The sequence below is a fragment of the Ylistrum balloti genome, unplaced genomic scaffold (assembly GCF_031769215.1).
Source record: "Ylistrum balloti isolate Yb309-2 unplaced genomic scaffold, AGI_CSIRO_Ybal_v1 Utg371024, whole genome shotgun sequence".
In the NCBI taxonomy this organism is placed as follows: domain Eukaryota; kingdom Metazoa; phylum Mollusca; class Bivalvia; order Pectinida; family Pectinidae; genus Ylistrum; species Ylistrum balloti.
This window is the reverse complement of record NW_026782569.1, coordinates 233,641-287,863: the sequence shown is the minus strand read 5'-3', so window position 1 is coordinate 287,863 and position 54,223 is coordinate 233,641. Positions and strand designations below refer to the sequence as shown.

At 36.3% G+C, this 54,223-nt stretch overlaps 1 protein-coding gene across 1 annotated transcript; it reads right to left on the bottom strand.

Moving 5' to 3' along the window:
• Nucleotides 1–10,627: 10,627 nt before the first annotated feature.
• LOC132560166 (deleted in malignant brain tumors 1 protein-like) lies at nucleotides 10,628–52,684 on the bottom strand. The gene is made up of 31 exons (XM_060224817.1): nucleotides 52,573–52,684; nucleotides 34,058–34,209; nucleotides 33,434–33,608; nucleotides 30,073–30,423; nucleotides 28,958–29,263; nucleotides 28,324–28,638; nucleotides 27,648–27,965; nucleotides 27,082–27,390; nucleotides 26,278–26,434; nucleotides 25,099–25,256; nucleotides 24,584–24,916; nucleotides 23,835–24,146; nucleotides 23,149–23,469; nucleotides 22,564–22,872; nucleotides 21,974–22,297; nucleotides 21,470–21,802; nucleotides 20,168–20,491; nucleotides 19,326–19,637; nucleotides 18,857–19,180; nucleotides 17,994–18,098; nucleotides 17,650–17,868; nucleotides 17,106–17,435; nucleotides 16,231–16,554; nucleotides 15,774–16,100; nucleotides 15,321–15,644; nucleotides 14,815–15,159; nucleotides 14,338–14,658; nucleotides 13,816–14,139; nucleotides 13,112–13,453; nucleotides 12,139–12,456; nucleotides 10,628–11,445 (listed from the first exon to the last, which is right to left on the bottom strand). Exons 1-31 carry the CDS (start codon nucleotides 52,682–52,684, stop codon nucleotides 10,628–10,630), a joined length of 9,342 nt encoding a protein of 3,113 aa, XP_060080800.1.
• Between the last annotated feature and the right edge of the window lie 1,539 nt (nucleotides 52,685–54,223).

Sequence of the window (54,223 nt, the reverse complement as noted above, 5' to 3'; positions counted from 1 at the left end):
CGCCTCTTAGACCTCGAACATCAGAGACTTAACGTCACTGACGAGTGCTATCAGGACGAAACAACAGCTTTATTCCTTATTTAGCTATATGTATTTCATCCTAATGTATTTAACGGTGGTCTTCTATTGTTTGTCTTCTTTACGACCTTCCTAATTCAAATAATTACAACATTGCTTTGTCAAGCACATGATTTTGAACCATGTCAATATTCAGATAGACACAAATGTAAAATGCTGTCTTTTGGCAAACCAGTAAGAGGATTTAAATAATATATCAGCACTCTGGTTCTTAACCACGTACTTTTTTTAGGATTTCGTACTTCTTTTCTTAATTTCCTTAATTTGATATCTTGCTCTAATTTTGGAGAGACTCGGAAAGTTTTCCTTGAATCCGTTGCCTCTTTAGAAATTAACATATATTTAACGTTCTCTTGAAATTATCCGCCACAGAAAAACTACCACATTTATAGGAAAAGTGCACCATAGCCCAGTATAGAGTTTTACTTATTTTTCTATCGATTTCGTTTTTTCTCTCAGTTGCTTCTTTGGCTGATTATTTAAGCTCTTAGCATTACTGACGAGCCTAGAAGGAGATAAAATAGCTTTATGATGCAGAATAATTCATCATTTTACCCTATTTTTCATTTTTAAATTTGTATTTATAGGTGCTATTCACATTTGTGTCCTTTGTATCAGCTTTACTGTAGTATTCTTGAAACGCTCAACCTGTTCATCTTTCATTTAGGTCTCGTCAACACCAACGTCCCTGCACTTGTGCCTACCTTTTTTACCATGATTGATAGTAAGATATGGCTGAAGACATCAAATTACATGCATAAAGTTGAATGATTGTTATATTCATTTATAAATAAGCATTATATCGGGGTTGTCCAATAGTGACATATGAGAGGGATTTTTTTATGGTGTTACGGTAGTGGTTGACAAAGGGCTTTACATCGTTACTTTACTTCAGTAGTGTGAGGCATGATTTCCAGCTTTCATTGTTGTGATTAACGATTCACTTTGCCATCGTTTTTTAAATCCATGAAAGGCGATGAAAATACAAATGCAGCTGCCAGTAAAATAGGCGAGGGACGTACTATTGCGGTTACGAGTGAAAAAGGGCATACTATGGAAGCCCTCGGTGAATGCAAGGAACATAGTATTTGGGTTCTTAGTGAAAGGCGATGGACAGCAAGGGACATCCTATTGAGGTGATTAGTGAAAGGCGAGGGGACATACTACTGTGGTCCTCAGTAAAAGACGATGACATCCTGTTGAGGTGATCAGCGGAAGGCACGGACCATACTATCGAGGTTATCGGTGATGAAAAAGGACATAATATTGAGCACTATTGAAGTCGAGGGACATGCCATGAAAGTTTTACTGTTATTACAGACAAACGGTGGTTGTACAAATATATATATAGAAATCAAACTTGATGTTGTGTTAATCATTTAGTGTTATGCGGATAATAAGAATACACGTAATGTTTATTGTTAAAAAAAGACTTTTTTCTGAAGATCAGCTGTCAAGGACATAAAACCAAACATCGAATTTGCTGATAAAATGGAAACCGCTTTCCGGTGATGGCACCAGCGGCAGCAAAACATTTTTTCTATTGTCCTTTTTAAACTACAAACAGGTTCAGATTTATATGTTCAGTTAATAACAACTTCACTTATATAATACATTACACCACCTACAGCGAGGGATGAATAAAAATACAGCGTGAAACTCCAAAGTCTAAGGGTTAATGAGAGAGAACCGGCTATAACCATCACACCATGTGATTTAATGAGAGTTTTACAATAGTATACTACCGAGGGACGATAAGACGAACAGAAATTATCGTACTATAAAGTAATTTATCACATTTTTACACTTCAGTTTCCATATCGAGCAAACAACATCGATATTCCAATGATACACGACACCCATGTGTAACATGAAATCTTTTCCATACCCCTTTCTTTTTGTTTGTATATAGAAGATATTTTCTCGTTTAATTTAGGCGTGTTCTGAAACATGTGATATATTGTCACAGAAATGTCACGGGTGACATTAAATCTGGTTTGACTTGACTCATTCGCTTGAAAAATACATTGTTCTAATATAATTATAATGTGATCATAAAATTTAGTTACATACAGATGAAAGGGGCATAGCTATAGATAAAATTATATAAACATGTTCGCATAAAATTAAATTATTCCTGGGGAAACTTTGAAATAGCTTAAATGTACCGATTGTGTGGTAGATATCAGTAACTTTATATGAAAAAAATTAGGAAAATACAAACATGGCAACATATTCATAGTTCACACTCAAATTCCAAAAAACTAAGGCAAAATATGAACAAAAGAAAGATTTACACGGAGATTCCTGAAAAAAGCACAAGGAGAATAAGACTAGGTGTTCCAGAAGAGTAAGCGTTCTCAGCTTCATCAACGACGCCCGCTATGTAAACCTTGGTCAATTCAATATGTAATGTAAGCTAATGATGTGCAAATGCAAACTTATATAAAAATAACAAAATACAAAATGCGAATGAAAGCAATTTACAAGCAACCATAACATATGAAACCAGGTTTTTTGCAACGAAATCACGAGGCCTACTACATCGGTCACATCTAACTACATGTCGTAAATTTTCACTGATCAATCAGCTGTCAACATGACCTTGAATAACGAATTAACTGCAACATGTCTTAAATTTGGGAAACAAGGATTCTACTATCTAAAAATGGAATATTGTTATTACAAAAATCGACATCATCACAATCATTAGAACGTTGGTTGGAAAGATGACCTTGTAGATGTTGTTGTAAGTAGAGATCTTTGTATCCGGCTGATGTTGAGTCTGTTGTGCCTTTGGTACACTGTTTACACGATGAAAATGATCAATAACACGGCACTATGAGTATACCACAAGGTGAACTTTGGGAGCTTGGCAAAGTCTTTGTGGTCTGTTTTAAGGTTCTTCACTCTCACGATAGAATCATCAATAGCCATTATTTTTTTTACATTCAGGTTATTATGAAACACACTCCAGTGTAGTTTATATACCCGCCCTATCATTAATTTTTTAGATGAAAACGCCGATAATCAGACTAAGGTATTCTTTTTGTTTAGAATGTGATGCCATATTTTTTAAATGAGGAAATCAGATTCCCATATTAACGAATAATGAGTCCATTTTCATAACCCCAGGTCATAACTTGGTTAATACTTTGTCAATCCCTATCATCAAACACTCATTAGAAAGATGAAATATTTTTCTTCAAGGAACTGTATGTGATTCTAAGATCTGAGTCCCCTCGAAAATCAAAGTCCATACTTGAAAAAAAATGTTAATGTTTCTTCTAGTGAGTTACACTCCTTGTCACTACAATACATATATATGGGCGAAAAATTGAGAATTCGTGTCAAGTCTGGTCCACAGAGCATTACTGCAGTGGTTAATCAAACGTCTTAACAATAATAACAATAGAAATGCAATTGTATATTATTTCTAGTTACATCTTGCTTACGATTTCGATATAGACATCGATATCATTGCTAATTATACTTATATTCTGATATCGACTTACAGAGAACATTGGTATTACGGTTAGCTAGTCCTGCCTTTCGATTTTAATATTCATGGTATTTATACATTGATGAACTCTGATTTAATATACATTTTGTACTGAAGGATTGGTTTGGCCTTCGACTTCGAAATAAGTAATGTTCATTGCGATACAAAATATGAAATTGGCTGTTCGATAATGATTTAAGCTACATTATATATTTCGGTTCCGATCTCGGTACATACAGCATATCTGTGATTATATAAGTTATGGGGGAATCTATTGTTTTTGGCTATAGTATATACATTTTTTATAACTAGATATACTTATCTTCGTTAGGGTTGCGAGCTAGGTCTGGATTATAACCTCGATATACACATGTGTGTGCCGGAATGCAAGGCCTGTGATTAGTGAATATATCAGTGGCTTCGCTGGCAGCCATTACAGAATATTGATGAGTTAGCGTTGATTACGTGTTGTCTAGTTACAGCATCCAGCGTCCACCGGTAAGACAAACACTCACTTTTCTCTCGCTCTTATGTATAGATGCAAGGCTTCTTAAGTGCTTCATTTTTTACGTCCCTATCCGACCCTTATATCCCTTGGTGAAGCCCTCTCGCGAGATACGTAAATACTCAATGTCATATGGCAGTTATTACTTGCTCGTGGGCCACATTAAAGCCAAACGCATCAATACAAGTGAATATGACAAGCGGCCAGATCGGTAACATTCTTATTACCGCAGTCTTCTGTAGTAAAAGGTAATGACGTTGACAAAAAATAATGTACTTTCTCATTCAGTCAGCCAAACAATACTTGTCATATTCCAAAATGCGGAACCTTATTGGATAAAAAGTGGGAATCCCTTTTTTACATGTTATCATTTTTTTCCAATCTTGGGTCGTTGTCGTTTCTTACATAGCTGTTCTTGTCTTTGAGCCAATGGATCAATTACCTGACATAGACATTACTCTTAATAAATATGAATGGAAACAGCAAACATTTTCACTCAGACACTGACGTTGTATCTTGGCGTATATTTCTGTTTCTTGTCTGCACGTATGATATATCCATTTTATTGTGAAACGAAATATAAAGTTTTTCGAAGAGCTTTCATACGAAAACATTCATTTATCTTATTTTTTACTGATAAAACCATGATTTAATTTACTTAAAAAAGCTTCCGAATTCTATCTGTTGCAAAGCATCGGGGATTTTCAGAACATCGGTATCGATTGCCCTCCAAAGCTTGCCATAGACCTGAATAGTAGGTATCAAATTCCTGTTGGTTTTTTTATGCAATAGGTAAGTCTTAGAACGAAATTAAGTCTTAATGATTTTATCTGGCGTTACACGCACGCACGCACGCGCCACGGTTCCTTTCCACAATCCAAACTGATGTTTGCTGAATACGCAAAACAGAGTGATTACACCGACAGTGACAATGCGGGCAAAACAGTGGCGGTAATACGTCCCATTGTCTAGAACAAAAACACACGAGACAATACGATTACATTACATAAACAATTCACCGATATTTGACCTCTTCGCTTCTTACTAGAGACAAAATAAATATACTTTTCTGGACACGCGGACTTTTATCTTGCTTCATATCAAAATGTACGAGTTGATTGTTGATTAATCATAACAATTCTGGAAGCAATAATTGTGTTTAAGGGCCAGACATACATACGTAACTAATATTTTATTAACTAGTTATTTGTGCCGGGAGTAAAACGCTTTTTAAGGATGGAGGATTTTTTTTACATTTGTTACTAGCCTTTAAAGTCAGAAAACTTTATCATATTATGAAACCTTTAAGTGTCAAAAGACCATTTTTTTAGCCATTATTACCAATGTGGGTCGCTACTGCATATTTGTCAGAATTATTCGATAAAAAATAACTTAAAACACGTAAAAACTTCCTTTGCCATTAATATGACTACGTCATCTGAGAGAAACAAACATGTTATGGAAACATACTTTGCGATAAAAGCGCTTCATGCCATCTATTATAGATGATATCAACACAAAGCGTGAAAAAGGGGCAATTTAATTAAGAGATAACGCGTATGAAACAGGTCATCGGAATAAGAAAGGAATGTAAATTTAGCTGATGAACAAATTTAGACCATCTTACCAAATCCTCTTGGTAAATACGAAACTATCTGCCCTTTAGCTTGGTAATTGTATTCTAAAACATCCTTTTAACGGATTTTAAAGTTTCTTAAAATTACTGATATATATATGCATTGTCCTCAACAGGGAAAACATTGTGTACTGAACAGGATATTGAGATTTCACTTCTTTTCCTGATAGAATCGTAACCATGATATTTTCTGTTTTTAAATAGCATGAGTATTAGTTTCATGACGTAAGGTGGCGGTGATTACCAAATCATGATTTTCATAATTTGTACGGCCGTATGACAGAAAATATATTTTGAACTTGTGATTTGTTTTGTTTGGTAGCAATTCCACTACAATCCCAACCTGTAATGTTTACATGTCGCATTTTGTTCGATATCCAAAGCCTTTCTCCCAATATCATTATTTTCGTGTCAGATGACGGTAACTGCCAAACTCGCAACACAGGACTTCGGGAGATGCGGGTTGATGAAAATTACTTGGAAATTGTATGGTCGACATAATGATCTCACTTGGAAACGTGTTGTTTCCTTGTGATATACGAAGTTAGGCGTGTCTGTTACTAGGTAGTATGTCTGGTGGTTGTTTTTTCGGAAGTCCTCGGTGAAGAGGAAGATGCTTTATGTTCCGGAATACTCTGTCATTTTTTTTCTGGAGTCTCCCATGTAAATATTTCGTTTGTGTTTATTTTCCCCTTGAATTGTTTAATTTGAAATTTTGTTGGTAAGTCTTTTTTCCAAAGAATTATTTTCTTCTTATTATGCAAAGTTCTTATGGTCACGTTATGTCAATTTTGAAAATTGTAGAATGGTTTTGAATTATATGTTGATTTTGTTTCCAGAGCCGACACAGGAACTGTATATTGTGCTTCTCGTGAAACTTTGGCTCGCAACACACATTTGTCACTTAATAGACTTAATACCTGTCAACTGGTAGGGAAAACGTTACCCAAATGGATTCAAAACCATGATTCGATCTCTTTCAATGGGTCAAAGAAACGTTTGACACGCCAGTCTGTGACATGTACTACTCCGAAAGTATACCTCATGCAATGATTTTTTTATCATTCCGGGTTTAGTTTTTATTAGAAATAAATAAGAAAAAAAAAAACGAAAATCAAATAAAGCGAAAATCAGAGAGTAAATTTACGTTGTTCATAACACCGCATAGACAATTGATATTTCACGATCAGCTAACTGGACATCTTTGATAACAAGACAATTTTATTTTGGTCATAGCCTGGTAAATGTCTCTGATAAGAAGCAATTGTTCTGGTTTGTGCTTTGAGTTCCTTTCGTGTTCACATTAAAGTGAGGGAGAGGAAGGTCATTTGTTAAACTGTAGAACTGAGTTAAATTGAATACATGTAACAGGTAGCATCTGTAATCATGGTCACGTCAGCGCTTAAAACAAACAATTCGAACATTCGCTATCTCTCTGCATTGCATGTTTTCAATAATTACAAAAGGTAGGACGTTGATGAGTTAAAATGACCTTCATAGAAATAAAAAGCCCATTTCGTGACACTCTGATATCCAAAATGGCAAAGTTTAGTCACAATCAGCGAGACGTGATTATGGAATAGCAACAAATGGTCTAAATAGCATCTAGCTTAGTGTTCGAGCTTAGGAATTTCGTTTAATGGGAGATAACTCTTTGATAACGGTGTGTTTGTATCACAGACAACAACCGTAAACGTATTATAACTGTACCCCTGGTAAACTACTAGCCGCAATATACCACTCGGGAGGCATTGAGATGAAAAATTACCTCTGTTACATAAACGTATATTTCCAGATTAACACATTACAAGGGACATGTTAAGTTAATAGGAATCACATGGTTCCCTTCTAGTTTTAAATTTGAGTGATAAAATACCACGCTGAATAGAGTTTTTTTTTTTTCTTTTAATCTTATTTATGTTCAATTCATCATCAGATAAACTATACATTGTCCACTACTGATGATGTATGTGTGTGTAAATTTTCGGCCTCGGTAATAAAATACGTACCAGTTTATATGACGACATTATTATATATGTACGTCATGATATGTCATACATCATAGTACATCAAATAACAGAAAACAAAACAGGGCAATATCTAAAATAGTTTATTACGGACATCATCATTAGTGTGTATAAGTTAATATCACAAGCTTCTTATAGTCAATATCAAGTTATGTGTAGGACTGTTCACAGTATGATCTACCCAAAAACGTTATAGCGACAAATCCCTTAAATTACATATCATTGTTTGGGGGGCGGATTGGGTTGTGGGCGTGAAATTCATCTAAGATAAACACATTCCCTGATTTGTATAGAAGATGCATAAGAAATCAACATATCGCTTTTCTGTGTAAGACCGATACGCAGTACCTCTCATAACGTATAAACTCTCAATCTGTAATATCTTGTCTTAAGCTACAGTGTTTTAAAGACGAGTTAAGCACTTTTCTAGTGCTCAAGATTACGTAAAACCAGCGATTGCAAGAGTCATCCTTATTTTTAGAAAATATGGCTAAGAACTATTGCATTATGTAAGCTTTGCTGAAAGATATTTCTCATCAGTCTATCCCACGAGTCCTTACGATGATATATCTCCAGGGGTTCCTTGCTACTAAACATTACGCACGTATCTTCAATGGTTTTTTTCCATACATTCACTATAAACAAAATAATGACTAAACCATTCTACCACGAGGTCAAAGTTGAAGCTTTTTTGTTATGAAATGTTATGAACAATATTCGGCGATTAAAAGTATTTCCCGAGATTGATAATTTGAATTAAAGTCGTTTAAATGTATGCACTGTGAAGAAACCGAAAGACAAAGAATACCAATGGAAATCAGTTGTGTCCCTGTTTTGGTTTCACTTTCTTTATTTTCCAAATCAATGAATTATCTTGTCGAGTCTTGTATCAAAGACACTGGTGTTAGCGAAGTAACTTGCATTCATTGTAATGTTAATAACTACTCTATAGATTTATTTGAACCTGAACATCGGCAGTTTTTTAATTTGATTATCAAAACACGTTGAAAATAACAGTCAAAGTGTAGGAAACTTGAATGTCTTTCCGGAGCAGTGATATCTGACACATCAGAGGCAGCACCAAATTAATTACTGTACATTGCTCGAGATATGCATCATTTGGTCAAACTTTGTCGTCGTTTTAGATAAATTCAACTCTGAATTTCAAAAAAGCCTTTGTGTTTGTTCGTTCCTTGATAAAATGCCACAAATTACACATATTCCATGTTTGAAAATGTTAATATGAATATAATGTGTTAATTTTTAATAAAGGCTCAAAATTAAGTTAGCACTTATTTTGGTCTCGTTGAATGCGTATCAGATCCAAGGTTACAAAATCTGTATTTCTATAAAAAAAAATCATAACATTTCCTAGAACTACAGTGATCGTTCTCAAAATCAACAGCACATATTTCACAGTCAAAGGAGATAACGTGTTTCCGTATCACTTCCGCATCTGGCAAGGTTCCATCACTTAAACTAAAACTTCAATCACATGAGCTTTATTGATACAATGTATGTCGTAGGTATCAAAATTGTTAACCCATGGTAAACAAACTAACCACACACCAATCTAGTACACATTGATCAAAATGAAATTGTATCATCAGAGATAAATTACTGTTATAAAATGTCACGATGTTCAGCAGTGGTTTACAACCATATCATATAACATCAACTATCAACACGACAAAAGAAAACGATGAAACTGATGCGATACACGAAATACCATAGCTGAATTCAATTTAGAATTGTTTGCCAACATAAAATTCACCTCAGGGACACCGTTGTAGAGAAAACATCATTTTATTTTTATGGAAACCAAGTTTTTCTAAGGATACTGGGTAGTAGAAACGGGGACCAGCAAGGTTGACTACTGCGATAAGTTTTCTTAGACTTGAGCAGATGCTCCAATATTTATAACCTCCATATTCGCTACAAGATTCTATTTCAATCGCCCATAATACTACAACTCCACAATAAACGTTTTCCCTTACTTTATACCTGTTTTTAAATGGATAAGCACATGAATGGTAATTCGAAGAATGTACAGGAACGTAGAAACGTCGCTTAATTCCATGACAATAAACTTCAACGAATGTTTATATTTTGCTTTATCTGTAGAAAATTAAAAATCGCATCATTATTTTCAAGGTATTTGCTACATTTTGTTAATTACTCATTTTTATCCAGTTAAAAAAACAAGAAGTTCCCACCTTCCTTAAATCAAGTTCAGTTCATGAAATATCTTGATTAGCTTCAGGAATATTTCATTTTCTGAATTTTATATTTTCACAACATTTTCAAGTGTAGTATTGTTATGTCAAAATAAGCTTTGTATACAGTCCTGCAGGGTAAAACGTTTCTTTAACAAGGCATGGTGATGTAGAACACATACACAAAATCTCTTCACGGCAATAGCACATCTTACCTCGACCTCAAACAGTGGTAACCTTACAACATACACACTTCTATCGGTCAGAACGATCACACGATCATTTTTATCAAGCAGATATGATTTAAAGTAAAAATATTCAACAACATCAAATCACATGATTAGTTACGTGCATGAGACTGAATTATCACCAAGGAAACTTTATGAAATGAATATATACAGAGACTTTCTGCAGTAGCTATGAACTTTCGGCTAAGCTTTGCTTCAACAGTACTAGTTGTGGAATGTACTCATGGCGGTAAACACCTGCATATCTAACAACAAACCATGTAAAACAGTAAACAATTAATGATCTCACATTAGCACACACTTGATGAACGGAATATACAAGTGGTCATAATTCCTCAATGATAACACTCAAATCTATCCATCACAGTTTTTTTTAAACAAAGGTAAACTATCAAATACAGTTTAGTATTGACTATCAAGCATGAGAATCCACTATTTTCAGTTCTAATTCTTTATGTTCGGGTAAAGATTCTAACTTATTTCCAGAAATATTTTCGGTTTTCATTTGATCATATAAAGGATTGGCGAATGCGTGAGACGAATCGTGCTGCCCAGCACTGGGTTTTGTGTAGACAGCGTCGCCATTGCTAGACAATGTGACGTTATTGTCCTTATGTGTATCTGCGTGGTAACCATTCGCGGACGGTTGTACATTAACGTCGTACATTTGATTTCTCATGGCTAAACTGCCATCCTGTGAATGCTCAATTATATCGTCATGGAAACGTTCGTGAGGAACTTTAGCTTTCCGTAACTTTCTGATTTTTACAAAGCACACTGTCGCTACTATAGTTATGGTGAGGATGACAACAATCACCACTACAAACGCGGCTATGGCACCGCCTGATACTTCTGAAACTCCGGATTTTTGTAAGCCTACCGTCAAGTTGGAACTCATGGTAGTGTTAATGGTAGTTACAGCGGTAGGTTTATTCGTGGTCTTGCTGGTACTGGAAATACTCGAGGATTGACGTGTGGTAGTTTTAGTAGTCGTGGTGCTGGTCGTGGTAGACGATGTAGTGGTAGGTTTAGGTGTTGTGGTAGTGACGGTAAGTGTTGTAGTAAGAGACGTATACGTTGGCCTTAGTGTTGTCCTGGTCGTTGTCCTTGTTGTTGTAGGCTTTCTTGTTGTTGCTGTTGTTGTTTTTGATGGGGTCGTTGTTGTCGTGGGTAATGGTTTCGTTGTGGTCATTGATGTTATAGGTGAAGGACTCAAAGTGGTCGGCGGGTAATCTGAAACAACATAATTATCTAGTTTAGAGATGTACGTAAAATGTTAAAAAAAACAAGAGTTCCTTTGAACTGTATATGTCGCCTGCATAAAGTGTCACGGTCACCCAGAATTCGAACTGGATGTCAAAACTAATCTGTACCCTTCCAACAAGAAGCCATATACCAAATTTCATTTTAATAACTCAAAGGATAACCCAAAAGTCCGGAAAATAATATTTCCAGAGAATTTTCTAAGTACAAAGGGGCATTTCTCTGCCGAGAAGGGCCACAGACAGCCGGAAATCGAACTTTATATGTACCCCTCCAATAACAAGCTATATACTAAATTTCATTTTGATAACTCAAGGCATGACCGAAAAAATTTCGGAAAACGCGTGACGACGAACAGAGTGATCCCTAAGTGTTCGCCAGCTCTGCAGGCGACACAAAATGACTGTATGGTTCTCAATTCTTAAATAGGAAAAGTTAGCGTCGATAACCTGGTATATATATATACTATTTTTAATCGCTATAGTTGTAAATAATTAATTTGAGCTGTGTTCTATAACATTTGTCTTATATATTTGATCATAAAACGAATAATTGACCTTTGATGATCAGTACTGACCATATTGAAAATCACAAATGAAATTACGTCATTGCAAAGTAAATTAAACTATTAAAGATAATGATCGCTAATTATAAAGCACACACCCCAGCACATGACACCGACATCTTCAGTGTGATTACAGTTGTGTGTTCCAATTCCTCGATGGCTGCATTCAAATATGGAGCTCTCGTTTCCTAGGCAACGAACGTTGTCGAACCAGATCGGACCCGTCCCCCGTCCGAATGCAGCATCTTTTACAGCCTTTCCTCCAGCGAAATTGAGCTGCCTACATACGACACTAGCCGCTAGGTCGTCCCAGAAGTCATCACAGATAGTGCCCCACTGGTTAGGTCCTTTTATAAAAACTTCTACTCGGCCAGACAGGCTATCTTTGCCCCCAATCAGATGGACTTTAGTTGGTACTATGGATGTAAATACAAATATATCGAAGATGAGTCTTAGATATTTGACGTTTCCTAAATTTCCTATATGGTTTCTACATGTTTGTCCCTAGCATCAATAAAATGTCCTACAACATTAAGTCGTACGATGCTGGAGTTTTAATAGTTATTAGGCGTATACTCAAATCTGTTGTTACTCTTAAGGTTGCCATTTTAGAGAGATTCCATATTGTATTTCTCCCTATTTTCGAAGATGAATAATTTGCCTCAAATACAAACACTGGAACCTTTATTACGTTTCATAATGTCCATGAACAACACTACATTCATATTACTTTTTGTTCTTCAAACTTTTGGTAAATCGTGAAAACCAAATAATTGAAAAAAACTTTTACTTTTCAGCGCTTTATGCTAATGGTTTAAGTTGCTATTAACTTGTCTTATGCACTATTTTGGCTTACAATGTCATCTTATACAAAGCAACACCTCAAAAATGTATCAGTGTCTAACACACACAGAGACAATATTATGGAAGCTGAAAGAACAAATTACAGAAAAATAGAAACAAGAAGAATATCATTAAATGAGCGAAAAAAAATCGTCTTTTGTAAACATATATAATAATATGAAATAATTTAGGTCTTACAATGTATGATAAATAGTTATGTGTACTTACCGACCGTCTCGTTGTAACAGGCGGAGTATGCCCCAGGTTCGTTAAACATACACAGATCATCAAGAAACGATGAATTGAATCCAGTATTAAGACACGTCATCATTGTCTTCTCATTGCCCTGACAAAAGAAGCCGGTCACCCAGCGATTGATCTTGGGTAGGGATTTTTCTACATTGTAGCTAACGATACCGTCTTGGTAACCGAGCTGACGACACAATACTTTTGCATCAGCCGACTGCCATGACCAGGAGCATACTGTGCCCCAAACACCATCATAGAATATCTCTACGCGACCCTCTGATGACGGCTGCTGTTTACGAGTATTCAATCGGTACTTCATACCTGTTTGCAGTGAAGAAATTTGAATAATGCTTTTGTAAAATAAGACTTAATAATATTGGTTTTGTTAAAGAATGGTGTAAATTGCTATGTAACAGGGCTTTTGAATACACAAGGTAAGTTTTTTTTATTTTTATATCATATTTGCCTTTACACTTTATTAAGCAAACATTCTTATCCACATGTTGTATATGTATTTTTCAGTATGTCATATGACCATTAGTACAAACTCAAACGTCGTATAGGAAGATTTAATAAATATTTAAACAAACAAAAGTTTATAAGTTGTTAGAATCATGTGTGATCAATTCCACGTTGATTTGGAAAAATCCCCAAATAAAGCTTTTGCAAATTTCCATACTAACCTGATTTTTTGTAACACAAAATACCCGCGTCGTTAGAATTGAAGTTACAGTTGTCGAGATCTGGGTGTGGGTTGTGGGGGCAGTCCGTTAGTCTGTCCTCACTACCACTACATCGAACACTTCGCAGCATAATTGGGCGCCGGTTCTTCATGATGTGTAAGTATGCCAGACCTCCGGCATACCCCTGGTGTTTGCAAGCGACATTTGCGTCTCTGTCGTCCCATTCATGCATGCACACTCGCCCCCAGATTCCATTTTGTCGGACCTCGAGAATACCGTGCACCTGACTAGAAAGACTGTCAGGGGCGATCCGAACCTTAAAACCTGTAACGAAATTAAAATTTAGTCCCACTAAAATATCAAAAGTTTAATATTTTTACTCTCATTGACGGTATTTCTACTGTGTGCATTTTTTGAAAAAATCTAATTAATTGCCTTGTGTCTGTAAAACGGACTTTTATCTACAGAATCATAAATTTATGAAAAGCCTAGATAACGATGTTGTTGAAGCATGCCACATACCTGTGTCAATGACCGTTGTGTTACTGCAGTACACGGAAGCGTACATATTACTGCTGCACGTGCCATTGAACTTGCTAAAGCACTTTGTGATGTCGGTTTCTCCTGGACGACACTTCATGTTTGTAAATCCGATGCGTCCTGTCAGGTTACCGAACGCCGACCCGTTTATTGCACGCCCATCGACGTAATTTAAGCCAAGACTGAGGCAGGCGACTTTAGCTTCGAAGTTGGTGAACCCCTCATCACATACACCGTACCACTCTCCGTCTCGATAAATTTCAAGACCACCCATTCGGGAGTTGTAGCCTTCATTTAGACGCACTGAAACACGACATGAAGAGACATATGTAGTGCACCATTCTCTTACACAGACGTACTTGAACCTGTTCTAGCATTACCAGATATAAACAAATACATTGTCTGTCTTTTGAATAATAGTATAAACAACATATATACATGTGTTTGAGATCTACTGACCGTTCTGATAACAGAAAACTGAAGCGTCGTCCCTGTGAGAGTCACAAATGACAGGAAGCAGCCAGCTGGCCTCGGTGAACTGGTCGTTGAAACCCCTGTGTGGACAATTGTGAAGATTATTCTCTTTGCCAGTACACTGAACATGACTCAACCAGATGGCGCCCTTGCCCATCCCGTAAGCTGCCCCGGCTATGGCCACTCCCTCCGTGAAGTTAAGTTGTCGACAAAGTACGTTAGCTTCACGATTATCCCAATAAGCATCACATACTGTTCCCCATGTGTTGTCTATTGCGATCTCTACACGCCCGTAGTTCTTCCCACCACCACTTAAGCGGTACGAAAGACCTGTGAAGCAAACATCGAAATTGTAAAACTATCTTATTAGATATTTGAATATATAAGATTCTTACAATTTTTATTTACCAGAAAAATAAAGATCACATTTCATAGCTTTTATATCGTATTCTTCAATCCATGTGACAGATTTAATTATATAGAATACTGACCAGTTTCGTTGTAGCAGAGAACAGACGCTATGTGTGACGTGGTACAGTTGCCTAGAGTTAACTGTGTATTGTGTGGACAGCTTAGTAAGGACGCCTCGTTTCCGGTACAGTTGAAACCACTGAGCCAATACGGACCCCTCATGGATTCCATTACAGAGTTCTCGTCATGGAGGTATGCAATGCCGGACTGGAAACCTTGACGACGGCATATTACTTTGGCGTCGTTATCGTCCCAGTCTAAACCACAGATGCGACCTTGAACCCCGAAGTGATCCACCAATATCTGTCCTTTACTCTTGTCCTCTAACTTAAACTTGTAGCTCCCTGTCATATTAGAGGTCAATTATCTTGTGAGCATTTCATACTTTAAGCGTTTCAATTATACCAATGAAAATATTATACACACTGCAAATATTTTATATTGATTAATTTCATGTTTTCAAACAAACATACCTTCGTCCATCCTCCCCGCCTCCTCTTTGTGGAAGCAGACGACAGATGCATATTGTTCGCTGTCACATTTCTCCTCTCTAAGACATTCTGGGACAGACCTTTCCTGTCCGGAGCATCGCAATGTGAAGTTGGTTTGAACTGGTTCCGTTGTTCGTCCGTATGCGGAGCAACACATAGCACGTCCATCTGTGTATCCCAGTTCCTGGCAGACAAGACGTGCAGACTGATCGTTGAAACCCGTGTCACATACACGGAGCCAAGTGTTATTCCGATAAAGCATGACTGCGCCCGTATGAGCCAGCTTCCCAAATCCGTTTGATAATTTCACTGTAAAACGTACATTGCATTTCAGTATATATAAGTAGCAAAGAAATCGCATTAGTTATATGTTGAAGGTTATTTATTTGAACCAAAATATAATGTTATCAATACCGGAATACAACAAAGTGTTTCTTACCGTTTGTATAACAGAATACGCCTGCATCATCTTTGTGACTAAGACAGGACTGTGATTGGCTGACCATCCAGCCCTCGTGCGAACACTTATTAAGACTGTCCTCCCTCCCACGACAACGGAAATTGGCTTCCCATACTGTGCCTGTTGCCATGGTATTGTAAGGTCCATATCGCGGATCGCCTGTACTGTAACCTAGCTGTCGACAGAAGACATCGGCCTCTCGTCGATCCCAGTATCGACCACATATTGTGCCCCATTGGCCTCGTACAGACACGTTTATGTAACCGTACCTGTTGTCACCGCCCATCAATTTGTAATATATACCTGTAATGTTATGGAATAGATCCACGTGATGATAAAACTATACATTTTGGGCTTCCCTCTTTTTAGGAAAACCTAAAAAGTTAAATAACTTAAATTTCAGAAAATATTCAGGAACTATACAGATTAACTTATTACGTTAAAGGTTGCAGGGAAATCAAAACGCTACAGTAACATAATCCATCAAAGGATTTGCATATGGAAAGCCTGTATCTACCAATTATGTTTTGTAATAATGAAAAATAAATGAAAACCCCTTTCTATCTATGAAGATAAGATATATATGCAATGATTATAAACATGCTAGATGTTCGCAATATTATTTTTATGCTTCTCGAAAATTTTTGGGGGAGCAAATTGGCGAAGCCTTGTTTTCTTTATTATCGCTACATCGGATGTCTCTTTGAGAACGTTACATCACATAGATTTAATCTAGATTGTCTGCGGATTAATTCCTAATGATTTCCTTTCCTTTCATTTGCATTTACTTCATTACGAATTGCAGATGAAAACATTTAATAATCTTGTCTTTGATTGAAATATCAAACATTTACCATCATTGTTGTAGCAGAGGACACCAGCATAGGAGTTATTCATGCAGGATTTGACCTTGCCAAATCCTACATGAGAGCATTCGGACAGGCGAGACTCGTTCCCAACACAGTTGACGTTGGATGTCCAGTAGGGACCGCTGTACTCAAAGAAGACTAAGTCCGACTTGTAGTGGTGGTATGCCATGCCATTAGGGTATCCTAGTTCGTGACACACTACCCTAGCGTCGGCATCGTCCCATTCGTCTACACAGATCCGCCCTTCAACTCCCAAGTAAGTAAGGTTTACCTGGCCTGTGTATGAGGAACGACCAACCAGCTGCAAGGAGTAGTCTACAAAGGCCAAGAATCATATTCAGCATAAAAGAACTTCAGACATTGTGATCAAGCGTTTACTAGAATCAGATCACGAGCGCCAAGTACTTAAAAATGTATCAAAATATGTCCGGCACGTATGTTTATTCTAGGGAACTGATAAACGATAGTATAAAATGTTTTTTTTCAGATTCCATGCCCAATGTTCGTAAAGACGGGTTACCCGACTCACCTTCAGTCCTTGTTCCATTGTAACACACAATGGATGTATAATCTTGCGAATGACATCCAGTCTCCCGATATACCTCGGTCTTGTTACACTCTGTAATGTGATTTTCGCTGCCGTCACAATTGAACCGACCGACGACAGCGTTTCGGAAGCTGTACCCGTAAGGTGTACAACACAAGGGAAGACCATGCTGGAAGTTATGTAAACTCCGACAAGCCACGTCTACAAGAAAATATGTTAACTCAATGTTAGGTATGATGTTTATAGGACTTTGTGTTTTCTTTTGGATATTCTATGATAGATTAATACAACAGAATTGGTGTATATTTATTCTCTGCCCAGCTTACCTGCTTCTGTTTGGTGAAACCCACTCGCACACACAGTACCCCAGGACCCTTGAAGGTACACCTCCAAAATACCGTTGTTTTTGTAGTTGCCTCGATTTAATCTCACTGTAGATACATAATAAATTAAACAGATTACAATAAGCAAGATTCAGTATTATACTGAATTTATTCCATAATTCCAGTCGTGTATTCCTGCCTGCTACAAGTTTTCAAAAATTAAACAACAGCATTCAAAGTTTTATGCCAACGACATGAGTCTTTTAGTCAACGATAAAACAAATCAAATTAATAAAAAAGAGTCCGCGATAGAGTTGATTCAAAATTATTATTTGCAGTCGTTTTCAGCAAGTTTAAACTTCCGCGTTGACTCTTAAATATAATCATAATGTTTCTTCAAATGCAAAATCGAAAGAAATCCAATGATCTGCCAAATAGTCATGTGTATATTTTTCATGGTTTTTTATTCCTTATTTTTCAAAGATTGAGTAGATTGAAAGATGAAATGATAAAACCATAGTGACGTGCATTACCTCTATGAAAATATATCATGGCTTTTAAAGATTTTGGGAAGATCGTAGAAATTTGAACAATCGAAAAATGACTTTATTGAGTATTCGACATGCACTTTTCTTTCTTTATTTATTCGTCAACAAAACATACATTATTTTTTTTTTTTTTTTTTTTACAATTTCAGTTCTTGATTCAAGAACGCTTGTCAGCAATGTTTTGTATCGATGTTCTATTAAGACTATTATATGGTCAAACATGTTCTTATTATGTTAACTGACATCTCGGATTATGATGTGACATTTTTTCACCTCTTTTATTTACGAACATAACGACTGCATTGCCCACGTGCCTACCTGACTTAAAACATGCGACCCCAGCATCAGTCCCGTGAGAACAGTATCTGGTGTGAGACAGACCCCACGATGCCCTGCAGTTGAGGAAGTTCGTTTCGTTGCCATGACAGCCGACATTCGTCATCCATATGCTTACATCATGTGCCGCATCTCGTCTAGGGCGAACCTCCATGCCTCCGACGTAGTCGGGGATCTGTCGACAGAATACATCAGCATCCCGGTCGTCCCATAGCCTATCACATATAGAACCCCACTGACCATTGATCAACAGTTCCGCCCTGCCACTTCCGTCCACCTCGTCACCGATCCGGAATTGGACTCCAGCTACAATCAACAAATAAGTGGTCTTAGACGTCGGCGTAACTCGGAAAACGCATTATTTTTATATTATTTTGTTCTTAAACTTTAACCTAATAAGTTCACAATTTAAACGTGTATTCCGAAGTAGTCATTGATTAAAAATACAAACCATCATCTTTGGAACACACAACAGCTGCCCGAGTATTGCGCCCATTGCAATTGTGACTATCTCTGAATGAAGCCATTTGACAGTCTTGAAGTCTTTTCTCTGTGCCGTTGCAGTGAACACTACCTAAAATCGTGGGTATGCCATCACTCATCGCCGTCCTGGTGGCGTTACCGTTCCTGAAACCCAGCTCTCTACAAACAACCGTGGCGTCTTCGTGATCCCAATCCGTATCACACACGGACCCCCAGATACCATACCGTTGTACCTCCACGGAGCCGTAAAATAAGGAGTCCGGGACACGCACCGCCATGTCTGCATAGAAAAACAGGGGGAAATGATGTTGGCGTTTCCGAAGATTGTACAAAAGACACACAACCACAAATAACCGAAACATCGCCATTTCAGTGTGTGTTTTAATTCAAATATTATAGAAATTGTATACAAAGTGTATAGATATTTATTTTACCTAATGTAAACATTATTGTTCTTGGATTATATCCAAATTATATATTATACGTGTGCCATATCTTACTACTATTCTTAATGTATTTGGGTAAAGCAATCGGTATTCAGAGCACTTCATATTGAAATCAGCCAGAGCAAAATATTCAAAGAAATATTTAAAAATGAAACGTGTTGGAGGCTGAGATACTGTCTGTTATTACGTCTATTCAACTCTTCAACTAAATCATGTGCCCTTTCTGTTATTATAGATTTATCGCTGAGACGGAAAGAGATTGTTCCGCTTATGATCTTTTCTTGTTTCTCTTATGTTTAAAGAAATCTTGATTCAGACTAATATGATAAGCAATGGCGTATTGAATTAATGGACATTTCCGTACCGTAGCTCGTGATATCATCATCGAGACAGGCAAGGGTCACGTAATGACCTGTCTCACAAGTTCTATATTCATGTCGACAGTCGCTGAACTTCCGGTTTTCCAATATACAGTCCACGCCAGAAATGCCTATAGGCCTTGCAGTCAAAAACTTGCTACCGAGTGCAGAGCAACATTGCGCATGCCCATCTTGATACCCCATTGACTGACAGGCTATTCGAGCATCCAAATCATTAAAATTCTTGTCACATACGGAGTACCAGCCTGTTCCATTATAGAATTGTAGCTGGCCGTAGTTGGAGAGCTTGGCCGCTCCGGACAGGCGCACTGTACAGGACGAGCAAATAGCATCAGGCATGGACAAACAAAATTTCTTTAAAAGAGCGTTACATTTGCTAAGTGGATTATAAAAATTGAAGAACAGTCTGAAGGAAGTGATAAATAAACCATTAATTAAGTGATGTTTTCTGTTAAAGTCGTCTCCCTAATATTAATGTACCACCGACGTGGCTGTGATGCGGACGGTTTCCCACTTCTATTTGATCACATCGAAATATGAATGCATTCAGTGATACAAGAATGGATTTTGTACTACTCTAAAGAACAATTTACATTTGAACAGAGTATACTTTGCAAGGTGTATACAGATATGGACCTACACGTTGTGACTATGGGTACCGGAGGAGCAATTTACAATATACATTCCTCACTCTAGCGAGAATCGAACACGAGAAACAAATCAGCACCTGGTTAGTCACCGTCTTTCCTTAATACAAATTGTAATTGAAAACTATTTTTTCAAATAATAAAGTCATGTTTATAAAAACTGAAATACGTATATTCCGCTTTTGTATTTTCTATTTATTTCGAGATTTTTCTCCACAGTTTACTGATTCCGGTTTTCTGGCGTTCAAAATAAGGCAACACATATGTGAAGGGAGGTAATTATGTCAAATTTCTTCTCTTAATTCAAATATCTTAGCTTACAATATTATCTGATATGTAGAATAACCATGACAGGATGAGGAAAGGGAATCAAAATACAAATGAAGATTTAAAGAAGGAAGTTACATACAATTTTGTAACATGACATGAGTAAATGTGATATTTTTCTAATAGATATCAATAACTATCTGTATGAATCACACATATGATCTGACAATAAATCTTAAAGTATTTGTTAACCATGTAATAACTTAAACGTGGAAATATCAGTTTGACGTAAAACTTTCGATGACTTTTGAAGAATAATATTTAGGCAAGTGGTATTTACACGTTTGTTAAAAAGAGCCTTTCAATACCAACCGTTACTGTAACATTTGATGCTGACATCATGTTTGTGTGATGAGCATGTTCGTCCCGGATCCTCACCCAAAGACTCGACCATACATTCATAAATGGAAGACTCGTTTCCCATACATGATATAGCACCTATCCATACTGGTCCTTCATCAGGAGACGGGCTGGAGGTTAGATACACACCGTAAGTGTAACCCATCTGACGACATAGTACCGTGGCCTCTGAATTACCAACTGACCAGGCGCACATTGTTCCCCACGTGCCGTTTATCTTGACCTTGACCAGTCCCTCCGATGGTGTTTTACCTCCAACCAAGTCAATATCACGACCAACACTTTCTGAAAATGACATTCAAACGAACAAATGAAATTGGGCATGCACGAAATTTCAATAGAAAATATTTGCCATTTGAAATAAAACTATACGTATTGGCTAAATAGAATCAGCATGAATGACTGACGCTGAAGAATAAAGAAGATACATTATTGTAATTGCAGAAATGATTGTACCTTTATCTACATAGCAGAACACCGCAGCAAACTTCAGTTGCGAACATTTGCCGATATTGCCCCAGTCAAGGTTGCCACACTGGCCCAAGTGTGATTCGGTCCCGTTGCAGGTAAGATTTCTCAACCATCGGATGTCCTTGCTGAAAAGAACCCACTTTTCCTTGTTTTTAGCCACGTAGCTAAATCCACCTAAATACCCAGCCTGCTTACAAATAACATTGGCGTCATTATCGTCAAAACCTTCAGCACAGATATAACCGTCATGGTCAAAGTATCTGACCTGTACACGTCCAAAGTGGTCATTCTCAAGTGACAGACCATAACCTGGAAATATGGAAAGTTATTAGATAAGTATAAGTAACAAGACCACTTCAGTATATTAATTGGTAAATATATCCTAACCTTACTTAGTGCTTCCAAACAAAAAACAATTCTATTTCCGTTTTGGTTATAATTAGTTATAATTATTCGGATGAATTCAACAAACACCTTTATCCACAATGTCGAAAGTACACCTTTTTAAAATTATACAATGTATTAGAAGTATTTAGTGTATACGATGTTGCAGAAAATGTGAATCAGTTTATTACCTAATGAAGGCGTTTTGTCCGAGCATACAACAGATGCGTATGTACCGCTCTCGCAGAAGCCGATACCCTTGTCTGAGGGACAGTCCGCTAAACTGGCCTCTCGACCAGTGCATTGTACGTTAGTCTTAGCCAGCATGAAATCCACGTTCCCGAATGCCGAGCAGCATAGACTGACTCCGACACCATAACCCATGTCCCGACATGCCACTGTGGCATCAAGGTCATCAAATCCGTCACTACACACCATACCGTAGGAACTCTTAGACCAAACCTGGACTCCGCCGTAATCCTCCCCTCCTCCGCTGCTCACTAAGTTAAATACACAATCAATTAAATAGGGGAAACAATTGTTTGTCATACTGATAATTATCATTTATCTTTTCTAACAAATTTGATCAAGGACCATTTCGATAGAACAATTTTCAAATGTCAGAAATGCAGGGATAATAACCTTTAACAAAATTTTTAAATTCGATTACGATAATTATTTAGTTTTTTTTTTACCTGCAATCTGAAATCATTATTTTACTATGAATTATGTTGATTACTAATGAGGCGACATTTTCATTTGTCGATGAATATTACCTGGGCGGTAACAGTAGGCACTTGCGTCATGTCCGTGTTGTTTACAGTAGTATTGGGCATTATTCCAACCCCGACTAGGACACGACAATAGCGATGATTCGGAGCTATCACAGAACATCCCAGACAAATACACAGGACCTGTGCCGGGTCCGTAATATGACTGTTTAAATGACCGACCGTCAGGAAATCCAAGCTGCTTACAAAGAACCCTTGCGTCATACTTAGTCCAGTCGTAGTCACAGATTGTGCCCCATGTCCCATCGTAAGACACTTCCACACGCCCGTAGTGCCGTTTCCCATCCGCCAGTCGTATCTGTACACCTAAAATCAGACAATTTATTAAGTGATGTGGTAATAGTAGATTATCTTTAACTTCTCACACACAGTGTAGCTAGAGTTCAGATCGAAAAAAAAAATAAAACGACCATTTTCGAAAACAAATACGAAAATAAAACTCCTTCAAAATGAACAGCTAAAATGAGCAAAGTATGAGCATGTCCTTCTATCTGATAAATTGCTATTTGCTTACACCTTTGACAGGTATAAAACTACTGCAAACACGGGGAGTTTTGTCAATATCTGCATTGTATCATTTCTCCATGTGTGACCATTAATCATAGATTCCATAAAGACAGTATCTATTAATAATTGCCATTGCAGCAGTTTACGAGAACATCATACATTACCTGTTCCATTGTAGCAGAGGACTCCTGCGTTTTTAATTGACTGTATGCAGTTAAGGGAGATAGAAGTATTGACATTACAATCACTCAGGCGTTTTTCTATACCGCTACACTTGAAGTCAGTAAACCAGACCGGCATCCCACGAGAATAAACTTCTGGGGGTCCTAACACCACACCCCCTGCATATCCGAATGACCGGCACGTGACATTTGCATCACGTTCGTCCCAGCCATCCACACAGACGGTACCATTGATACCATACCTTTCCACCATAACCATACCATGGTAACCATTCGACAAGTAAACCTTTGTACCTGAATCCAAATAAAGGGGATTATATTATACATCGTTATCTACAACAGTCTGTTCCGTTATCCGTACGGATTTGGGAGAAGACTTGTTTGAAGTATCCAATATCGGGATGCCCCTTGCTGTCCTAAAGCTTTAGTAAATACCGCCAAAATAAGATGTTATCAATCCTGGCCATAGCTGTGCCTGATAAAATTATTCTCTTCCACTTCCGGTTTCACGTCTTTTCTGATTCTGTAATCGTTTATCAAATTTCTAACCAAAAAATCCTTATTGTATGGACAGCATAATGACGGTGTTGAATACTATATATTCCTAATCATTATACACCTGCAATATACAGACTAAAACGTAATTTATGTGAAATATATTGATATACTGCTATCTAAGATTGCTTTTCTCTTGAAAAATTTCGTACAGGACCTATTTTGATTTATGTTACCTGGGTCCGCATCAGTCTTGGTACAGAGGATGCTAGCGTAGTTGTATGAAGGAGACACGCAGATTCCTTGGCTGTCACTTGAACAATCTCGAAGAGAGCTTTCTGATCCATTACACTTAGTATTCGATACGTAAGTCAGTGAGTTGATAGAACCGAACGACCCTGGTGCTAGAACTTGTGCTGAACTAAATCCGATCTCTCGACAAACTACATCTGCCTCACTCTGATGGAACCCATCTGCGCAGACGCTAACCCAGTGCGTCTTATTGGTCAGTATCATCTCGACCCTTCCAGCCAGAAATGTTAGTGTGCTCTTCCCGCCAACGATACGAACTGAAGAAAAGACACATTTTCAGTTGCGAGGTGTTAATAAAGTTTCCTGTAGGCATATACCAATTTAGAATGTTTTTTTTTCCTGAACGAAATCGCTTCTAGTGATTGTGTTCATGTTCTGATCTTTATTTGTCCATAGGAATAGTCCCCATTTACAGGTCGTGACAAACTTGATATCTTACCGTTACCAAAGCAGTAGACTCCGACCGACTGGTACCCAGCTCCACAAGTCTGTCTGTCCGGAGAACGCCATCCACTAGACAGACACTCGATAAGCGATGCCTCAGTACCAGTACAAAACACGTCGGATAGAAACACCTCACCGGTTCCCGGAGTTACTCTGAAAAATGATGATACAGAGACACAAAGTTAGACACAGAAACACCTCGCCGGTCCCCGGAGTTACTCTGGAAAATGACGATACAGAGACACAAAGTTAGACACAGAAACACCTCGCCGGTTCCCGGAGTTACTCTGGAAAATGACGATAGAGAAACATGATCCAAAGTTAGACACAGAAACACATAGCCGGTACCCGGACTCACGCTAAATCATCCTTTATCATCTACACTTCTTCAGGGAGGGTGGCTAAATTAAGGCATCATCATACACTAACGAACACGTTAATTGTCCTAAATTACAATACATTTTCAGTCACTTTTCCATTTATAGGTTGGATCAATAAACTGTACAACTATTCTAACTTTTAAAAGATAAAAGGTGATAGACACTGCTCGCGAACTGGTAGTTCCCAAGGTTTGCCGTAACCTGCATACCAAGTTTTAATATACACGTGTACTTGACATTGTTTTAAAGTCATCTGATATATCAAAATTATGAAATAGATTAAAGTACGGGACTAGTGCAACTCTACATCTAGATTTCTTACTTTTTCTCTATCAATTATGATTTTCCTTAATCGCCTCTGAAGCTAATCTGTGATGTCAACGGCATAAATTTTGAAGCCTAGGAAGCGACTGAGAAATATCCAAAGTGATTAAAATAAAAACATAAAATATAGACGTGGAGAAGTGTTAGTCCCATAATTTAATATATTTCGTAACAATTGATAATTCCAGAAGAACATCAAGTGCATGTGTATATTCTAAACCGTGCCTCTATTCCAATAAATTAAAAAGTGGCAAGCAGGTCATGGCAAACTTCAAGGACTAAACGTGCCCACAGTAGTGTCTACTACCTGCAATATCGAAGATTTACATTAGCCGCATCAGTAAACGACACATTTCAATATACGTGTAAATTAAGAGTAAGTCTAGAGCTAGATAATGAATCACATCCGTAAAAGCATACAGTCTGTACCATTCTCTTGCAAAGCTAGACTTATCTCGGACACAACGTACTCGTATGGTTCCCCGCTGACGAAACCAAGCTCCTTGCAAACTACCTCAGCTTCGTTCTGGCCCCAGCTTCTATCACACACCGTGCCCTCTTCGTCATCTATAGTTACTGCAACTCGTCCAAAGTAATGATCTCCGCCAACTAGTTTCACCTTTAAATCTGATGAAAATAACGACAGCAATGTTTTAGTGCGAAATCTACTGAAAACTGAAATCAGTTTAACACTAATTGCCATAAAACTGCCATGTGACGATACGAATATATATTCAGTTTAAGAGATAGTATGATAGGAAATGATAATACGATTATCATTGTAAGCACTCATATATCAGTTACTGCCATTCATTACAACAAAAGATCATTCATTTGGTCATATTCAATGGCGCGATGACAAGCAATGAAATAATCTGGAATTTTCATTGCTTGTAAATCAGGAATTTGAAAAAAAAATGCATTTCTTGACTGAGGAGTCGCAAAATCACATTATAAACATATCATCATTTCAATAGAAGCACGCTCCCAAATCATAGTCAATCAAACTAGGGCAAATTTTTAACAAAAGAAAGATTTATATGGAGACTCCTGAAAACAAGTACGAGGAGGACCAGGTAGTGCGGAAGAGTGAGCGTTTTCTGCCTTATGGACGACACCCTCCTAGTAAACCTTCGTCAAACCATATAAGTAATGCCATGTTCCCAAATAAGAATATTTTATACAATAACGGAAACAATAGGCAAATTAACGAGCATCAAATGCGTCCAGCTTTATCAAAGTTGTTGCAATGAAAAATGGACGTTAATTCTTACCGTACTGGTTGTAACAGACGGCCCCAGCAACCGTGTTACTGTAGCAGATTCCCGTTTCTTCCATACACTCAGTTAACGAAGACTCCGTCCCCTTGCACAGGAAGTCCGTTACTACGATTGGCACCCGCTGGTCACGGTGGTAATTGGTGGCCCGCCCACCTTTGTAACCAAGACTACGACATAGCACGTCAGCATTAGTATCCAGCCAGAAAGAGGAACAAACATGTCCCGCCACATTGTAACGTGACACGGAGACCCGACCATAACTCGGTTTCCCTGGCTCGCGTGACTGGAGTGAGATTACCGGGTCTGAAATCAGTTCATGAAACATACGTATATTAGCCAAAAACAAAATATGATATCCGTTCAGTACGTATCGATTATAATCATATACACACTTTTTATAAAATAGTTATAAATAAAGCGTTGTCATCTAACACAATAAAATATGTAAAAGTATCGCATTTAATAGAGGCACATTAAAGACATTCAGTCAAATTATCATGAAGTTAAACGAAGTTATTACAATAGCATATGTGATGATCGATCTGTCATAAGTGTGATACCTTTTGATGTTGATCCATTAAAACAGGAAATGACAGCGTATCCATGATAACTGTTGGGGCAGTTGGCGCCCTTGTTGTAGGGGCAGTCGAAAATTGTTTTCTCGTCACCAGTACAGTTGATACCTGCCCTGATAATCTTGAAGTAAAACTTTCCGTACCCTCCCTGCGGCAGGGCTTTTCCGTCTTCGTATCCAAGCATACCACATGCAACTCTGGCGCTGACGTCATTGAACCCTGCTCCACAGAGGCCAAACCACGACCCATTCTGATAGACCTCTACAAACCCAACTGATTCCGACATCTGACGACCGAGACGAACTAAAGTGAAGATATGGTCAGAATTTGTCTGATTACACAGAAAGTGAAGAATTTGTTATTCGCTTATTATTCCATTACAAAATCCAAACTTAGAATGCATTCTTATTCTACATGTGTAGCTGGCTTACACAAAATGCGATGATGTTTCTTTTTTTTAATTTTTGTCACAGATTAAAACTTTTTTCTTTGAAAAGCCATAACAGTACCCTACTCGCCAACCAAAAGTAATGGACTAGGACGTTTTATTTAAGTAAAATGGTGATATCACTCTCTAAAATGTTCCGAGAGAGACAATGAATTGAATTAATTCGGAGTTATCTCTCTTTACCTGACACTGATCTGAAAGCATTCTACTCACTGTGTCTGTAACACTCGACGCCGACATCTAGCGCATGAGATCGACACTCTGGGTCCGGATCTTCATCCCATCCAGTATTGTTACACATCAGTAGGGATTTCTCCGTACCCTTACAAGTCACCGAGGACATGTAGATCTTGCCCTGGCCCTTCGGGACACTGGCAAGGGTATGTCCATCCGCAAACCCCTGCTGTCTGCACAAAACAGCTGCTTCCTTGTCTGTCCATCCGTCTGTACCGCAAATTGTTCCTACCTTACCATCGTAATTGATGTCCACACGTCCAATGTGTGTGTCCGTGATACTAATTTTAGGCGCTGTAATAGAGTTATTAGTATAATTGCAAGAGGTCATCTATCAGTCTTGGTTACTAGGTGCTTCACAACAAACATCTTTTAGATTTTTGGTTGAAATTGAATAAAAAAGAGATGTAAAATGGAATTTAACATCATTGACCTCGGTGTTTTCCCAGAGTTTATGTTAACCAATAGCAATTACCGCAGCCCTTTATCAGTAAGAACAATTAATTGTATGGAAAAGAATTGCTGGCCAGCGGTGGCTTGTTAATGTCACTCGCCTGAACATACGTCTGTGCGGTTGCCGAATCAGAAAATGATTGAGTTCTGTAGTTGTTACCTGACTGTTTGTAGCAGAGCACGGATGCAGCCTTACAGTTGAACACTGGCGTCCACACACCCTGATCATTTTCGAGACAAGCTTCCAAAGATGTGTCGGTGATTTTACAATTGCGATGCAAATGCCAGCCGATTTTGTCCTCCGTGATGTTGGTCCCGTAAACCACCCCGCCAGCAAAGCCTTGTCGGGTGCAGGCAAGTCCTGCTTCCGTCGGACCCCAGTCATGATAACACACATGACCCCATTCCCCTAGGTGGCGCACTTCTACTCTACCGTAATGGCCGTTCGATATTCTCATATCGAATGCTGAAGAAGAATATTATATTTTGTATTTGCTTTCTCGTTTATCGTTTTAAAATAATTCAAAAATCTTGATATGAATATCAGCTGGAAACAGTGGCTAGAAGGCATCATGATGAAGTTTCCATTTGTCAGTTAAATTAATATCCATGCTATTTGGTAGTTGTGATTATACTTATCTGAAAATAAGCGAATATAGGAGCATGAAAGTACATTATACCCAGACTTGTTTCCTTTTGACATTTGGTACTACCTCTCAATATCGAGCCGCCGATTTAACCATATGCGTAATGTATTTGTTCCTAATCACATTCGTAGCCATGGAAATTTACTTATGAAACATAATATATCTTAGTAAAGTTTAAGACATGAATTCTCGCTCTTAGGATCACAAGTACAATATCTGAGACTTAACAACTTCAAAGTGGTTAGAAACAGAGATCGATTCACATGTTGACTTCGGGAATAAACTTAAATACCAGGATTTATGTTTCTCGAGATGAAGTTCGTTGTAGGTGAGTATAATTCTTTGTTTCGTTGTTACTTCCCCTGATCTTTTTTTGAGAACGTTACATTACATGAAAGATATTTACACAATATGCGTTTTCGACAAAGAAAAGACTCAAAACCCTTTTCCAAATCACTTTGGGTCTTTCTTGAATCCCAATGTATCTATACCATAATTTTAATTTTTAAATTTGTTTTGTTTTATTTTCATTTGATTAGAATCATATTCTATTTACAGGGCCGTACTTTCAAGTAATTGTCGTATTTCTGTTAAGGTATTTTTTGTATGAACGGTGTTTTTGGCTTACTGTTATTAACCATATCCAGCGTTGTGTTATAACAGATCACACCAGCCATGAAGTTATGATGACATGTGGACGATGAGAACTTCCTCCTCTCACAGTCTAACAGTGTTGTTTCGTTCCCTAGACATGTGAAGTTGTAATAAGCTTTCTTGTACAGTATCCAGATCTCATATTCCGGAGAATCCTTGGACACGTTTGATAATGCCTTTCCCGAAGTATATCCGAGTTGTCGGCATACCACTCCAGCGTCCGTATTGTCCCACGACCGATCACTGCATACTTCCGCCCAGCGATGGTCCGAAAAAATCTCCACTGATCCAACGTTATGTTGTAATTTGGCATTGGTCAGTCGAACTGGAACGGTATAAAAAGCATGTTGTTTTGTGACGTAAAATCATATATATACTAAGTATAAGTTCAAAGTGTTATTAAGTTGCCAATGAAATGATTTCTTATGTTTTAAAACCATTCTAAACCAACATTTTAAGCAAAATGTGTCTGCAATTAGATATTTCGTATTGTTTATACATGTTTAGCATTTTAACGGTAAACAATGGTGTAATATAACTTTTATCATATTAACATATTATAATTTATGTATTATTCATGTCCATTCGAATCAAACTCTCACCAAATAAATCAACTTCCTCACAACCAACCTAGACTGTATGGCAGACATCCGAAATTTTTTAAGAATAATGAAAAATTAATTTAGTTGTGTTCCGTATTTTGTGTTTAATTTTCTTCCTTGTGACACAAAAAAAAAATAAAAAAACATGTAAAAGTCAGGAGAAGCTTGTTCACCGGCTTATCACTGATAAATGTATCATTATCCAATATTCCAATGCCACATATGGATAGGAAAGAGGGGAGGAGGTAAATATATTTGTCTCTACATATTATTTATGGTAACCATTTAAGAGCTTCATTACTCGCTCGTCTCCGGCAACTGTGTAACTGTTTAATTACCTACTCTGTATTTATGGTGAGCAATGATATGGTTACCAAATTACTTGTTAACAAATATGTGTAATTACCATAGCACGGTGATCAGTGGCGAAATTATCGAAATTAAACTTTTATATAGATTTATATGTAAATACCTACGTTCAATTTGATAATGTCCAACGATTAACTCGCCTATAAACGATATTTTACGTTACGCATGGTTTGTACAATACAGGTATCTAGTTCAAAATTACGTAAATTAAGATGTCTCGTTATTGTGTTAAGAATAGTCGTTAGTGACAATGCCTTACGCCTGTGATATATCACAACACGTACCTCTGAGCTGAGAGAAAGGTTAATAGTTAGTGAGAGCAATAAGGTAGACCTAAAGTTCGTTTAATTTTATAACCCAATAATAGTCGTAATTGAACCATATAACACACGTTTATAAATATTTAATGTATATTAGTAGGTATAATTACACGACATGAGGTCAAATTGGTGTGATGTATATTACATATGATGTGATGTATAGATGTGGGCGCTGTGTATTCACCGTAATGGAAACTAGGTAACTATATTTAGACTGATCACTGAAATCCACGATAAATTCTTTATATATTTCTTTTCATAATTAAAATTTTATTTATTTATTTATCTTCTTCCCTGTATTTTTTGTATTCATTTTTTCATTTTTGTTTTACACTTTACACATTTTTTTCTGTAGTTTGCATAGATATTTAGTTATTTTGTTAATCTATAAACCAGATCGAATTATGAAACTTATTAATATTTATCAATATGAATAACAAGAAGAGGAGTTTTCTAAGTATATACGTGTAACATGATAATTCCCTATTCACTATGCTAATTAATGAGTGAGTGTGTTGGTGTGTGGATGGGAACATTTTTGTTAAATTGTTCATTCCTATATGTATTATAAGTTGTTTTGAACTGTTGAACTGCAAGGCTCAATCAAATCTACGCGTACACGTGTATAAGCTGCACGTGTAGATGTACAGATCCTGCTTAAATAAGCATAACATTGAAATTGAGTAGTTCATGAATTCAATACCTACGTACAAAGGTGTATGTGTAGTTTTATAGATGTAGAATGAATGTTATTGATAATTTGATAGATATATATATTTGGGCGTGATCAACGCCCCCTTGAATCTGGAGGACAGCACACATGATTTATCAATTGTACAACCGTAATGATCTTGTTTACTCTTGTCCTTATCCTCGCCATTGATAATTATATTCCAAATAACATTTAAGGTCAAATTTTAGAATTTTTGATACTATTTTTGTAACTTATCATGATATTGTTTCATTGTAACGACGTTGTCAACGAAATAGACGCCTTTTAAAAATAGCCAATTTATAGTATAAACGATAATATGCATATCTAATAGATGAATATGCACGAGCGAATAACATATCAGAGTTATTTTATTCGCATGTCACACATGATGAAGTATTTACATTAATTACTTATACGTCACAGCGTATTTACTGCTATTGTATCCAGAAATTAAATATATTTATCAATCAATGAATATGAAAGGAATTTAGTATACAATTTACTTGTGTTAACAAGGTGAGGATGAGTTTAAAAATCGACATGAATCCAAGTGATTGAAGGTTAACGTTTTAGTAATATGAATAGCGATTCATTCCAGCTTCCTATCTTTATCATTGCCCGAGTTTGGAAATTGACTCGTCATTCTGTCTAGTTTTAGATTTATCACAATCTACTTAGACATAAGTTACTGCCGTGCGCCCAACTCCATAGGTAACCTAGTTTTGCCTAGATCAATTTTCAAACCTTCTGAGATTTCCATTAGCCCATCTGTCTCTATTGTAACTTAACGAAGTCTTGCTCAAGTGTATAATTATCAGTGAAGCAAGAGATCTCAGATTTTAATAAATTACTCCGACATAAATTGTTACTCATGTCTTCGAGCTCAACGCTGTATGTTCTACAGCAAGTCTTCATTCTTTTGAAATTTTTGCTTAAATGATATGATCAATCATATAACCTTTATATTCTATATATCTGTTCAAGTGTGTGTGAATTATGAAAATGGACTAGTGCAACCCCTCCCCCTTACAAGATTTTGAAAATTCTCTGATCACTCTAGAATTTTCTCAGTCACCTCCGACGTTTAAGATTTAGACCCTCTACATCCCTGACTAGTCCTGAAAGTACGAAACAGCTGAACTATGCAGTTTAATTCATTGTTTATTTCTACTATGTCTTATCCGAATTTGCATTAAATTAGTGTCCTTTGTACTTGTACTTTTCTGCTTCAAAATGGTTAATTTGATTCCTCTAACTTTAAATATAACTGTATTTTCCTTTAGTGCCCGCCTCTTTACGAAAATCATTAATACAACAAATTCTAAATACCTTTGTCTTCGAAACAGGAGACTCCAGCGTCCTCTTGGTGGTTACAGTTATTCTGACCCCATGGGTTTGTTCGACAGTCAAGGAGTGATTCCTCGGATCCATTGCATATTACCTCGTCCAATACTATCTGTTGATCCGGTTTTCCAGGTCCGAAGTAAGCTAGAGGGTGAGCCATCTGCCACAATATAATACATTATTATCACTTACAACCGCTTTAACACAGTCGAGTAAATCTCATTCATTCAGGTTTTATCAAGTAAAAGTTATCACACAAAATATATTTTAAAAAATATCGAATTTCAACAGCAAAGCTGATATAAGTGTATTGGTTACAGGTAATTGTGTTGATCATAGGGGCCTTGCTTAAGAAAGACAGATTAATAAAGCTTGACAAATATGTGCGTAATTGTATGTAAGACATAAAGTAAGCAGTTAATAAGATGGACATTTAGTCACAGATAAAACATCTCCTTTTTATATTGTAGTCTGAACCGCAGTAAATTTTCAAAAATGTTAGATATGGTGTGCAGGGAAACGGCAAAATATCTCACAAAACTAAACCATAAATTTTACAACTAACATCGACTCGTTCATGCTGGATACTATAATATCATCAGTACTTACACCCCATGATAATCCTAGCTGCCGACACACCACGTCTGCAGCAGCGCCATCCCAGAAGTCATCACATACTGTCCCCCACGTGAGGTTGTCCTTGGAAACTTCCACGCGACCGTTGGTATGGTCGGATCCGTCTCGTAATCTCAAATATAACACTAGAATAGGAAGACAGAGATAATTGCGTACAGAAGACGGACACAGACAATATTACAGTGTATTTAGTAACAACACATTCAACAGAACGAATCATACTTCATGACAAATGATAACATATCATTTATTCATTTATACTCTTCCATGAGTCTCCGTGTAAAGCTTTCCTTTGTTTATATGTTGACCTAGTTTAATTGAATTTGATTTTAGGTTGCGGTTTTCTTGGTAATTCCCCATTGTTTTATTGAGATACATGTATATGACAACAGCCAAAATGGAGTGTGTTATATCTATATTTGATATGTCAAGAGACTTGTAAACTTCTCTTTGCACATACTTCAGAAAAGATACCGATAGACAAAATTGTTTCATATTTGTTACAATGTATATAAAGGTATATTTCCTATTCAGAAACTGAGTGGACAACAAGTGAAGACAGAAAATGAAAAAAAAAAAAATCTTGACAGTTTTCATATAAGACTAAAGGTCATTGTATATGTTGAGTGTGACAAACACTGTGCAACAGAAGACCATTTCAAATTCTGAAGAAGGTTGACGCGGTACCAGACAATACACACTCAGTGAACTTTAGCATGTACCAGATGTCTTGCATTTTCTATCATTACAATACACAACAGAGACTAATCATGACTTTACAGAATTTTACAATGGTACGCATTAGTCGCCTCTATCGACATACAGACATACATGATCCCTGTTCGCACGAGCTACAACCCATTAATTTTGCTCTCGTGTTATTCGTTATTGTGTTATCATTCCATATCATTTTACTGATCAAATTAAGTAAGATGATAACACAGTGTAGCATCCGACCTTAACCTACCAGTTTCGTTATTAACCATTGTGATAATAAAAGGATTGAATATTTGACTCTAAATATATACAAGTGATATGCATACTTGTATGTTTTTTCTCTTTTAATTTATTCCATTTATAACAACAACGTTCCTTTGTCTAAAGAGTGGTGTCGCGTCATAATTATTTTGCGCAACGGTGTAACAGTTTTTGGCATAAAATAAGAAGGGCGAATACATGTTGAGAAAGAATGGCGACTTACAAACTTAAGATACAGGAAAGTCCATACGTTTGGTTTCATATCAGCACAAAATTGAAATAATAGTAATGTAATAAACAGAATAATATAATAGCAATGTAAAAAAAAATATCTCTATGTATTTATCAGTTTAACGCCAACATGGCTCCGCCTATTGTTGATAACTAATGTTCAGGTTCTGTTGGTGTCTCTGCCTCGCATTTAATTTGAAACTATATAATGTGGTTTTGTACGTGATGCAGACAGTGAACACAAGGAAGTAGTCAACACTAGAATATGTATATGTATATATGTTCACTACATGTTGACAGTGTGTAAAATCTAGAACAGTATATTACATGATCCACGTCTATGTTTACCGACCCGAGGCTATCCTTTAATCACTGTAGGATAAAGTTTGATTTGTGCCTTCCGGTAGTTAGAAGATTAGCACAGTTGTATTTTCATGTTATAATGATGGAGTTTTTTTTATTTTTATAACAGAAATTGAATTAAAACTGAACTCAACAAATATACAATGAAATTAGTGCACAGAACTGTCGAAATTGAATGTGATTGTAAAATAAAATCTGATATGAAACTAAAATAAATTTAGGGTACTTTTTATCACATAGCATACAAAAGATTTGACATTCTTTTTTAACTCAAAGTGTGGAGAACAAATATCAAACGAAGGCAGCCATTTTGTTGCAACATATTTAATTCAAGACATAACGACATTGGTCATGTTATGATATCAAAGTCGATTTCTGACTGGCGTAGCCAATTAAATTCGTGCAAGGGTATATTAAAATGATGATATATACGTATAAAAATACAAGGGCGAAGTAACGTGACAACGAACTTATTAAGAGATGAATCGTCATACTTTGGATGATGCCAAATGTAGGTAGCTATTAATTGGAAACATGTTCTCACATTTTTGGTTTTTCCCCCATTGATATCACTTGAGTGTATCATTCAATTTGCAACCTCTAGATAAGTATAATTTAGCAACTCAAAATACCAAGATATGATCGTATTGACCGAAGACCTAGTTCGATGTTGGCATGTTTTTGTCTTGGGTCAATAAACCAATAGATTTACTGAAGTAACTATTGTCATATTTGAATACTAAAATGCGTATACATTCTTTATCGCTTGGTCGTGCTTCACAGACTCTTATCACAATAACATTACCACATCAAGTAATATCTTAATTATGGTTAATATAATCTGCAGATTAATTGGGTGTTGATCTAAATCCGCGTATTTTTTTAATAAGTCTATTTGTTGGATAAAAAGAGATATGTGAAATAGTTGGAAGTGAAGATTATTACTAAATAACACGATCACTATCATTCAATGCATGAACGGGACGACTACAACAGTGTGTGTGTGTGTGTGTGTGTGTGTGAGGGTGTGTGTGTGTGTGAGGGTGAGTGTGTGTGTGTGCGTGTGTGTGTGTGTGTGTGTGTGTGTGTGTGTGTGTGTGTGTGTGTGTGTGTGTGTGTGTGTGTGTGTGTGTGTGTGTGTGTGTGTGTGTGTGTGTGTGTGTGTGTGTGTGTGTGTGTGTGTGTGTGTGTGTGTGAGGGTGTGTGTGTGGGTTGGTGGGTTGGTGTATACTTGTAAACGACAAAGTGTCTCTTTTTCAGGAAAACAGTTTCACTGTCTCAGATTTAGATCTAGTGTGTCAGTGCAAATTTAGTCTTTCTTGGGTATCAGTGATTATATTTAAATAATTAATCCCAATTTCCTGGGTTAGTATATTACGCTGAGTACATGACAGTCCCAGTTTGTTCTTCTGTGGAAACGCGACCTCAACAAGCAATGTAACACAGAACATTACTAGGGTCAGTGATGGGGACAGTATTCTTCTTAATATTCGTACCAAATACATTCTTGACGGTTTCTTACAGAATAATTTACAAGCCAATTAAGATTAAAAACAAAAACCTAGAACATTCATCGCGTCCCTTTCGGACATTGATTGGATTCCACCCCCTGCTGAGCAACAAAGCCTAGGAAGAATCTGAGTCTGGCGTGACAATCGGATCGACTGCGAGAGTAGTGTGGCGGAGGGTTGTTGAGGTGAGGTACACTGACAGAAATACCAACAATCCACGTTTGGAAAGACAGATCAGTATAGCCTTAGACAAGGCCTAAAATTGAATGTAATTAGTAGTGTTTTTAAACATCCGTTGTTGCTAAAGATAACGCCTGTATTCCACCACCTGGGGGACAGTCTAGTGTCTGTACACACACACATCCTATCACACGTTCGTGACCTCGTCAGATCGTACTTGATATAAGCAATGCTTTACTCGACATGAATCATTGTCACAGCATTCCTTGGCATGCAGTGGTGATGTCTAGGAGATTTTTTTACCTCCTCCGCATTACAATGTGGTAAACATCTGCTTTACCTATAGATATTAACATACCGTTTAGAAATACAAAAATGAAGATAAATGATATGGACCAACAGAGTCATAGCCAAAACTCAAATTCAATAAAACTAGGGCAAAATATACAAAACAAAACAAAAAAATACAAAACAAAGGGAACATTTATTCCGAAACTCCTGAAGACATATAAGGAGATAAGATCAGGTTTTATTGATCTAAACAACGTGCACTTCAGTTGATAACATTCCTGAATATGTTGTAAATATATGGAAAGGTATCTAGTACGGAACTACAAATAAAGCTGCGTTGTCCTTCAAGATTATCATCTGTGATGCTTATGATGCACTTGTAAAATCCAGAAAGATTGTTAAGGCAGTAAAATTCAGAGTCAGCAAATGTTTAAAGCTCGGAAGCTGATGAAATCAGTTCGGTTACAATATGTTTTATTTGGTAAAGGTATGAATTCCCAAATTTTCTCCATAATTAAATCATTTTCGTATATCTCATGATATTATTAGAAAGTACATATTGTATACACGTGTATATGCTGATCGATGCCACTTTTCGAATGAATCAAAATGTGGCATGCATCCTACTTCAGAACTTAGATGAATATAAATGATGGCTCGATATTATTCGTTTCACACAGTAAATGACGTTAACGTAACGTTGACCGGTCTTGTTAGCCAACAATATGAAAACATCAAAGTGGTAGGTTTGATAACACTGGAATAAAAATAAAATAGCCGATAGAAAGAAAATACGTTTTAAAAAATATCAATTAATCTTCAAAAGAGGCGTATCAGCCTATGATTGGTCAGTTTTTTTTCACCTGGATCCAATCAAATTACTTCGTTTGTGCTTTAATCCTTTTCATGGCATGTTCCGGGGTTGCAGAGAGCGAAAAGGATCGTAGCCCTGGGGTATCGGGGATGCATAAGGGTGGACGCTTAGACCTTTATTCATGATATTAGATATCAATGTCTAAAGTTCAGAGGCCTCTTACGAATATACAAGGCAGACATTGGATGTCTTTGTTATATCTGATTTGTAGGACACTCTCGTAAACAAAACAACAAAAAATATACTAACATGCCAATCTAAAATCCTATGAAAGTAAAGCCAAATATGAACAAACGAAGAATTTACTCGGCATTTTCTGACAGAAGCAAATGAGCCAAGGTGTTCCTGAAGGGTTTATTGACGATACCGCCATGTATAACCTTAGTTAATCCCTGTAAGTAAGGACTCTTTTCCAAATGAAAACAACATTAAAACCGACGTTCGTTTACTTTTGGTTCAAGGCAAACTCAGTGTCAGGAAGCAAACAATGGGAAGGAGTGTTTCAGAGTTTACAAAAAGGAAACAATGCCAAACGACACCCTAAGTATACATTGGTATTTTCTTGTTGTTTTTCGTTAACTTGAAAAATACATTCAACGTCATAGTTTTGCTACCGGTGATTGGTTTATCAAGCATTTAGGCTATCACACCATGCGTTATATTTTATATACACAAGGGGAGATAATAACACGTTATAACGTAAGATGTGATGATGTCAACATTTTGTAGACGTTTTGATATACATGGATATTGCGCTTTGGAAAAGGCTTTATACAATGACAATTAAGTGTTAATGAAATCTAATGATAGATGTCGAAGTGTTGTCGAAACAAAAATTCGATAGTCCACAGAAAACAAATTGTGATATGTTCGTGTAGAGATCACCCTTGCTAATATGGATCTCAGTTATGTCTTTTATAATTTCGATTGAAAATGTATTGTATTTGTTTATTGTTAGTATCCCAAAACATTTATCATTAAACATTATTGGCAATTATTAGATTAACGTAGAAATTGCCCTTTAAAGAAAGCAAAAGAGATATTTTATATTAAGCTAGATTTAAACACAAGTTTTTCATTATAAAAATAGATGTGAAAATTGTTTGCTCGAGTCGGAGGGGATGTTCCATATGACTATGCAATGATGTTTGATTCCCTTTTTCGTACTGTAGGTTTCAAATAAAGGTTTCCATCACCTGTCGAGAAGAGACAGACAGTGATCGACAATATTTTTGAAGGATAACAAATATTAATTAATATAAATGATGAAATAGATTAAAATGTTAATGAATACAGTTAGTCTCTGTTGTAAGTACAAGGAACGACAGTGTGTCGCCTGGGGACATTCGGCATTAAATCTTTTTTAGCGACGGCCATGACAGGTAAATGATCAACAGACTTTACACAATAGTATGTCGCGGACCAATCTATGGAAGGAATTCTAAGGCCATCACAAACGGGTCAATTCTTGTACCCTTTGGCAGGGCGACAGCAAGTGATGTTTCGGCAAAGCTACAACCAATCTTTTGAACTTATGATAGAAATTGTGGTACAATTGCCAAGGAAGAAAACGAAGGCAAAATACTAACTATTGTCAGATCAATTTGATCAAATAGAAAGTTACGAAATAGGTGGATTATTCAGTTATCTCTTCAAAGGATTGGACATAAGCGAGAAGAATCGTTGTCGTTGATAACATTCTTTGTATGAGAGAAAATAATAACTTCAGATATTGTTCAGCATTCCTCAATACAGCGAATCGTATCATGTTGACATGTGGTGCTAGATCTACACGAAACTGTACAATAAAGTGTCGACATTTCGAGCTACATCTAACTAATACATCCGTTCAGTGTTGACATATCATTGTAGACTCGTAAAGCTCAATGTTGGTACATATAATGTAATGCTCACAGGTAATGCTGTGATACACCACAGGAACCAGTTCGCACATTTCAACATTGACCAATGATGCTAAACCCCATAAGCAAACATACCCCCGGCAATTTCAATATAAGGTGCTAGTTTCCACAAACCCAAGCGCGACTGTCATTTTCAGTACTAGAATCTCGAAAACATTATCTAATTAAACAATCCATGTTATGTTCGTACCTGCTGATCTAATCAAAAGTTTATGATAACTGATAATTTGCATTTGCAAACTTGTTTGCAACTCTTTTATTGCTGTCATCTACTCCTTAACTCTCATTACAACAATGGAGACTTCATATAGTAGTATCACCAAACACTTTAAGGTAAACTAAATCATTGTAGTAACGCCCTCTTCCGCTGCTCATGACTTATGTGTCGCTCTTATCAGAAATGATGTCTCTTTGTGCGCACTTTCTTACTGACACGAGAAGGAAGTCGATCACGTGACCAATAAACCTCTCTTTCAACATAATATTAGTTGTACGGATTCAATAATGTGGTCCGGACACCCACGTTCTCGACATCACGTGATCATGTTGTACTCTAGCCGTGGTGATGCCTGAAGGTATTCCCTGGTCAGATGGTGGTCAACGGAAATATATGCTTGCCAGAAAAAAACATAGTCTGTCAACGACCGCTTAGAGTCGTATAGATGGAGAGAAATCCTTTATGCACAATGTAAGAGCGTGTGGATAAAAAATCCTTTAAATCAGTTTCAAAGAGCTAATGACCTTTTTTGGTCCTGCACAATTCATGTGCAGTATTATAATATTCAAATGAAAGTTTACAAACTGTTCAATATACATCTACTGATGGGGATTTTAAATTAGATAGGGTGACAAGAGTCAAACGTGTAACGGATATTCGACTAAATATAACGTTCGATTAGTTTTCAGAAGTTCTTCACATACACATACTAATGAAAAATAAATTCAATCTAGTAACGAGAAAAAAACATTTCGTGATTACTAACAAGAAATATTTATTTCCCAACTTGGCAAAACGACCAACACATTTCAGTTCTCGATTTGACCCACGGACAACAAGTAAAAGGGAGAAAAACACGAATACAAAATCTTGGAATTGTGGAACATCGTATAAATTGCTAATTGATGTATCCTGGTAGCTGTCGCGTCACGCGCTAACAAGTGTTTGACATTTATTGTTGTATCGATCATAATTTAACGACCCGTGTTTGTTTTCCTGGATATCACTGTTTACATAATTACAGATGACATGAAACATTTTTAACTCTTTAGAACTGCTCTATCATAACCCAGCGTCGCCAGTTCGGATCGTAGGGGATCATATGTCATCTATTATTGACGGTTTCCTTAATCCGTTATAACTTGAAAAGGCAGCCGATACAGAAAACACATATGTACCACTCCCAAGCATTCTTGAGGACGATCCTCATCAGACCCATTAGCTTTATACAGTTGTAGACTAAAACGTATCGAGATGGATGTGGTCGCCATTTTGCCGTTATGAAGTATGTGCTAAACGACCATAAAAAGTGTACACAAAACGGGAAACGGAAATAATTATTTCTATTCCTAAATCGCTCACCCGATATGTTTTTACCCCAAAAGTGCCTACATATCATTGCAATCATGCCAAAACATCAAAAAAGAAAAATTAGTAATGTAAACCGTGTTGTTTTCTGTGATATATACTGTTTGTTTTTCGTTTGCTATCAATGAAAATGTTCCCACACCTTCAGCAATGTGATATATATGTGCATAAGAACGCTGTGTACAATATAAAGGTATGGGTTGACAGGAAAAAGATTCCAAATTTTGATTCGAACCATTGAGATGTAATTTTTCAAATGACAATTTTTTAAAAGCTCAACATTGAAGAATATCTACCGTTAAAAAATTGATCCATATGGTTTTCCAACTTGAGAAGCTTTCTGTTATTCATAAATCATCTTGAACGCAACGAATTTGTGTTTTTATAGACAAAACCACCCTCACTAGCGATATATGATATCTCGCTACGGAACTCTGATGATTTCTTTTTTTGTTAAGTTCAGGGCAAAGATTATGATAGGTCATAAAACCAAACGTCGTTAAGCGCATGCATACCAAATCCGATTTTCTCTTAGACAAAATGAGTTCATTCTGTACCAATTAACATATTAATCTTCATAGAAACACCAGTAGAATGGAATATCTAATATGACAAGCACTGTTTCCATGGTTTATTAGGTCTGCGAGACAAACATGTGTGATCAGAATTATTCAAACATTGGACAGTGTTGTTTGATATTTTCAGTACAATAATACCTCATTGAATTAAGGTCGGACGATTTTTGCATATATAGTATAAAGGTCGTGATGAGTAACTATATAAATCTACCTTATACACTGACAGAGAGTTGTGGAATTTGTTATATCATACATACGCTAATTAGAATCTATCATAATTAAATCATATTTTGTTTTATGATATAACCATTTAAATGAAAAATTAATCCAAGACACATTCACTGGTCTATAGTCTAATAAATCAAATACAATCTTCAGTACTAGCATTGCTCCTACAAATATCAATGTTCACATCATAGGAGGCGTAACATTTCAGAATTCACTGTGATAACCGCAGTTGTAATTACAATGGTGGTTATTTCAATGGACTCTTATATTCATATTTTTCCAGGATGAAAAATTATTTTCAAAAAATAATTTCTAAAGGTGGAAAAAGACATTTTGCATGTTTAAAATTTCAACCAATATTGTTTCAAATATAGCTGGTAAATCTTCGCCTGGAACCAACATGTGTTGGTGATGTAACAACTACCCCACCATACATCACAAAATATGAATGATAATAGATTACAAAGAAAATATTACCATGGTGGTATAGAGTCCTTAACTTAGGTAATGAATTCTTGTTAAAATCATGTACATATTTTACTGCATTAGCAAGGGGACAGTAAATGATTGAAAACGCTTAACATATAGAAGTAACCTCTATCTGGTATATTGAATGTGAAGATTGATTTAATGGCGTGATCAAGAATGGTACAAATAATTGCGAAATTGTTTCCGAAAACAAACCGCTAATAAGCATAAAACGTGTCAGCAGGAGAAGTAGAATTCGTACCAATATGTACAGCTACAAACTGATACAGAATATTGGCGTCAAACTCAACAAAGATATATATATATTCGACCAGTATTCTGGCCGAAACTCTCACTTTTTCAAAACTTATTTACTAAATTGTTCGCAGCGCGTGTTAAAGGTTCCGTTTTGTATGAGGTACAGTGGGACACATAGTGAATCCTAGCTGCACATCAGTCGGAATATCTTTTGAGTATTTGTAAGTCCATGTTACATTTGTTCCTTCTCGAAATTGTACCCTTTCTTGTTCTACTGTGGGCTTTATCCTGTCATTTTTCATTGTGTATTGTACCCTGCCATCGTTCCACCATGGATTCCTCCCTGCCATTGTTCCTCTAAAGGCTAATGCAAGGCCGCTACGAAAGATTGATTTAAGAACAATCCACGGGTATTCTAATATCCCGTTAGGTCACCTTCCATTAACTTAAAAACACATTGTTTAAATATCTAGTCAATTCAGCAATTTATTCCTTTACATTCTAGATATATTTCAAATGGTCTTTTTTCAGATTCATTATGGTTGAAATGAAACAGATGTGTCCTAACACTGACTTCGCAAGAAGTGGTTGGAAAAGTTTCCTATTTTCACGCATCCTATATACCGACTATAAAATACATGTCAAATATATCATAGCCATCCTCTTTCATACTTTCCATCCCCTGACTGATCACGAGTTGTTGAACAAAAAACCATATTTATATATAAACCAAGCGTGTAACATTCACATCATCATTCAAAGTAAAACACGACGCGACCTCTAGCATCTACCATCCGGGTTACATAAATCAGCCAAACATATGTAACTTCAAAGTCAAGGGAGATAACTTCGCAACGACCATGCATGGTATTAGGGCCATGCTTCATTTTTGGGCCGATGACAACTCTGTCATTCAGAATACATTGCTTCGGTTGGTGAATTAATGTATTAGACGATCACCTCTACAGGAGAATGATAGAATAGGCTATGTTATATCAATCATAGTGAAAACTCTTATGGAGCGTCTGAGTGACACATCCTAAAAGAATGTTATTTAGAAAGAGTAATGGCTTGTATTTCACAACATAACATATTGTTATCAAGATAATCAATATAAAATTTAACATGTTTACCAATATGTCAACACGTTGATACTTTATTGCCTGTAAACGTAATATTAATCTCAAATACTTTTTTTATTGTAGTTTGATTCTGTTTGACTTTGCCTCCCAAGTCAAGCCTAAAATCAAGATGTGTAATAAAGCATTTTTTCTGCCTTACCGAATCTAATTGGTATTGTATTTTGTTATGCTTGGTCGGTAGCAAATACATAAATGCAAGCTTTACTGAAACATTACTCTTTTCATCAAGAAGAATCTTTAAATTCATAATCAAACATAAAAAAAATTGTTTTATTCGCACATCAAATCCAGCTTCAATAAAACTATATTACAAAAAGACAGTAGTTTCATTAAGGGTGGATTTTAGCAATATTTGGTCACTCCTGGTTTTTAAAAGAAACTTAGTTTTAACAATGATAAACGCCTTAATTTTAGAAATAAGATTTTAACGTCTGCATGTGTTGTAACAGGCCTCGCAACAACAGTGGTCAAAGGTCAGACTATCGCCTCCGGTGTATATTACGAAAAGCAACCACAAGGCGTTTTGTGGCCATTAATATTTAGCCAGATCATCCAGGTGATCAAGGCCTTTTGATGGCGCGCTAGTAATACTGACAGTGACATACTTACAGTAGTTTAAGGTCTACAGACAGGAGATATAAACATAATGTAAATGCCATGTGGGCTGTTTACAGTTTTAATGAAGACGCAAACATGTAGGTCGAGGTGAGGTATTCCTCATAGGTGACCATTTAAATGGCATTAATATGAGTGCATGTGTCGCTTTATACGGAAAACTAATCTAAATATCCTGTAAAAGACATAAAAACTCGGAAATATAGATAAATCTGTAGACCTAAAATGTTTGTACAGTCACTGCATGGGTCATTGTACCAAACTGTTGCACACATTAATTCCACAACATTCTTTCTTATAATTGTACGTTAGGATTGTGTCTGTAGTGATCATGAGGCGGACTTTACCTCTCCTTAATTTCTATTTACCGTCTGATATGTTATTAACATTTCGAGACAAGCTTATAAATTTAAGCACTGATTATCGTACTGCTCTGCACACAGTTTGCGGAGCTACCAGCTAAACAAGGCGACAAATCTCCTCGGGAGGTGCCGAGGGTTGTGTCACGTGTGATGAATGAAGACATAACACCAGGAAACATAGTACAAGTGCGAGATCGAAGTCATTATTCAATTTGCCCTTTTTTCATTGTAGTCGACGAATGAGCCCTGATCCGTCTACATACCATGTATGTGTGATCCTTGTGTTTACATCTTTCATTTCACTGTCACTCAAGCTGTATTTTAACCATTTACCACCACGAAGATGGGATCGACGCGTCTGTTTTATCAGAGGGCATTTGAGAAACCAGAGATTGTATCTGTTATAAACCAATAATTTGGAAGTGTTATCAACACACAATGAAACAAATTAAATGCCTTTTGATTTCACTCATATAGAGCAGAAGGTATCAGGAAAACATCCAAATGAGAATAAAGATATATAAAAACGGAACTAACAGGCAAACTAACGAGCAAGTCCAGCTTCATTTCACGCAAAGTAATAGAAAATTTCTCATTGGTGACCATAAAACTTTTTCTTAAATTTTCTTAATATTTACAGGGAAATTAATATGTGGAAAAGTGGTTGCATTCTCCACCTTAATATATTGAGAGTTTTTGATCAGTAAATATACCATCTGCCGTAATATATACAGACCTATTAAAATTAGAGAATTGGAGGCACATAAAACATACACGGCCTTTAAAGAGTAGGACACATTAGTCGGTTTTTTAGTCCTGAAATTTGTATTGTAAAGGATGTAGGTTTATTCCGTCAGCCATATTTCCAGGAAATTGATACACTGGAGAAGGGATATTACAGTCCACTTTAATGTATAAACAAGGCAGCCCTGACATAAGAAATAAAAATTAATTAGAAATGGTTCTTGTGTACGATGCAAATGGTACATTAAACGAGCTGAAACATTGTGTAATCTATTGCTTTTCCTTAATTAAGACACTGTAAGATTACTGGCACGTAATTACAACAAGAAGAAACTTGCATAGTAGACAATTAACATCCACTAGACACGTGATACAGCGTGAAAATTGACCAACGTTATCTGTTAAGAAAATATAACATTTTCACGTTATGTTTATCCGGTAATATTAAACAGAACAAGATTCAGAGTTCAATTTCGAGGGAATGATTTAATGAAGAAATGCATGTTATCTCTCCATGTGTATAAGATATAATTAAGTTATTGATTTATCAAGTTAACAAATAAGGATGCTGAGTTCCATAATATTAACTGTGTAAGAATTGTTGAGATTTCAATGTTTACATGGGGTTGATGTCGTCGATGAATCAGCGACGCATTCTCTTCCTGAACACATGGTCTTACTCTCATTGTGCTTTTTCGGGAGTCTCCGTGTAATGTTTTCTTTATTCATAGTTTGCCCTAGTTTTATTCAAGTTGGGTCAGGATTGTGATTGCGTTCTTTTTTTCCGATAAACTTTTCATTATCAATATGATTAAACCCAGTGTGTCTAACTATAATAGCGGGATAAATGATTGAGAAAATCTTTACAATACGGGAAAGTAAATAAAAGTTTTGTCTTGACATCGATGAAATAAAGTTACCCTATCTGATCCGTACAACACATGTTCATCTTAAACTACAATTAGTTATAATTTGAATACGTTCAACACTCAGATTTGTTTCATTTACTTATTTATTTCTTACATAGTGACTATCTCACTTTGAAAAGAATTAGATAAATCATATTCTGGATTCTGCATATCATACATGGATATAAAACGTATATCGGTCGATTTCAAAGATGCTTCAATACATAAATACATTTTAACGGGCCATTAAAAACCATCATGACAAATACAATTTTGTTGTACGGCGACACTGTGTGTATGATAAAAATTGCATGGGAACTGTGATTTACACACAGCCAGATATTCATGTAATCTACACACTTATATGTATACATGTACAAAATATTTATTCGTAGTGAAAGATTATGTCTAATGTATATAAATGAAGCAGTTCTCTCTGCTATAAAAATCACAGTTATTAAACATTAATTCAATGTATGTATATTCGCGTATATAGTAACAGCTAAGTCGATTATTGGTGTTTATGATTGAGGTTAGAGGTTAAGCTAATTTTGCAGCCACTTGTTCATGATTGATCATGGTGATCACTGAGCACTGAAACAGCACATATATGACATCATAACATGTAATAATAATGATATAACTGTCATCCTGTGTAGGTCTATTGAGAATATTATATACAGAACATCTTATATAATGCACACAAATTGCAAATTACAGATGCATTGTTTTACATGGGTTATAGTTATGGGCTGTATAATCTCTAAGCTATGTACACTGCTATGTGACTCGCTTACTGGCACACGTCAAATCAACACTGTTGGTGTCATAATGGAGACAAAACTCACATTATCATAATCAGTGTCGGTTTTATTATTTTTTAAATCATTGTACATTCAGCGTATGAGAGACAGACTAATTAAAGCATTATGATGATTGGTATAACGACCGCACTTTAACGAAACTTGATGAAGCCTAATCTGTTAATCGTTTAAAAAAAGAATATCATAAGAAAAATCAGCATTTCATAACGTTTCGTTCAGTAAAACCTGTCGTTTACAATTGTATTTAGATCTCCTGTAACTTAAGTGCCAGAGATAACTTACACATACTTTTAACAGACAAAAAAGTGTGACGAAGTTTTATCGGTCTGAACATCACACATTAGTGAAAAGTGTGAATTATTACAAAAAATTCCAGACTCGAGAGTTACATCGGTCAAGAATATGAAAATGAAGTATGAACTTAAAGATATTACAATATAAGCATAATTGACTTTTTGCCGACATTTTGGTTGCTGTCAAGCTTAATCTTAGACTACGTAAATGGTAATATAATGAAACGTACAAAGCAATGTTAAAATGCACATTTGTAAATAGCATCTTACAAGGCACATATAGCATTAGATGCAAGATACGCTAGGTAATAAGTCGAACAATCGAACTGTTTCAGCCTGCTCTAATTTGTCCTTGATGCTGGGTGCCACATCAGCGAAAATAAATTGATGGCTAGTTCAGAAAGACACAAACAGCCAAAATAAGTGTCAAGTTTACAGATATGAAGGTGAACATGTTCCATTTTCTATATATAGAATGAAATATGGTTTATAAGTGACATCTACATGGATGTAGTAAGGAGAGAAAAATAAAATATTCATGTCCTGTTGCTACATTCCAAATAGCTAAAGGAGTCATTTACATAATGTTTCAATGTATCGAACGCCAGGCCTATTTTCCCAACAAAATCACCGATCCATTATTCATTGAAACCCGGACACCTGCGCTGAGAGTCCGGTTTGTGGTTTACTCATTAGTTGGCTGTTTATTTGTGATGACGGAATGACAATGCATGTTTAACCATTGAATATACAAGCAATTTGTGTTTTTTGCCTCATAACAACAACTTAGGTTATTTTAAGATGTAAATGATGTCCGTGGACTTTAGGATCACTCAAGAGGGCTTTTATAGTGTCATCACACTGTAAAGTCATAACCTGGTCTCGGTAAAAAAATATTCCTGCTTGAGAAAAGTTTATAGACTCTTGTTAATCTTTGTAAACATTTTCAGATATTTTCATATTATCTCTACTTACATGCGAAAATTTACTTTTATGTTGTAAAAGTTAAACTTACATAAGATAATGTAAATGTATAACATACTGTTTAAAATTGAGTATTCCGTGTATATCGAGAAAAATCAGTGTATGTGACAATATCCATGTCTGTACCCCAGGAAAGTCATATCTGATTAGTTAGATATTGCAACTAACATAAATTATTCCTGTCCTGGAGTATTTTACACCCAAAGTCCCCGTAAAACTAACCACATGGGTACCCTGAGGTGGATTACAGATCAGGACGTTCTTAACACATGGCTTGTCTGTAAAGTGACGTACTTGTTACAGTCACTGGGCTCCAGGATAGGGTCACATGACCCTATCTGCGGCGACTTGTCTTACCAGTTCGTGTATCATATTAATATTGCACGGGAGCGATGACAAGCAATGTGACCATCTGTGTTAATGTACACGTGAGGTTATATAAACATGATAAATAAAGCTTCACGTTACGATTTGGGTATATGATTATATATAAAAGCATTTTCAAACACAGTACGACTTAAAACTAAACACCAATGACACTAGACAGCCTCTAAATCATACTAATAAAATACAGTGTTGCATTAATACGGTAAAAAAACACGTTCTCAAAATGAGAACTGGGGTAACGACAACGAAACAATAAAAATAAAATAAAGAGAGCCAAATCCCTGTCAATATGTCACGCAAAAGAACAAAACACGACATAGTCAATGAAGAAATCAATGTAAGCTTCCTAGATATTTTCCCATTCCAAATACATTTTGTGAAATACAAGTGTGTCTTTGACCCTTTGCCCATTACAACTTTTACAGTATTTCCCTGTGTCATGTGATAAGACACAAGTCTCCTCTGTGTCAGTGTCTCAAAACTGGGACGAATATTTTATTTGTTTTTAATTAAGTGTTCTCCCATTAATACAAGGTCGTGTATCTGACAGCCTTTACATGTCTTAAAGCAAGTTCAGGAAATTCCGAATCAACGCCATGCATTTATTCTTGCATTGAGATTGATAAATATATTTACTATCGAATATGTCTAAATAGACCAATGGAAGAGCGAAGAAAATAGACATGTGCCCTCTATATAGATGTCCAATAACTGTGAATTTTATAACATTGGGATCAGAGATAAGTGGCAGTTATAAGACAGGTCATATACACATGCAGCTTCTGAAACAGATTATCTTTATGGCAAAAGGAATATATCAGTTTTAGAATTTAGAAGGAACAAAATGTCTATTGTTAAACAATAGATGTAGTGACACACAGGCATTCATGTCATTCACGTTTATTAGATTTTACAAGTGGCATGAATCCACAAACCCTGGTTACTGCCAGATGTATTGAACACTGTATAGTTTCGTCTCTTAGGCTATTCTAATATCATGCCACAATCTTGTCCCTAGAGCATTTCCATTATCATAATCTTTCAAATTCTTGTAAATAATCTTTTTACATCCCGATTATCATTGCCTTTTAGACGCTTGTCAATAAATATATGTGTCGTAGTTATAATGAATTGTCATATTTTACTGGTATGTTCCGACGCTATTGTAGTTTTACTTCAAACATATTTTATTGCCGTTAAGCAAAAGGATTGGTTACAATAACATCATTAACGCCCTTTCTTTTATAGTATATCAGAATGGTTTTCATATCATGACAAGACACACGTGCTTGACAACCCTTTGGCGTTGTTGTCAATAGTGGAATGACTTACGGAGACTTTCCCTTCAGGCAACGGCTTACGATCCTGAAGTCGCTAGTAAAAGATAGGTTATCACCAGATCTCACAATGTCCCTGGTATTCTTTTGTCTGGTTTATATCATAACCTGGACAGAGATTTCCGTAACTAAACCGGAAATAGCTTATGTCCCTATGCTATTTTGACTAATGACACTATAAACATAATATCTTTGTTTAATTTGTAATTCAAATTAGGTACACTTCATTCATTACATAATATAATGCGCATTGTTGTGACATTACACTATCGAGATTACAGTTCGGTTCTCATTAGCCATATGTGCACTTCAATGTACCATCCTGAGGGTGTTACGAACGGTTCAATGAACTACTCGAGGAGGTGAAATAAGTAAGGAATATACAGTAGTGACGTATCTATTGGAGGGATGAAAGATATGCTGTCACGATCAGTTATTCAGATATTTATTCAAAATTGATCTAAAACACTTTTCATGCATCGTGAACTGGTTCCGTTTCATCAATAATCACATATCAATTTCAGCTTCAGTCGTGTAAAATGGTATTTTAACACGATCACGTGAACGTGAACTTCTTTGTTGACTGTATACATCTTTTTGACAATATTGGGAATTATTTCCTGACCTTTAATTCAGATTTGACGGTCAAGTATTGAGGAATGTGATATTTTACTTAATGAGTAAACGAATAGCACTCTTCAACCAAAATGGAAATATTTAAAAGCCATCTTTAACTGATTCAGTTTGTTTTGTCAAGCTGATGAAGACGAGTGGTTCAGCCTCAGTTGCCTTAGGGTAGCTTTGCTCGAGATATGTTCAACAAATGACCATTGCAACGTAAACGACTTGATATAGGTAGGGCAGTAGTTTACCGTATATAAATCACATGATGTCTGACTCAGACATGCACCAAATATCACTTTATTTACACACCGTCTTGCTAATAGTGTAGAGAGTCTCTTTCATAAACTCATATTCATGTGTTTGTGAATTATAAATATTTTATCAAAGAAAAAGCCTGCTCCTTGTCAACTGTGGTGTGTTAAAGCGATCATAAAACTCGATTGCGTAAGCAGCAGGCTTGACATTGCTACATACATTATTTTCCTCTGGTAATGACATCGTGTGCGATAGTGTTCAAACCAACATTATATGTCCTCTTATATATACACATCGCGATGTATTATATTTAGGTCTATATTCAATAATATAATAAACAGTCATACTATTAGGAAGAGCAAAGAATATGCTCCATGAAAACTGAACAAAAATAATATAACATTACAAAAAAAATTTACTAAAAGAACGAAAAGACTCATTAAGTTATTAAAATGATTTAAACATTAATCAAAAATGGAAAAAAATAAATTACATCACATACGAGTTTGTTCTTTATACAGATGTAATAACTAAGCTTTAGCCTACCTTTGGAGGATGGTTTGGAAGTCTGGCACCACACAAACTCCGTGAATATGATACCAACACAGAGTGAAATCAGTATTCTGTTACGGAGTGCCATGTGGCCTGTTGTGTACATACAGGACCATACGACACACTCTAACTGCTTTACTAGCACGTTATATCCCCGCTAGTTATAGGTATTGATAGTTACAATCGTTGGTAACATCCATATAGATATATCCAAGAGAACGGAATGTTGTAAAAAATTCTGTATTTGCACTTGTAATTGTAGTTTTTCCTTACACAACTCCAGCCTTAGCCGTCCACTTATAGGATCTAGGAAAGCCTTCCAGTTACCTGATTGAGGCGATACGCTTCGCTGAACGCAGGTGTCAAGCTAGTGTAAAAACATGCAACCGATCATGACACCAACAACGACTTAGAGAGATAGGCGTAACTGTTCAGATGCGACTTTTCGCCTCTTATCATACCACTGTGATTGCCAGCATATATCGACTAAAATGATTAGAGTTTAGTATGGTATACAGGTACGGTATATGCATTGGCCTGTAGCCTCCAGTGGCCTCGCGACTGCTCGAGCAGATCAGTGATAAAAAGTATGGACCTCGGGCATACTGATACACCTCCGGCCAATCACTGGTCAGTCACTTTACCTTTGACCAGGAGATGACATGTCGTATATAGTCAGATAAAAAAAACAAGTGCCAGACCCCTCTCGGCATTAGACGGTCCTCGCCAAACATCAAACAGATTTTATATATCTTGGGATTATTCAATTGTTCTAAACATATGTCATTATCGTTCTGCAAGATCAGATGACAAAGATACAGAATAGGTGATGTATACCTGATGAGAGACCTATCATCAATTATATGCAAGAAGACAAACATGGGCCTTGGGTAAAGCTTAGAAAACATATCTTTTAAATAGTCAATTTCAATCAGCTGTCAAAACCAGTTGAGGCTGGTTGTATACAAACAAAGGAAGAAAAAAGTAAAAATGTTTTCAAACGTTGGAAGCCAAGACAGTCATGTTAATAGTAGAACATATTAATGAATGTATGAAATTATAAATAGTGTATTCGTACAACCGATAGTCCAATGATCCCCCAAGGTAGGGATTAATATATGATCAATTGTCTATGCAAACATTGCTTCCACGCTGTAGTAAAATAATTAAAACATATTGACTGTAAAGAAAATCAGTTTTTTTTATCTCAATTATAAATCATAACTTACCAATCGTGAATTGAATTTCCGTTTTATCAGACAAGAAACGACAATAAATCTTAATAATGAGCACTTGATTTCCGAAAATAAATGTTATTGACGTTGATATCTTTGTGAGAGGCAGAAAGGTCCACAAAAAGATTGCGTCATTCCTATATTTAATAATTCTATTATAATAAAAGAAAATTACCGGTATACATTTTTTAGATTAATTTTGCATGTGATTGTGTTTTAATCAGATTCATAATAATATACATTAACTATGAACTGAGACGTGAAAATACAAAATAAAATAGAACCAAGGAGAACATACCGTCAACTATCATGGGCAACCTGGAACAGAAAGATTGTACATTAAAAACTATCAGCTACCGAGGAAACCTTCATCTACCATGGGCAACCTGAAACAGAAAGATTCTACAGAG

Coding starts and splice junctions, on each gene's coding strand:
- LOC132560166 (XM_060224817.1), bottom strand. CDS start 52,684: ATGTACACAACAGGCCACATGGCACTCCGTAACAGAATACTGATTTCA. Junction 22,873..23,148: donor TGCCTACTGTTACCGCCCAG/GTAATATTCATC, acceptor TATTTAACTTAG/TGAGCAGCGGAGGAGGGGAG. Junction 16,101..16,230: donor CGTATTCTGTTATACAAACG/GTAAGAAACACT, acceptor TACGTTTTACAG/TGAAATTATCAAACGGATTT.